This window comes from Mytilus edulis, chromosome 6 (genome assembly GCF_963676685.1).
Source record: "Mytilus edulis chromosome 6, xbMytEdul2.2, whole genome shotgun sequence".
In the NCBI taxonomy this organism is placed as follows: domain Eukaryota; kingdom Metazoa; phylum Mollusca; class Bivalvia; order Mytilida; family Mytilidae; genus Mytilus; species Mytilus edulis.
The window spans coordinates 37,139,744-37,211,832 of NC_092349.1; the positions used below are offsets into that span (position 1 = coordinate 37,139,744).

Below are 72,089 nucleotides of genomic sequence, written 5' to 3' on the forward strand. Positions count from 1 at the left end.
TTTTTAGATACGGTGAAAACCCAGAAATTTAGGGGTTTTTGGAATCGGGTCAGCATGCATATGAATATAACTGTAGTTATACTGTTTTTAGTTGGGTATGTCACATGTATGACGATATTGTAAATTAAAAAGAGAAAGTATTTTTGAACAATTAAAAATAGTTGCAGATACATGTTTACATTGATTGACCTACTTAAATAGTTGTTTATTGATGTGAGTGTTTGATATAAGCTATTTTGTAAAAGAACAAACACATAACTTTTATTTACATATGTTTCAATTCTTTTCAGGTATTTTAGAGTGGTAGTTACCATGGATGTGGACGTAGCTTGTACAAAAAATATGTGAACTATATAGGAGGAACTAATTTTCAGTTTTTGGATACCTAAAGCAATAGTGGTGTTTTTAATATGCCAATCGTTGAAATTGATACTATCTGTATCCTGGTGAACTAAGTGAGATAATGTATATGGCAGATCTTGAGCAGTTTTAAAGTTATTCCTAGTACATGTATGTGAGGAATTGACACATTTATTAACATGGATTTTATATTTCAAAGAAGTGATTTCATCAACTAAGTGATATGGAACGCAGCTAAAGTTAGTCAATTTACCAATCAAACTGACACCATTCAAATTGGGATTTACAGGTGTTTTGAATTGATTCATGGTTAATAAAAAGATGATAATAACTTTCAATGAATCAACTATTTGATCATATTCATTTGTTTTCATGATATTCATAGAAATAAAATATTTCATATCAACATTTAATATATTTTTCTTTACAGAGTGTATACAATCTAATATTGTATCACACAATGAATTATTTTTTTCACATTTTTCAGATAAGATAAAAATATTACTAACATATATACACAAGCACAAAAACTGTGCATTGAAAATCACACTACTGTACATTAAAGTTAACTAGGACACTGGTTAGGGATTTGTCTTCTGTTTTGTCGGCTCGACTACTCTTTTGTGTAATTCATCAGTCGGCGTTGTTGCTTGCCTTTTCCCCTTTGATTGGCTTGGAGTTTTCGGATCTTTAAAGTTCATATAGTGATCCAAGGGTCCAGAAGCTGACTTGGGAAGATTTTGTTTGTTTGATTTATTTTTGTTTGATTTTTTTCCATTTGTCTTTTTGTCTTTTTTGTTTGTCTGCTCACTGATCGCAGTAATTTGTTCAGGTTCTTTGTGGACTACCAATTGTTGGTCATCATCTTCGCTGTCATCATTTGAATCATCACTACTTTCACTTGTGGGTTGCTTATCTTTAGTTTCATCTTTAGCGTTATCAATGTTAGCAGCTTCAGGTACACTATCAGTAACAATCGAATCACCATTCTGATCTTGATCTGCTGTTGGATCATCCATCGGTTGTTGACATTCTTTGGCTTTATGACCTGATTTGCCACAGGAATTACATACCCAGTCATTGTCACAGGTCTCCTGTTTGTGTCCCGTCTGTAAACACTTGTTACATTTAGCATAAGGATTTACTACAATTTGGTCTTTGTGGATGAGTAGCGCTTTGTATTTTCATATACTAATGAATCTAGGTAGCTGTATACCAGGTACTGGGCTTACCATAAATAATCGGTCTCCAGTTTGACAGTTGGTAAGAAATCCGTTGATACGTAGTCTTTCACGATTGAAGTTGTGAATTATGAGATTATCTTCTTTTTTATAGACAGACATGTTCAACTTAGATTCCTGCCATGTACCAAATATAGGTTACATACAACTTATAGTATCTATATGAAACAGATCTAACCAGGGACATTGAAAATTAACCACTGAACCATGAAATTGAGATAAAGGTCAGATGAACATTGCCAGACAGATATATTCATCTTACCATCATTCCATAACACCGTCCACATATCTTTGATATAAGGAACGGACTAAATCTTAAAATCAAAAAGTTTTTTTTTCTTAACCACAAGTTGCATATTACTTTTTATATATCTATGTCCAGACATGCCCAAAAATTGTTCCTACTACTTACTTTAAATTTTGTTTCGAAAACAAGGTCACAACTGCCAAAAGGTTAAGGTGAACCTTTCAAGTTATTGGATCTGCACCAATCGACCTTCTATAATTTCTACATGATTTTCATAATTATTTATTGAATAAAAAAAGAGACAAACATACTTTAACTATGAACAATTGTCTGTAATTACTAAGTTATATTTTATGGACGCTTATCTTTTGATATTAAAGTCCATATGATATCATTTTGGATGAAATTATTATCTGGTAAACCGACTATTAACTACTTTATAAGCTGTTAAATGAAAATTATGTAAATTTTAGTTGGTTAAATCATATTGATTCTATAAAGATATATTTAGACTCAGTTAACCGGACTACTTTCGTAACCAATGCAAACAATATGGCGACTTGAAAACGTAATAAGATTAAAATCGATAACTGTTGAAAACAGAATTAAAAGAATACCAGAATGCTTCAAAATTGTTCAGAGCGTATTTATTTCAGATATTTTTAAAAATGCTTTTGCCTATAAATTAATAAATAAGCTGTTTCGCAGATTTTTATGTGCATAATGTTCTAAGTTGAACAAATATTCAAATTTGGTCATAACAAAAATGCATTGTTCCTTTATGTGCTTATTTGGTAAATCGATCATTCCTGGCAGTCGAATCAAGCAAATTTTCACAATTCATGAGCCAGTTATTTCTAAAAGTAACGTATAAAAATTATGATACATTTATATACAAATGTATATAAACAATTTTACTGTTTTAGGTAAAACAAATATTAGCAACTAAAATATACAAAAATAATCAATAAACGGAGAATTATACATACAACTGACATACGTTCTAAAAGAATAAATAGTCCTTTTCTTTTGCGTTACCAGGAAGTAAAGGATCACATGATATAACACATACTATATATAGATATGATTTCAACAGACGATATTGTACATTCTTGATAAAAAAAGTCTGTGTACTTCTACGTGTCCGTAAACCAATACAAAAATTTGTTTATGAATGTCATTGTAAGTGATCAACATGACAAAAAAAGAAATATGATTGCATGATATGGTTGCAAATGAGACAACTCTTTATAAGAGACCATTTGACCTACAACAACAAACTAAGACAGTACTGCATATAAAGTATAAAAGGCCCCGAAAAGACAAATGTAAAAAAATCAAACGAGAAAACTTAAGATCGAATTTATGTACAAAATAATGAACGATAAACAAACATGTCACACAGCAACATGCTTTTTTTTTTATTAACTATAAGCTTAAGGATGTATTTCAATAACATACAACGCATATAACATATACTTTTTGTAAAGAAAAACTTTATTTCAGAAAAAAGTAATACGACGGCTATTATCTATAATATTATGATGCTAGAATTCCGTGTTGAACTGTCTACTTGCCTTTGGTAGCTGACAATACATAACGCTAATCTTTCGAAGTTATATTTAACTATGTGAGAACCTTGAAAAACATCTCCAAAAACCTGTAATTACTAGAATTGGCAGATGGACCCCAAATGACCATGCATCCTTATTGCACTCTTCATATATATCACATATACACGTTGCAGTATTTTGTCTTGTCACATCAATCTTAATGTGTTCTATATTTAATATAAGAACACAAATGCAGATCGATGTAAATAAATCTTAATTGCATCTTCGTTACATTCCCTTCACCCTATTGTTAAGGTCTTTTGATTTTTTAGCAAGCGTTTCGATCTTTCATTTGATGAAGGAGACTACCATTTGATTTTTTTTTGGGGGGGGGGGGGGTCATCTGTTGTAACATATATATTCCCCCTCACTCAATTAATATCCATTTTTGCACCCCGAAAATCAAATTTCTTGAAAACAATTTGTTAAAAAAACGCCTTAATTCCACCCAAATATGCAAATGTATAAACTCACACAAACCTTGTTATAATGGAATATTGTAAATAATTGATTTTTTTTTATAATTATAGAAAACAAATGGATAAAGAACAATAAAAGCGAAGCGGGACGTTTGCACTTTTTGTTAGGACATTGCTTTTTTTTCTAATGGACATTTGCGCTTTTTCTACAGGACATTTGTACTTTTTTACATGACATTATTTATAAACATTTCAGTCGAGTAATCATGGCTAGAAACATAATATCATAAACACAGCACATTTTTATACAGCTTTTAAGTTGTCATTTGTTTGCTTGTCTGGTCACTTTCTACTGACCAATACTCTACAAAATTCTTCTATTTTTTAACGCACACATTGATTTGAATTTTGAATGGCTGCGTTTGATAGTAAGTAGGAATCTGAAAGGTCGATTTGAACAACATTGTCAAACATTGTTCAAAGCAATATCAAATGCTGCAAATTAAAGAATATTTAAAGATAATTTTAGTTCTGAAGATTATTTAGATATTTTAATTCAGAAAACCAAAAGATAGCAGAATTTTGTAGATTTAGAACAACCAATCATAAGTGACCTCACACATTTATCGTAGAATGTCATTTTTAACAAGAGAGAAAAATTCACATGCAAAAAAAATGTTTTCGGATAAAATATTTCAATGTTTAAATTATTGATGTCATAAAAAAAAGCTTATTAAACTTTGCAAAATCATAAATTAAGCTGTGTGTATTCCAGACTTAATCTTAAACGAATATTCGGCTTGGCGTTGTAGTAAACATGCGATTTTGGTTAAATCTCATGATACAGGGACAGTAACTCCTCTAAGGTCGTATCAGACAATATGGGTCTGCGTAAATGGTAAGAATGTACATCTTGACCAAATAATTTTGCAGCACTAGATTTTTTTGTATAAATATACATAAAGGATTTCGAGATATTAGAAATTATTTTCTACATAGGAAATGCCTGTACCAAGTCAGGAATATGACAGTTGTTATCCCTTCGTTTGATGTGCTTGAGCTCTTGTTTTGCCACTTGATAAGGATTTATATCTAAAGATTGACTATGAGGGTCGGTTGAAAACAAAACTTCACGACAACATAGATGATTTCAAATTCCCAATAGTGAAGCATTGGGAAGCTGAAATCATCACTTCGTAAATTTTACGGATGCCATTACGAGTTGGTTGACCGTTATGGAATATCTGTTATATAGATGATATCGGATATGTTCCTCATGTCGTAACTGCAATCCCGTTCCCTTTTCACGAATGTGACATACCGAATTAGACTTTTACCTTTATTTGTGACATTTTTACCTATTGTGTCCGTTTGTTTTGTTAACGCATCATTATCAATATTATTAAATTTGATGCGACTGTCGTACAAGTGAGAGGTTTAGCGCTATAAAACCAGGTTCAATCCACCATTTTCTACATTTAGAAATGCATGTACCAAGTCAGGAATATGACAGTTGTTGTCCATTCGTTTTTGATGTGTTTTGTCGTTTGATTTTGCCATGATTGGGGACTTTCCGAATTGATTTTCCTCTGAGTTCAGTATTTTTGTCATTTTACCTTTTAGACGATTACCTATATTTATTTACCCCTTTGTTCCATATTTAGTCATAGCAGCAAGTTGTTATTAGAGTTACCGGTCAAGAATGAGTTTTATGTAAACACATTGTGGATAATTGTTACCAAGTATGGTTCAGATAGGCCTTTTAATTTAATGGTGAAGATTTGAAATAAAATTTAAAAAAACCGTTTACGATGAACACACAAGTGATTGCAATAAAGTTTCGACCAATCCTTAACAGTGATATGTCTTTATTTAACTTATTTTCGTATCTTTTGGTTGTTTTCTGCTTAACGTATAGTCACAGTCACTGCTGGTAATCTACACACGCAGAACAATTGGTTCTGCAATGAAAACCGTGAGAGGATTTTCCGGTTGTGCTTGAGTGGGGTAGTTGTCACCGCTTCAAAGGGTATGTACATTTCTAAACAGCAATTTTCTAATTCAACTAATGAAAATATTGAAAATCGGAAAATGCTATGCTGTGGTGAATACTTTAACGAAGAGATGCATCATTTACGGTTTTGTTGTGCATTGAGTAAAATTCCTACAAAATCAATCGTTCCACGATAAAGGTTCATCATAACAAACGGACAAATATGGCTGTATTTACATGCCAAAAATTACTCTGAGTACAGACTTACCTGTGAAGATGGAAAAGTTTTAATGTCTGGCATCCACTAGATATAATAAAGTTAAATGCATTTTGTATTTCAGATAGATAAAATCTCTTTTGGATTTTGATGGGCATTTTTTTTTCCTTCATGCAAAAGGTTGTGAAAATTAACTAAGTTGTGGTACAACTATGAGATGCTCCCTCAGGTAAAAAACCGGTTTGTATTGTTTTGATTGTCCTTAATTGACATGGACAAGAGGTATCTTTACAAATATAGGTGAGTTAAAGAGTTTATCCGAGTCAGTGAGTGGACAGTATCAAAGTAATTCAGGTGTTTGTTTATTTTTACACCTTCTGCAGACAGGAAAAAAAATGCCCATCAAAAACCAAGAAAGATTTTATCTTTCTTAAACACAAAATGTATTGAATTTTTATATATCTAGTGCATGCTAGGCATTAAAACTTTCCAAACAGCACAGGTAAGTCTGTACACAGAGTAGTTTTTGAGGTGAAAATACGGCCATATTTGTCCATTTGTTATGATGAACCTTAATTGCCGAAAAAAAGTGACATTTAAATTTTGAGATGTTTCTATTAACAAAACAACAAGTTCAAATTTAGTTCTTTTTCGGTCAACTGAATTGAATGTCGTTTTGGGCGGCGTGTACGCTGTCCGAAGTTGATAGACGTCTTAATAAAGCTGAAAACTGCAAAATTTCATTATTAAATGCGTGAGGGGAGCGGTTCTGATTGAGGACAACGTGAATGCGTCAGGGAAATGCAATCCTATCTTTATATCGCAAAATGCAACAATCATAATATTTCTTTACGGTCCTATGTTGGATATAATATCATATATAACGGTCTCATCCATATTGTACGTAATCTTATCGTTCCTTATCGAGTATAAGGAGTTAAGTTTTTTCAACTGATGTTTATAGTACACCACTGTCTCATGTTAGTGGAGGGTTTGGGATCCCGCTAACATGTTTAAACCCGTGGTTGTTTGTTTATGTGTTATATATTTGTTTTTCGTTCATTTTTTCACATAAATTACGTCGTTAGTTTTTAATTGTTTTACGTTTGTCATTTCGGGGCCTTTTACAACTGACTATGCGGTGTGGGCTTTGTTCATTGTTAAAGGCCGTATAATGACTTATAGTTGGTAATATCTGTGTCATTTGGTCTCTTATGGATGGGTTGTCTCATTGGCAATCATAACATCTTTTTTTTATTTTGTGTATCATTATGGTGACAATTGATGCATTTATGTATGCTTGATTGTATATATTTATATTGATCATGTTAAATTAAAGGCGATCTTGTAGTGAACGCACAGCCCTGTACTGCGTTTGATTTTTTCTACGATATTTTGTTCAGAAAAACTTTATTTATATATTTATTGCCGAAATCGTCCGTGTAGAAATGAATTCATTAGGTATTACCCTATCTCATTAAAATAGAAATACCGTTATATATCCACATAGGACCGTAAAGAAATATAATGATTGTTGCATTTGGAAAAAAAGATATGATTACACTTCCCCTCACGCATCCACGATGTCCTCACGCATGAAATAATGAAAATATGCAGTTTTTAGCTTGATTTAGACGTCTATCAGCTTCGGACAGCGTACACGCCGCCTAAAACGACATTCAGTTCAGTTGACCGAAAAAAAATTTGAACTTGTAGTTCTGTTAATAGAATAGAACTGTCAAAATTTAAATGTCACCTTTTTCGGCAATTACTCTTGGGACGATTTAGTCCAGCAGCTAAGTCCAATATTTTGGGACAATTAATCACTTTATGGTAAAAGCATGAAACTAAACTTTGCACAGTGTTAGTTATGATGCTTATGAACATTTTTGGATATGGAGCCATAAAAAAAAATCCACAATGGCCGCCAATTTCAAAATGGCTGCCAACGGTCAGGAGGCAGAGTCTAAAAATATGGTATATTTTTTTCTTTGAAAATAAAAGCACAAAACTTTGCATATTGCTAGTTATGATGCTAATTAATCTTTTCTGAATATGTAACAATCTAAAATAATTCCATAATTGCCGCCAATTTCAAAATGGCCACCAACAGTCATGAGGCAGAGTAAAAAAAATTGGTATAATTGATCATTTGAAAATGAAAGCACAACACATTGCATATTGCTAGTTATAATTCTTATTAGTTTTTTCTGAATATGGAACAATCAAACATAATTCCATAATGGCCGACAACTTAAAAATGGCCGCCAACAGACATGAGGCAAAGTAAGAAAAAAAAAGTATAATTGATCATTTGAAAATGAAAGCACAAAACTTTGCATATTGCTAGTATTGATGCTAATTAATCTTTTCTGAAAATGGAACAATCAAAAATAATTCGATAATGGCAGACAAATTCAAAATGGCCACCAAAAGTCTTATTATCAGAAACCATATCGTGTATAATTAGAAAGTATTAACAATCAACAAATAATTTGTGCTTTGCAAAACTTTCAAGATTTCAGGTCATCAAATCTTGAATAACATACTTTTTGTTTGTCTTTTTAACTTTTTCGATTCAAGCGTCACTGAAATGAGGTCATTTGAAGACGAAACACGCGTCTGGCATACATAAGTTATGCACAATGAATATATAAACCAATTTACGATCATAGTTCTTACAACATGGCTACTGAAAAGACGTTCAGGGTATCAAGTGTAGAATATGACAAACCGACTAATTCAAATAATATTGATTGGGCAAATTGCATCCTATGCCAAGAAATTACAGACGAAAAATGTATATGTCCTTTTGATTCTAAACGTCTCAATGTTGGGGTTGGTTATCAATCTTTCGCTGACAATATTAAGAAGTTTCATGAACTACGATTGGTGCCGAAGGCATTGATGTGTGCATTGAAAATTAGATGAGGAATCTGGAATAGCACAGTTTTCTTATTGACCACAAGACATGTTGGCACAAATCCTGCAACTTAAAACTGAACAGGACAAAGTTGAATAGAGCAGAAAAAACGAACCTTACATGAGAGAATAGATGACAAAGCAACCACATCTTAATAGAAAACTAGACATAGCTTTTCCGTTCAGTCCACCAATAACCCGCCTGTGTGCTTTTTCTGTAACGAAAATGGCCAATACGCTCTTCATGAGTCCTCAACATTTGGACAATATACACGTGTAAGAGAATGTGCAGTAAAATTAAATGACACGTTGTTACTCGCAAAGTTAAGCGCTTGTGATCTAATTGCACAGGAAGCAAAATACCACTCTAAAAGTTTTATTTATATAATAGTGCATCTCGAATTGAAATAATGAAAAATGATAATGTCGAATCTAAGAAGAAAAGGCAAATCCATGGTATTGCATTTTCAGAACTAGTCTCTTATATCAATGAAACAAGGTCATGCGATGAGACCATAAATGTTTACAAGTTGTCAGATATATGTAAACGTTTTACGGAAAGAATAACATGTCTAAGTTCAGATGTTTCATCTTAAGTTAATAGTTCTCGCCTAAAAGACAGAATGGTATCTAATTTCCATGACTTAGATGCTTACAAACAAGGACCGTGTAAACAAGACAAGAAAACGTGATCTAGTGGATACTTTCCTCTAACTTGGACTATCGGTCTCCTATGACCGAGTGTTAGAAATTTTTACTTCAATGGCCAATGATGCTTGTCGTCTTTATGTCCAAGAAGATATTGTTTGCCCTACTAATCTACTAAAATGTATTGACTTCATCTGCTGTAGACAATATTGATCACAATCTAAGCAGTATATCGTCAAAAGATTCATTGAAGTCTGGAGCTGGCATGTCAGTTAACTGCTAGTAGTCTGTTGTTATTTATGTATTATTGTCATTTTGTTTATTTTCTTTGGTTACATCTTCTGACATCAGACTCGGATTTCTCTTGAACTGAATTTTAATGTGCGTATTGTTATTCGTTTACTTTACTACATTGGTTAGAGGTATAGGGGGAGGGTTGAGATCTCACAAACATGTTTAACCCCGCCGCATTTTTGCGCCTGTCCCAAGTCAGGAGCCTCTGGCCTGTGTTAGTCTTGTATTATTTTAATTTTAGTTTCTTGTGTACAATTTGGAAATTAGTATGGCGTTCATTATCACTGGACTAGTATATATTTGTTTAGGGGCCAGCTGAGGACGCCTCCGGGTGCGGGAATTTCTCGCTACATTGAAGACCTGTTGTTGACCCTCTGCTGTTGTTTTTTATTTGGGCGGGTTGTTGTCTCTTTGACACATTCCCCATTTCCATTCTCAATTTTATTCCATGGTACAGGTATTTCTTTATTCCAACACATATCAAAGAATGTTCAAGGCGTTGTTCAAACATTTTACCATTCGGAACCTATGTTGAAATGCCAGTAAAAGAGAGTTGCTCTTTTACCAGAGAGATATTTAAATCTTCAACCAGCTGTACTAAGAGACCCCTTTAGTTGAAGGAGTACTTTCAATTGATATTTCCTCATTCCCAGCTGCATTAAAAGGGGAATTCAAATGGCTGAAACATGTTTCTAAAAATTCAAGTGCTAAAGTGGGTTCAAATATTTCATGGTCCACCTATCACGCTGCTATGAACTGTTGAGCCCATGTTCACATGAGGAAGCTGATTCTAGCTTGACAAAGATGTTGTTGTCTTGTCTGTCTCTTGTTTCAACAGACTGCAAATTGAACAAATTATGGATAGGTTGTTGGCACTGGAAAGAACCCCCGATATATTTCAGTACATGGATTGTGCCTTGCCTTAGGACCATTGAAATCAAAAGGCTTTCCACTGTTTAATGCCTTTACAAGTTGTGACACAGTCTCAGCTTGGGACACATGGTTCGTATATGACGAGTTGTCAGAAGCATTTCTGCCGGTTATTGAAAATCCAAATTAAGGGGAAATTTTAAAAGTGTTAAAAGTAATAGAACGGTACGTTGTGCTTTTGTATGATTGGTATAGAACAGCTTATACGGTGAATGAGTTAAGAAAACAGTTATTCACACAGAAGACAAGAACAATTGACAACATTCCTCCAACATCTTCAACAAACGAAACGTGCAGCTTACCAAGGTAGTGTTATTTGAGGCAACTGTTTAGTTGCAAATGCAAGTATGCCATCACCAGATTTATTTGTTTGGCAAAAACGTGATAGTACTTGGGTACCATTCTGGTCTGTGCTTGCAGAAGATTCAATGTCATGCCAAGACCTCATCCACTGTAGCTGTAAGAAATAATGTCGAGGAGAATGCTAGAAAGCAGCATTAAAATGCACAGCATTGTGCAACTGCTTACCGGATTGTGAAAGAGATACTGATTGAGACTGTGCTTTATTTTGATTGTCCTGCATTTGGATGATATTTTAATTATATTCTTAATCTGTTGTTATGTTAAATAGTTACTTATTTCTGACCTCATTTCTTAAAAAAATACTTTAAGTAGGATTTAATATTGTTTTTTTTTCGTTTCAGGAAAATTTTCTAAGGTCATTAACTGTTACAGTGAAAAATAAGAACTCGTCAAAGACGCCATTTTGAGTTGTATCAGCCATTTTTATTTCATTGTCAATGTCAGCTGATACATTAGATAATAATATGTTTGGATATACATGCTTGCATTGAAATAAATGATCCATTTTTTTTTAACCATTTTTATACCATATTTAAAAACAAACTTCAATTTTAACATGTTAAACGGCGCCATTAAGAATATTGCCGCCATTTTGAAAATATTATTTATGCACCAAGGTATTAATGATACATTGTAGGTATCAAATGATCAGTTTCACAGATTTGGTAACTTTCTTTCGCATGATGATGGTGTATACATACAAATACTGTCAAACTCAGACATTTTGACGTACCATTTTGAATGTGGACGCCATTTTGATGATTTCTGTATTATAAGGTTTTAAAAAATAACAATTGACATATCTTAATTGTATTTCCTTAAGTTTTTGACATCTTTGAACTCACGAAATTTTGGAAGACTGCATCAAGTGAATGATGTCATACTTATGTCGGCCATCTTGAATTTGGCGGCCATATTGGATTTTTTTTTCATGGCTCCATATCTGAATTTTGTCTTTACCCCTAAATCTTTCGCTATGCCAAGTTTCATGCTTTTACCATAAAGTGATCAATTATTCTGATATCCGATGTACTAATTGATTGTGTAGGAGTTTTACTCCATGCTCAACAGTAAATAATGCATGTCTCTCGAGATCTTCGTTAAAGTATTCACCACATTATAACATTCTCCGAATTTTCAATATTTTGATCAGTTGAATTAGAAAATTGCGATTTAGAAACTACATACCATTTGAAGCGGTGACAATTACTCCACTCAAGCACAACCGGAAAGTCCTCTCACAGTTTTCATTGCAGAACCATTTGTTCTGCGTGTGTAGATAACCAGCCGTGATAGTAGCATATTCAAGAAAAGAACAGACAAAGCAATTTGTCAAATACCTAAGTACACGAAATTTGGTGATATTGGATAGAAATCCCGATAAAAAAAACAAAATTTTTCGACAGACTTCAAACTGAACATTGATAGAATGTCTTACTGTTGAATAAAAAGTGCCAAGTATTCAAGTATTCATATCCAATGTCACACTTTTTGACTATTACTGTTAAAACTCCAACAAATTTTTATATAATTAATAACTTTGAAGAACAGCGTTCGATAGGGAAAAGAGGAATAACTTATATACGAACAGAATTGTGATTTATTTTGATATGCTGTTAGTTATGTTACTTAAGGATGTACCTAGGTGATCTGAGGTAAAATATTGATATAGGTCATGAAGCTACTTTTTGAGATATTTGATTTTTTTTAAATATGGCGGGAAAAGGCTGACTCGGACTTTTACCTTATATTTGCATAGGTATTATTTGGGTCTCAAATCAAAAGAAAGAAAATCAAGTATCTTAAAAAAAAATTCAAATGACCTTTTATGAGCTAAAAGTCTTATGTTAAAAGATAACTAAGTGTTATGTGGCAAAATATTTCACCATGTATAGTATGGAAAAACAACAAGAAGTCCAAACATTTGAGACTCATTCCAAAACCTTACCTAAGTACATCCTTAATACAACTGGCACATCAACGGAATTTTTTAGATTTATTATCTTATATGTGGAATTGTACATCTGGAGAATTCAAATTGATACTTATCTGATATATTGAGAATTTTCCCCACTGATTTTTATAGAATTCTTGAAAATCATCAAAACTTTAAATAAATGAATATTGAAATAGTGTTCTGTGGACGTTTTTTGAGTGTCACGTTACTAATCTGACACATGGTGTCTGTTTAGGTTAGCTGGGTTCATATTCATATCGCATTTATATGTTACCTCCCGATATGCATGTGACATCTCCAACCTGATGTCAAACACCTATCCATTGTTGTCATCGTTCTTAGTATTTAATAGACCTTAAGACAGTAAAAGTGACAAAATCATTGATGAACATTGTATTGTCATTTCGACTTTTTTGGTGGTTCTAGTGCTCAATTATTGTAACAAAATCACATTCAAACCAATAGTCAAAGAAGGTAAACAAGACAATGTGAAACACGACGAAACGATCAATTCGCTCAAAACAATATGAGCTAGGAAACAGATTTTAAGCAATACGTAATACAAATACTATCGAGTACACCGCACAAACAGACAAACAACAACGAACAACAAATTTCTGATTAGGTAAAGGCACAACATGTGTTGGACAAGAATTCGTCACCACACTTAAAATTGGATTAAAACAGTTTAAATATGAAGGAAGTAAAAGTCGTTATGCATCGTGCAATTTGAAAAGGCAAATTAACCTTGAAAGAATTAAACGGACAAAACTTGTATGAAATTGTAACATTGTTTTCCAATTATGAACGTCTGTAACCAATCATATAACTTCTATGAAAAAATAAATAAATTCCAATATATTTATAGCTCCTCGTAGTGTTAATTTGTACATGCTGCATTAAAATAAAGAACCCCAGTTTCCCCCAAAACACAAACATTGACAAAATCAAAAGACCAATGACAAATAATATTGGCGATCAATAGAACTTTTCGGCTATTTCATTTTTTAATTTTCAATTTCGAATACGTAGGCGTCACCGTGTGAACTATTTGTAACCAGCAGCTTAGATGATGATTTATCTATATTTATAGCAATAGGAGAAACTATTCCATTTTCTTTCGACAAAATTGTTTTACAGGTTCTTCCGTCTTCGGATAAGACTACAATCTTGTAATTTTTCCTGCTTGCCACAAATATAAATCCGTGTTTGTCAACTGTTATCCCAAATGGTTCGCAAATGTCTTTATATATATTTTTCCATAATAAGATCCCGTTAGTACCGAAGCAATATATGTAACTATTATGCCAATCTGTACAGACGATATTATTATTAGATAGTGCTGCACGAATGGTGTATTTTCCTGGTACTTTTATCTCTGATAAAATGTTGCCGTCGAGGTTCATTGTTAAAAGTGCTGGTTGAGAACCATGCAGGTTCAGTATTAATACTTCGCCGTTGCTGTCGATGCCAAAACAATTTTGTGATACTTCAATATTATTTGTAATTCGTTTCTTTGAAAAGTCAAACAACAAGATTTTATTATCGTCTTGAATAGTCACAGCTATCAAATTGTTTTTGATGTAACAAATATCAGAAGGGTGACTTTCGAAAACGATTAGTGTTTCTTTATATTCTCCGTGTTTTGAAAACAAAAGCAAACTTTGAGTGACTCTCTCTAAAATAAGAATACTACCATCAGGCAAAATCTGACAACCAACTATTTCTTTTTCTTCGCATGTTTTCGGTATTTTCAGTGTTGTTATCAGTTTGGGTTTAATATTATCAATCGTTAATATAGCTGGAACGGACAGATTTACTTGACATTCGGTAGAAGTTTTGAGTTGCAAATTACAAGGCGACGATTGTGCCACTAAAGTGCCGAATGTCCTGATATGTTGAGTCAGACATTTAAGATCAGAGGACAATTTTGTCTCCAAGCGAATCTCGTCCAAGTGACCTTTTTGTTGCAAATTTAGGAGAAATTGAGCGTCCTGTGATGTAGTTTTCTCTAAATACTGCAGTCCTACATAAATTTGCAGGTCTGTTGCATACATTGTTAGTTTTGAAAAGTCATTTTGCAAGTTTTGAATACATTTCTTTTTATTTTTAATGTCACTGGTCAGATGGTCGGATTTTAGTTTTATCTTTTTGAACTCCTCTGACAAATCATCTGTTATCTTCTTTTCAATTTCATTGAAGTGGTTATTAAGAGAGGCACGTAGATTTCTGATTTCCTTTAGAGAATCAGTTTTGTTTTGTAAGAGTTTTTTTTTTCTAGAGTTCAAATATTTAGCTACTGTTTGAAAATTTTCAAGTAAAATATTTAACTCCTTGTCCAAATTTGAAACTCTCGCGGACGTTTTTATATCCCTTAATACTTCAACCAATGTGTCTAAATCCCTACAATCTTTATGATTGTCCTTAATACATTTAACACAGCACGGGTCGTCGTGGAATTTACAATAAAAGTCAAACTTTTCATCGTGCTTTTTACATCGACTTCTTATATCAACAACAAACGAAGGCAAATTATTGTACTCATCTAGGGTTATAGTTTGGTGTCCTTTTGAAGCTTTAATTCTGCCGTGATGTCTTTTGCAGTGTTTGCAAAGAAAAGTCTCACAATCTGCGCACCAAACAACTGCAATCTTGGACATATCTCCTCTCCACAAAGATTACAAATATGGTTTTCAGACGCCATGTTCATAAGGTAAGACCTGCAAAAGATAAATTTAAGTATGTCAATACTATCGGAAATTATGTGAGCTTTCATTGCCTTTCCTATTTTCGATATATTTGTACTGTGTCCTGTAAAACGATTTTCAACTTTTGTCTCTCTTGCAAACTTTTTTTTTTGTGTGTGATCAAAATGTCTTTTAAGTACGTTCTTTGCTCATTATAGTCAAGTGTTGTGAAATATAAAAGCTATGACATATTAATGACATATTCTCGCTATTATTTGTATTTTACTTTGATCTTTTTTCTTTTGGTCATTTTAATTCTCACTCGAGTCGTTTCAGAACGAACATTATTCGCTAGTTTCTAAAAGGTCCGTAGCAATGTCAGCCTTTTAATACATATCATCGCCCTAAAGTGTCGACCAGTAAAAAAAGTTTAGCCGAAATTAAAAAAAAAACGTTATCGGATAACTACGCTGAATGTTAACAAAATATGTAATTTTTTCGTTTCAATTTTACCGTGAATTTCACTCATAAATTAACTTAAGTGATTCATGTTTCCAAGAAATAAAAAATGTTAATTTTAACACAAATCTGCCACAAAGAGGGACGAAAGATACCAGAGGGACAGCCAACTCATGAAGGAAAATTAACTGACAACGCCATGGCTAAAAATGAAAAAAAAGACAAACAGACAAATAAAAGTACACATGAAACAACATAGAAAACTAAAGAATAAACAACACGAACTCCACCAAAAACAGGGGGTGATCTCATATGCTCCGGAAGGGTAAGCAGATCCTGCTCCACATGTGGCACCCGTCGTGTTTATCATGTTGTATCAGATCCGGTAGTTATTCCAACTCGTTATATTTGGAACTCTTGGTTTAAAAGCTTCCTTGATATAAGTAACACTCTATCAAGAAAAACATGAAAGAAATACAAGCACGGGAATATTGAAAAATATATCCCCCGTATGCAGGTGCTGCTGGAATGTTACCCTACTTAGAAATGAATAGTTAAATTGGTAAGCTGAAAGCATCTCTTTTGTCGTAAAGTTTTGTTTTCAACCGACCCTCATTGTAAATTTCTAGATGAAAGTCAAGATATTAGGCCGACTAGACTGTATCTGTTATATCCTTTATATGTAGTTCGATCTGATAGATGCGTTCAACATAATCACAAAATTTTGAATTATTTAGTGTAAGAATATCATCTATATAGCGGAAAGAAGAGTTAAAGGATATTGCTATCTTCTTATCTTTCTCTCCCCAAGGGTGACTGGGGTATAGAAATATGGTCACTTGGTCTTCTCCCGACCGGCAGTAAAACGCTTGCCGAAGTGGGGCGTCCGTTTGGCTGTGCGGGATGTATCAAGTTCGCAGTCACGTCCGGTCAGAAGGGGGACGTTAAATCCGATGCCTCGTGTAAAGAGAGTGCCATGCTCTTTGTACGTTAAGAACCCTTGCAAAAACTCTCTGAGGGGTCCGTAGGTGGCCTGTTGCAAGGCAAAATTTCTGTCCCTATCCAATATACCCTTTTTTCCGGTGGCAGTCCAAATTTCTCCGACCATCATCCCAGGTGGCCTCTATTGTATCAACCTACCTATTGTATTTATTGTGAAATTGTTCCCGTCCTGAATATGCATGAAATATTTACCACTGGACGTTAAGCAACCAACAATCAATCAATCAATCTTATCTTTCTTCCTAAGAAGTAATGTAGTTTCAGCTGATTTAACTAAATTAATTGTAATTGCAAGGTATTTTAGTGAGTTTGTTTAAATGATTAGTGCACTTGGGAGTATGCTTTTTTAAATGACTTGATTACATTTTTCAATTGAACTAACTTCTGAATAATTAACAACAGATTAAAAACATACTGTTAATTGCAAACGATTATAGCGGGTTTCTTTGCAAATTAATAATACTATTGTTTTGAACGTGTAGATAATAAAGGTGAGTAACGGCTATTAACTCATGCTTTACTTGAAGTCAATGATATGCATGGAGACGTCGGCAAGTGACGACGTTGCGGGCCTATTGTTACGTAAAATGGCACTATATACCATATAAAATAGAATAAAATACTGAACAGAAACTTAACTACATTGATAACAACTATAACAACTATATTGTAACAAGAGTGCACAAGCTAAATTGTCTCGCCTTCATTACTGGTCATGATTAATTTAATGTTGGAAGTCTAAAATATGAATGTTAAGTACAAATATCATGAACATTTGTTCAAGACTTGATAAACACTATTGTTAACACATGTGAATTATTCCAAACATCAAATAAAGTGGTCATATTGCTTACAACACTTCAGAAATATATTCAACCCCGAAAACTTAATATTAAACAAGGAACAATGGTCAGATGAAACGTGATAGACAGACATGTTCAACTTAGATTCCTGCAATATACCAATCAAAGGTTACATGCAATTTATAAAATCTATATGACACAGATTTAACCAGGGAAATTGAAAATTGACCACTGAACCATGAAATTTAGATAAAGGTCAGAGGAACATTGCCAGACCGATATGTTCAGCTTATCATCATTCCATACACCGTGCACATATCTTTGTTAAGACAAAATCTTACAATCAAAAAGGTTTTTATTTTTTTTAACCACAAGTTGCATATTACCTGTTATATATATATGTCCAGACATGCCCTAAAATTGTTCCTACCACTTATTAACTTTTGTTACGAAAACAAGGTCACATCTGCCAAAAGGTTAGGTGAACCTTTAAAGTAATTTGATCTACACTAATCGACCTCCTATTATTTCTACATGATTTTCATAACTATATTTTGAATAAAAAAAAGAGACAAATATACTTCAACTATGAACAGTTGTCTGTAATTATTAGGTTATATTCTATGGACGCTTATCTTTTGATATCAATGTCCATATGATATCATTTCGGGTGAAATCAGTACCTGTTAAACCCACTAGATTATCAGCTACCATGTATAAACTACTTTATAAGCTGTTAAATGAAACATGTGAAAATAATGTAAATTTAAGTTTGTTAAATTATATTGATTCTGTAAAGATATATTTAGACTCAGTTAACCGGACTACTTTCGTAACCAATGTAAACAATATGGCGACTTGAAAACGTAATTGATTAAAATTGATAACTGTTGAAAACAGAGTTAAAAGAAGACTAGAATGCTCTAGAGCGTATTTGTTTCAGATATTTTTAAAAATGCTTTTGCCTATAAATTAATAAATAAGCTGTTTTGCAGATTTGTATGTGCATAATGTTCTAAGTTGAACAAATTTTCAAATTAGGTCACTACAAAAATGCATTGTTCCTTTGTGCTTGAAGACAGTTGTTTGAGTCGATTACTTATCAATGTTTAAATTGGTTAATATATTTATTGCATTGATTAATGGAAGTGCATATTAGGAAATAATATACATCATGTGTATTATATTGCTTATTTGGTAAATCGATCATTCATGGCAGTCGAATCAAGCAAATTTTTAAAATTCATGGGCCAGTTATTTCTAAAAGTAACGTATAAAAATTATGATACATTTATATACAAATGTATATAAACAATTTTACTGTGTTAGGTAAAACAAATATTAGCAACTAAAATATAACAAAAATGACTAGGCTAATAAAAAAACGGAGAATTTATACATACGTTCTTAAAGAACAAATATATTCCTGTTCAATTGTGTTACCAGGAAGTAAAGAATCACATGATATGGCACATGATTATATATAGATATGATTTCAACCGAAGATATTGTACATTCTTGATAAAAAGGTCTGTGTACTTCTACGTGTCCTTAAAGCAATACAAACATTTGTTTATGAATGTCATTGTAAGGCAGCAACCATTTGATTTTTTTTTGGGAGCGGGGGCTTTGGATATTTTTCCGTACAAACTTGTTTTTTCGCCTTCGGCGAATAACAATTTTTTCTTTCAATTTTAGGATTACATATAGTGGCAGCATAATGAAACAAACATTTTTTTTTATCAGAGTCAAAAACAATACATTTTCCCCCCAAAAAAATGGGAACAAACTTTTTTCCTACAAAAAATCCATAGACTCCCCCCCAACCCTATGCCGAAGTGATCGACATGTCAAAAATAGAAACATGATTTCATAATATGTTTGCAAATGAGACAACTCTTTATAAGAGACCATTTGACCTACAACAACAAACTAAGACAGTACTGCATATAAAGTATAAAAGGTCCCGAAAAGACAAATATAAAAATATCAAACGAGAAAACTTAAGATCGAATTATGTGCAAACAATAATGAACGGTAAACAAACATGTAACACAGCAACATGCTTTTTTATCAACTATAAGCTGAAGGATGTATTTCAATAACATACAACGCATATAACATATATTTTTTGTAAAGAAAAACTTTATTTCGGAAAAAAGTAATACGACGGCTATTATCCATAACATTATGATGCTTGAATTCCGTGTTGAACTGTCTACTTGCCTTTGGTGGCTGACAGTACATAACGCTAATCTTTTCGAAGTTATATTTAACTATGTGACATTTCTAACTTGTGATATCGAGAACCTTGAAAAACATCTCCGAAAGGCTGTAGTTACTAGAATTGGCAGATGACCCCAAATGACCATTCATCCTTATTGCACTCTTCATATATCACATATACACGTTGTAGTATTTTGTCTTGTCACATCAATCTAAATGTGTTCTATATTTAATATAAGAACAAAAATGCAGATCGATGTAAATAAGTCTAAATTGCAACTTCGTTACATTCCCTTCACCCTATTGTTAAGGACCTTTGCATTTTTATCAAGCGTTCTGATCTCTCATTTGATGAAGGAGACTACAATTTGATTATTTATTTATTTTTATTTTTTTTTTGGGGGGGGGGGGGAGTCACCTGTTGTTACTTATATATTTCTCCCTCACTCAATTAATATCCATTTTTGCACACCGAAAATCATTTTTTTTTGTAAAAAATTTGTTCAAGTTGTTAGGACATTGCGCTTTTTAAAATGGAAATTAGTGCTGTTTTTGAAATAAATGGGACAGCGCTTTTCTTAAAAGGGGCATTTGCGCTTTTTCTAAAAGACATTTGTACTTTTTTTACATGACATTTAAGTTGAGTGATCATGGTTAGAAACATTATATCATAAACACAAGTTTAAGTTTGTTTCCTTGCCTGGTTACTTTCTACTGACCAATACTCTACAGAATTCTTCTATTTTTTAACGCACGTATTGATTTGAATTTTGTTAATGGCTGTGTTTGAAAGTACGTAGGAATCTGAAAGATCGATTTGAACAACATTGTCAAACATTGTTATAAGCAATACCAAACGCTGCAAATTACTGCATATTCAAAGATAATTTCAGTTCTGAAGATTATTTATATATTTTAATTCAGGAAACAAAATTCAATCAGTTACCTCACCACAATTATCTTAGAATCTCATTTTTAACAGGAGAGAAAAATTTACATGCAAAAAAAAAGTTTTTTAATAAAAGATTTCAATGATTAAATTGTTGATGTCATGAAAAAAATAAAAGCTTATTAAACTATGCAAATTTATCAAAATCATAAATAAAGCTGTGTGTATTTCAGACTTTATCTGAAATGTAAATTCGGCTAGACGTTGTCGTAAACATGAATTTTGGTTAAATCTCGTGATATAGGGACAGTAACTCCTCAAAGGTCGTATCAGACAATATGGGTCTGCATAAATGGTGAGTACGTACATCTTGACCAAAACATTTTGCTGCACTAGATTTTCTTGTACATAAAGGATTTCTAGATATTTAAGAAATAATTCATGGAAGCCATAGATTTGTTGGAAATTTACACATGGCCTGGGCCGTGATATTCGAATTTATCCTGAGCGTTAGCGAGGGTTGGTATGCCGTGTGTGGAGCTGTTCTTTTTAGTCCTTGTTAGATAAAGCTCAAATATTCTCATACATCTTTAACTTGCATTAATTATTTCGTTAATAACCGCTAGAAAAATTATGTTTAATTCTCAAACCCAATATTTCCGATTTTTAATTTACATGTTTTCTCGTAAGCTACCGTCATATCCAAAATTGACATTTCGTAAAGAAGGAGCTGCCATGTTGACTCGCTGAATCAAAGGCAATAGAATAGAAAACCTCAGAATTTCATTTTCATACAATATTAAACGAACTTCGTTGGTTACAAAAAAGTTTTTATTTTTGTGATATTGACTAAATTTTGTTTTTATACTGCAGCTTAAATTAGTATATTGATTTTTTTTTTTAAATCGTAACATAAATATCAAGCTTGTTTGCATCCCTTAATGAACCCCTCATTGTAGAGAAAGTGTTCCATGATGAAATTGACATTGCACAAAATATACAGTGTTACTATATTTAGGAAATAAACAAAACTAGTTGCAATACATTAATTCTTTTTATTATGCATCTGAATAAGAATAAAAGTTCTGTAATGTTTTTGTTTAATTAAAATTAGTAATACAATAAATTTGGCAAAGCGTTTGCAATGTAGGTTCAAATACATGTGGATTTACGTGGAAGGTATATTGTAACATCCATTATTATGTATATATCTGAGTCTGCGCTAAGTATAGATATATCGAGAATTTTCACACAATGTTGTTTACAAAGCGAAAGAAGCACGTCATATTAGAATAGATGATTACTTATATAAATTTATTTACCCCTTTGTTTTTTTTTTTACCCATAGCAGCAAGTTGTGTTTACAGTTGCCGATCCACAATGAATTTTATGTAAACACATTTTGGATAATTGTTGCCAAGAATATTCAAAAAGGATATAATTCTAATGAGGTAACTTTTGAGCCCATTATTAATGCGCACCTCGAGCTTGTTCATTTACAGGACCAGTGGTTTAGAAAAAGCGTGTTCGCCTGGAGCGCAGGACCTCTTTGGATGGTCCACGGTCGGATATAAAAGACGACTTTGAAATTAATGGCATTATCTACTTTACGGCTAATATTTGGAATGGATGAGTAAAAGTGAAAACGAGGGATTTTAGTCAGAATAATGTGTCGATTATATATTGACATAGTTGAGTGTTTACTCAAATACGTTAATTATAATTATCCTACACATGATGTCTGTTTATTGTAGCTGGATTCATACTAACAATGACCACTGCCTTTTCCTCGATCTTGATATCTATATCATTAAAGGGAATCATAATACAAAAATATATGATAAAAGAGATGGTTTTTCATTTCCTATCGTTAATTATCCATTTTTTAGATGGTGACGTTCCCTTATCGCTTACGCTGTTTATTTATCTCAACTTGTACTATTCGCTCGTGTATGAAACAACATATTAGATTTTGGCGAGAGAAATTTATGTATTACTGAAAAATTATTACGCAAGGGTTCTTGATATCACAAATTAGTCAAAACTTTTACTAAATCTTATCATCAACGAAATAATTCGTAAATATTACTCAACATGCCCAAAAATGTCAGTATTCACCTCAAAGCTTACAAAACTTTTAAACAGACTTATTAAGAAAGGAAATAGTTACAATACTGTTGTCAGGTCATTTAAGATTGCATAGTTTGCCTTTAACATTGTATGGTCTTTGCATCGGAACTAAACACATTTATTTAAAAATTGAATGCTTCTTTTTGTAACTTCAATGGGGTGTAAAAGCGTTGACCGAAGTGCATTTTGTATTTTTCTTGTTTTAATTTTACAGTGAACTCCACTTATTAATTAACTTAGTTAATAGAAATGATTCATGTTTCTCATAAATAAAAAATGTTAATTTCTATACAAATCTACTACAATTGACTGTCTGTCTGATTGCATGTATTGTGTGCTGTTCGCTCTTTTTGTCGGTTTATCAATTCGAAAACCATGTGTGAAATGTATGAAAGTCGTTGTGTGACTTTATATATTTATCTAATAAGCCTGCGCTTAAATAAAATGTACAACCAAATCTAAAAATATCAAATAAAAATGCAGCATTCTTATCGTATTAGATTTATTTTTTTCTTGCTTTGTTTTAAATAATACTAGAACACACCCGCAAGATTTACGTCTTGGCGTTACTAAACTAATGAAGGGTGATTTTTGTAAAAGATTTTATGACTGGAGAATTTCAAGAAAAGTATCAAAAGTCAAACTTAAGGTACTTGATAGCAGATCAATTTATTTTCGCCATATCCCCTTTGTTCCATATCCGTTATTTTCGCTCTCATTCCATATGGAATTAACTGATCCCGTTTATTTCGTATTAGGTCCCCAACACACTGTGTAACTAATAGTATCTTCACAAAGCAGATTATTTAAGCTGGACATATATGTTCGAATATACTTACCATCATTCATTACATCATGCACATGTATTTGTTAAACGAACTCAATCTTAAAATCAAAAAAGTTTTTTTATTTTTTTAACCATAAGTAGCATATAACGTTTTATATACCTCTGTCCAGACATGCTCTAAAATTGTTCCTACCTCAAAGGTTTTTGTACTCACTTTAAATTTGTTATAAAAACAAGGTCACAGCTGCCAAAAGATTAAGGTTAAACTTTCAAAGTTATTGAATCTGCACCAATATGAACAATTGGCTGTTATAACAAGATAATTTTTTTTATGGACGCTTATCTTTTGATAGACTTAGTTATATATTAACCGTACTACTTTCGTAACTAATGTAAGTAACAATATTGCGGCTTGAAAACGTAATTAGTTTACAATCGATAACTGTTTAAAGAGTCAAAAGAAAACGCAAACGCTTCAGCATATTATTCAATGTATTATGAAAATGCTTATGCCTATAAATCAATGATTCAGCTGTTTTGCAGTTTTGCATACATGCATAATCCTCTTTAGCATTTAAACTAATAGTCAAATTAGGTTATACCGAAAAAAAGCTTGTTCCTTTGTGCCCGAATACAGTTGTTTGAGTCGATTATATGTCAATGTCCAAATTGGTAAGATATTTATTGCATTGATTAATGAAAGTGCATATAAGAAAAAAATACGATAACTGGTAATATGTTAATTACTACTTTGGTAAATCATGATTAATCAAGGCAGTCGAATCCAGCAACTTTTAACGACTTCATTACAACACATTTTTGCAACTAAAATAGAACAAAAATGACAAGGCTTATTAATTATCGAAGACTAATTCGTAGTTTTAAGAGGAACACATAGTCCTTGTCCATTGCGTAACCAGGAAATGCATTGATTAATGGAAGTGCATATAAGGAAATAATATGCATCACGGGTAATATGTTAATTGCTACTTGGCAGTTGAATCCAGTATATTTTTACAACTTGATTCATGACGCAGTTATTTCTAAAAGTAGCGTTTACGATAAACATTTATTAAAAATGTATACAAACAATTTCACATTTTTATGTAAAACAAATATATTCAACTAAAATATAAAAGAATAAAATGATCGTCCTAATCAATAAAAGTAGACTTATATATGTACTTTTCCATTGCGTTACCATGAAGTGAAGGATCGCATGATTGATATGACGTATTTATACTATATATGTATATGATTTCAAGGGAAGAAATTGAAAATTTTGATAATAAGTGTGTGTCCGTAAATAAACCAAACATTAGCTATGGTGCATGTTGTTGGAAGTGATGATCAACATGTCAAAAAAAAAAGAAGAAGAAATACCACCCTTTTCATATTTATTTACGAGGAACATATAAGAGCATGCATAGGCAAATGCATTACATTGTGAAGGCTTTTTAATTATAACGATGCATATCAATAACCCGTAAGACTGAATGTCTGTTGTACAGTCTGTTGGTCTGTTTGGACGATCGGATAATAATAGTTATCAAAGGTACCGGGATTATAATTAGATATGCCAGACGCGCGATCCGTCTACATTAGACTCATCAGTAGCGTTCAAATCAAAATAGATATAAAGACAAACAAGTACAAAGTTGAAGAGCATTGATGATCATAAATTTTGTAACAGGAAATTTATAAAAAATACCATATAATTGAGATTCATTTCAACACCTGTGTTTCATAAAACTTCTTTTTTTCGATGTTATATTTAACCAAATCCGAAAAACGGATAATTCTGATATTTTTAGAATTCCGTCAATTGAATTTCAAATGACCATACTTCATTCTTCAAAAGTCCAATTTACACGTTGCAGTATTTTGTCAAATCAATCTATGCTTAATATAAGAACATGAGATGTAAATGAATCCAAATTTAATCATCGATTTATTCCACTTCATTTTTGACAGGTACTCCAATGTGTTATTCAATTGAGGATACGAACATTTGTTGGATTTAATGTAAGGTGGCAGGAGGCTTCAGACCACATTTAATTCCCTTTGCAAATTTTAGCTTTATTTAAGTTCTGCAATGTTGTATTTGAAAGTTAACGGCGTTGTTCGTCTTCATGCTTGTGATATTCTTCCTGATATGAATATTTTCGATCGGTACAGTCAAGGAAGGCATTTAGCCGCTAAACAATGTCATCACTGGGTCGATGCCACTGCTGGTGGACGTTTCGTCCCCGAGGGTATCACCAGCCCAGTAGTCAGCACTTCGGTGTTGACATGAATATCAATTATATGGTCATTTTTATAAATTTTCTGTTTACAAAACTTTGAACTTTTCGACAAACTAAGGATTTTCTTACCCCAGGAGTAGATTACCTTAGCCGTATTTGGCACAACTTTTTGGAATTTTTGGTCCTCAATGCTCTCCAACTTTGTATATGTTTTTGCTTTTTCACTATTTTGATCTGAGCGTCACTGATGAGTCTTATGTAGACGAAACGCGCGTATGGCGTATGAAATTATAATCCTGGTACTTTTGATAACTAATCACATACTGTGAATTCATTTATTTTCGTGGGTATCAATTTTCGTGGATTGAGGAAAACTTACATGTTCGTGGATATTTGATTTCGTAGTTTTGCCGAAGTCTGCATACAAGCCAAAAGAAAATTTGTCATTCGTTGAACATTTAATTTCGTGGTTCAACTGTGCCCACGAAATCCATGAAAATTAGTATCCAACGAATAATAATGAATCCACAGTACTAGTCGCTGTCTTTCCATTTTTGTTGATGTTCAAACGGATTTGTTACTACGGTGCACAGTAGCCGCAATTCGACATTCCATATTTCCTTCAAAGTACATATTTTTAGGTAAATTTGCACTTATCGCCCTTGGCGTAACTTCATTTTTGTTCGTATTGTCATACCGTTTCACACTGTTTAGGGTGTTGGTACTTAGTTCCATTTTTTAACAATTTCAAATAACAAATGTTTATAAGTTCATAGATAGATATAGGAAGATGTGGTGTGAGTGCCAATGAGACAACTCTCCATCCAAATAACAATTTAAAAAGTAAACCATTATAGGTTAAAGTACGGCCTTCAACAATTCATTTATGTTTTGAGAGCAGAAATATCAACCGATTCCAACATTTCTGGGACTCGACACCAGCACATACTTTGGAATTAGTCCTGTACATAGAACAGATGGCTTTTTTTCACTTCATGGTAGATTGAAAAGCTTTTGGTAAGTCGTCTGACATCTGAATGTCACGGCCATACACTTCCATCAGGTGACTGGTAATCAATACAGACCAAGCTTTTATGTTCAGGATAAAAATATTTTAAATCATTTTGTTTTGCATTTTTATCCTACAACCGAAAATATTGTCATTGAAATTGGTGCGCATAGTTGCACTAGTACGTTTCTTGAATGAATAGTATCTGATCGCTGCTCTACCTTTCATATCTGATGCAGAGCATATGGCATCATTTTTTCCATTTTCGATCTGACACTGTCAATGTAGACTGCACATGCACGACTTTAATTTTGACTAGGGTTTTTTGCATGTTATAGTATTACTTAACTACATCTACAGTTAGGTTCATTTCATTTTCTGGGACTCCTCTCTTTCTATTGACAGCTTCCAACTTGTTAATCATGTAGTCTTAGTTTAGTTCAATTAATTTATCGGAAATTTTGTTTGATTTTCTTTAAAATCATTACCGGGTACCTGACAGAGGTTGCTGTGCACTGCTCTAGTACTCGCAATTACTATCTCTTGGATGACTTTCATGTATAACAGTTCTGTATTTCTACTTGTATTTGGCTTCGAGTTTTTAAATCTAAGCATTATTCTGCAAAAAGTAGGATTTATTTCAAATGAGATTTAAATACAGGAAATGTTCTATTTGTGGTTTATAAATTATAGCTCAAAGATATACGACAAAGGTGTAACAGTAAACTGAGATAAGAGTAGGGTCATTGAGGTTCCATAGGTCACATTTCGTACTTCGACGTGTTGCGGAATATCCAAACATGTGACATCTTTCCCAATATGTTATTATAGGTATCGTTGTCCCACAATTCGTTCGCATATAGACCAGTAACGAATTGTGAACACACATCAAACATGTTGGCCTTTCTGTGTCTCGGATTTTTGACTGTTTCACAGGGTAAGCAAAATTCCTTTTCCTTTTTCGAAATCGAGAATAGTAAAAACCTGTCTTGGATTGAGTCTTTGTCTCTTAATTCCGGAACGAGTTGTGATTAATTTTTAAATGTGATGACGTCTTGTTCTCTATTCTCTGTTATTTTTGCATTCCACTGTTATAAAAAGGCGGAATATACCAAGTTGATATTCTGATGAGACACTCACCGCGCAACAGCAAAAATTTAAAGACCACAAAAAGGTCAACAAAACACTTTAACAATGGGTATAAATCCATTTTGTTTTTTGATATAGGATTTCGCTATATTTTTCTATAAATGAACGTTATCATATACTTAATAGAAAAATGAAATAAAACTAGAGGCTCTCAAGAGCCTGTGTCGCTCACCTTGGTTTATTTGCATATTAAACAATGGACACAGATAAATTCATAACAAAATGGTCTTTTGGTGATGGTGATGTGTTTGTAGATCTTACTTTACTGGACATTCTTGTTGCTACAATTATCTCTATCTATAATGAAGTGACCCAGTAAGTACAGTGGAAAATATTTTCTAAAAATCTACCAAAAATTTATGAAAAATGTAAAAAATTGACTATAAAGGGCAATAACTCCAAAAGAGGTCAACTGACCATATCAGTCGTGTTGACTAGTTGTGAATCTTACTTTGCTGAACATTATTGCTGTTTACTGTTTATCTCTATCTATAATATTATTCAAGATAATAACCAAAAACAGCAAAATTTCCTTAAAATTACCAATTCAGAGGCAGCAACCCAACAACGAGTTGTTCTATTCATCTGAAACTTTCAAGGCAGATAGATCTTGATCTGATAAACAATTTAACTCCATGCCAGATTTGCTCTTTTTGCTTTGGTTTTTGAGTTATAAGCCAAAAACTGCATTTTACCCCTATGTTCTATTTTGAGCCATGGCGGCCATCTTGGTTGGTTGCCCAGGTCAACGGACACAATTTTTAAACTAGATACCCCAATGATGATTATGGGCAAGTTTGGTTTAATTTGGCCCAGTAGTTTCAGAGGAGAAGATTTTTGTAAAAGATTACTAAGATTTACGAAAAATGGTTAAAAATTGACTAAAAAGGGCAATAACTCCTAAAGGGGTCAACTGACCATTTTGGTCATGTTGACTTATTTGTAAATCTTATTTTGCTGAACATTATTGCAGTTTACAATTTATCTCTATCTATAATATTATTCAAGATAATAACCAAAAACAGCGTAATAACCTTAGAATTACTAGTTCAGAGGCAGCAACCCAACAACCAGTTGTTAGATTCATCTGAAACTTTCAGGGCAGATAGATCTTAACCTGATAAACAATTTAAATTCATGCCAGATTTGCTCTATATGCTTTGGTTTTTGAGTTATAAGCCAAAAACTGCATTTTACCCCTATGTTCTATTTTTAGCCATGGTGGCCATCTTGGTTAGTTGACCGGGTCAACGGACACAATTTTTAAACTAGATACCCCAATGATGATTGTGGGCAAGTTTGGTTTAATTTGGCCCAGTAGTTTCAGAGGAGAAGATTTTTGTAAAAGATTACTAAGATTTACGAAAAATGGTTAAAAATGGACTATAAAGGGTAATAACTCCTAAAGGGGTCAACTGACCATTTTGGTCATGTTGACTTATTTGTGAATCTTATTTTGCTGAACATTTTTGCTTTTACAGTTTATCTCTATCTATAATACTATTCAAGATAATAACAAAAAAACAGCAAAATTTCCTAAAAATTACCAATTCAGGGGCAGCAACCCAACATAGCGTTGTTCGATTCATCTGAAATTTTTACAGCAGTTAGAAATTGACCTGATAAATAATTGTACCCCTTGTCAGATTTTCTCTAATTGCTTTGGTTTTTGAGTTATTAGCCAAAAACTGCATTTTACCCCTATGTTCTATTTTTAGACATGGCGGCCATCTTGGATGGTTGACCGGGTCACCGGACACAATTTTTAAACAAGATACCCTAATGATGATTGTGGCCAAGTTTGGTTTGATTTGGCCCAGTAGTTTCAGAGGAGAAGATTTTTGTAAAAGTTAACGACGACGACGGACGACGCCGGACGACGCCGGACGCCGGACGCAAAGTAATGGGAAAAGCTCACTTGGCCCTTCGGGCCAGGTGAGCTTAAAATGGGGTCACCGTTAATTTAAGCTCACAATTTACCTCCTGAAGAAGCAAACATTTTTGTAAATGTCCTTTTTTTCTGTTGAACTAATAGGTGAAATAGAGATGATATCGAAATAAAATATAGCACTAAATTACAGAAATCGCTTAAACTTTTAATGCCCCAAAATGTCATTTTGTCACCTAAGGGAGATAATCTGGAGCTTTTTCAATGACATAAACATTTTAAAGTCATCTCTGGCCAAACCGAAACGATTTGTTTGGTTGATTTTTGTACCGATTTATTATATGGTAATAACTAATAGTGTAATAAATAAATTTTGTAATGAAAAAGCAAAAGTTTATTTTTTTCTAAAATGTTTGTACCCGCGAGCCTCCTTAATTAATAATATGTCTGTGCTAATTGAACATCTTCCATTCTTGTTTCTTTCATAGCTCTTTTCATTGGTGATCTAAAGTTACCATCAGATAGGCCACCACTATGCCTGATGTGTTGTGGGCCATCACCCTGTTGTAATACTTGTGGACTGGACAACGATCTGTTATCTCTGCTGAAACCTGCAGGTACGTGAAATATGTTTTCTCTAATTCTATGGAAATTTATCCCTTTACGAACCCATTGTATACAAAAAATTAATCAACGTGTGGTTGCTGGTGATCTCAAAAGATCATTGGAAAATTTTAAGGGTCATGACCTTTTTAGCTAACTGGATGAATCAAAATTTGATAACAGGTGTTAATGAAATTGACAACTTCGTGCAATGTGAAAGGCACTCGAAGGGATTTTTCGGTAGCAAAAAAAGAAAATGTCTTTTTAATCATTAGAGAAACAGATTCTTACATAGTTACTCGTGGATTATCGGATTTATCCAATCTCGATAGTTAACTTATAAATTTTAAAGTCCTCGCCGAGGCGGCTCGGACTTTAAAATTGATAATTTAACTATCTCGATTGGATAAATCCGATAATCCACTGGTATCAATGTAAGAATCTACATATATCTATCATATCTGTATAGTTAAGATTATATCACGCATATCTAAGATCCCGGCATCCATCACATAAGGGTATAGAGAAAATTGGCAGAATAAAACATATTAATTATAATACTCTGTGGTAGATAAGGTTATCTTTTAATTCCACAATAACAAAAACATGACGTGTGTGTATGTGTCTTTGTCTCTTAATTCCGGAACGAGTTATTGCTTATGGAGAGTTGTCTCATCGGCACCCATACCTCACCTTCTTATATCAATATATGAACTAGAATATGGACATTAAGTGATAATAGATAAAAGTGCCTTTCATTTAACTGATAAACAATTCGCGTCTTCTTATTTTTCTATTAGTGCAATAACGTGATGTAATTAGTTCAGCGGTAAAATCATATATTTGTAAACAAACGAATCAGTTTTTTTCGATGAATTTACCTGCGGATTACATTCTTATATTTTTCCTATGATAGTTGGTACACAAGTAGACGGTAAACAAGTTGTTCCAGCCAAGAGATTCCTTGTAGATGATCTATTCAATGAACAGAACCCTGGAACATGTCTTGACTGTTGTGGAGCACATCCATGTTGTCACGATTGTGGATTAGGAGGTACTCTTACATTATATAACGCTAAAATTAAGAACGGAAACGAGGAATGTGTCAAAGAAACAATAACCCGATCAAAGAGCAGAAAACAGTCGAAGGAGACCAAATGGTCTTCAATGCAGCGAAAAACTTCCGTACCCGGAACCGTTCTTCAGCTGTCCTCTAAACAAATGTATACTAGTTCAGTGATAATGAACGTCGTGTACTAAACTCAGAAATATACACAAGAAACTAAAACTAAAATTAAAAATCATAGAAGACTAACAAAGATAAGGGGGAGTCTTTTTAACATTATAATGCTACGAGACCATGTGGAAGCTTTCAACGAACCGGTAAACATCAAATCTAATCTCCAACTTTAAAAAAATTTAATATTAAAGGATATCTTCTTACTCATTTTTCATGGGATAAAGATTTTTAGTCATCTTTATGCTTATATAATTTGAAGAAATGGCAAGAATCATATCTAACTACATAATGCATCCTCAATATATACATAAACGAAAACATTTTAAGGAAGATTGAACAACTTTTTGAAAATGCCAAAATATCAGGGGTAAACATTGGTAAATGGTTCTTCCCGTTTAGCTTACAATATTCAACATATATAACCGGATAGCATTATTTTCAAAAATCAACTTCTCTCCTCCGGGACTCAAATCCGGAACCTCTGTGTTACAAGGCAGCGCTCTAACCGATCGAGTTGAGAAGTATTTTCCTATCAACGCTTACGGCTGGATAAGTATCTACTACGTACTACGGGAAACAATCTCGTCACAATAATATATAGTAGTATTGTTCAAGGATTTAATAAGTCATTTCTGTGACAAATGTTCAGCGGAAATACAATACAATGAACCTGTTTTGTAATTACAGATCTATTTGGCAACCATCATTATACACATGCGCCATATACGACAGTTGAACCTCACTCACCAGAGAAAGATGAAAGCTATGGAGACAAAGATCCATTATCAGGCCTTTCAGGAATTCATTTCGGCCCTCATATTGACCCAGTAATAGACCCAATCCTTGGCCACCCAGATACTGACGTGGCTAAGTCATACTGGGAAACCCTTGGAAAGAAGTAATAAACTATTGTTTTTTGTGTTTTATGTATTTTTATTTTCCGCCCATGTACATGTAGCTTGTAATTTTATTGTGTAGAATCACGTTGCTTGAAGGAAGTCGTTATATAAGAACTCGGATGAGACATAGGACGATTTATACAAATTTTATCAAGGAACAACTATATTGAAGGGTATATAAATTGTGGACATCATTCCAAATTATTTGAGACCCATCCCTTCATTGTTCCAAAATTCCTTGTTATAAATTATACTTACACTTTATGATCAGTAAAAAAACCTTAAATGTGAGATTCACACTTGTCCCTGATGGGAAGACATGTAAATATATTCCGCAATAAACCTATCGTTCAATCTTGAGTGATATATAAAATTATTCGAGAATTTTAATATGGAAAAGGTCTATAGTTTGTTTGAATTTTGTGAAGCATATGATAAAAAAAACCCGCATTATTTATTATTTTTAAACCTGTTCAGCTTTCTAAACAGTTGTGGTCTCGATTGTACCTGATGATGGTTATTTCAGAAACTCGAGTTGTGTGCTCAGAAATAATTTGTTTATCACCACTATCGACCCGGTACTCAAACTGGTGAATTAAAACAGTGTATTTTCCGAGGATAATATTGTATCATTTTTAAGATTCTGACTCTTCCTAAAACAAACCCTTTTCCAGACGTTCCGAAAATGCAACGATGAAATATTTGCCACTGGACGTTTATCGAACAACGACCAGTAACTGCTAAGCCCTTGTCTTCTGATTAAGTGACCTCAAACTCATTAAGGGATTCTTTCCAACAATCCAAACATCAAATTAATGAAAACACGAGCTAAGTGCTCAGAAATCATTTGTTTATCACTTTCACCAACCCAGTACTCAAACTGGTGAATTAAAGCTGTGTTCAAGTTTCCGAGAATATTATCTACAGTACTCTTGTATTGTAAAACTTTAAATGATCATACATTTTCCGGTTACATATAAAAATCATTTGTTGAAGATACGTACAAGTAAGAACCTAATGTAGCAATTATGTGAAGGGTAGCATTTCCAAGATTATGACTCTTCCTAAAACAAACCATCTTCAATTAGTCCTGGAAATGCAACGATGAAATACCACTGGACTTTTATCGATCAACGACCAATCCACAATTCCCAATTTCCTGCTCCTTCCAAGATAATCTCCCTAAGGCTTGCGTGTTCTACATATTTGCCATGTTGTATTTGATTTTCGCCCATATATGCTGGAAATATTTTACACTGAATATTTTAAGCACACACAAGCAATAACTAAAATGTAACTACTTGAGGGAGAATCCTCAGCAGTTCACTATTTCAATTGCATATCAGTTGCTGGAAGAATATGTCATATAAACGTCAAGGCAAAACTAACTAATTTTAATGTCTAGTCTGCTTATTTTAACATTGGACAATGAGAATGATGAACCCTACAAAACTTACACTTTCACATTATAACCAATCCATACACCAAATACAGTAGACCTATCGGTTTATGTACCTGATAAACCGACAAACCATTAAAAAATAACATTGACGGACGAACCATGGAAATAAGGTCAAGGTTCTATGGACCCTGCCAGACAGATATGTACACCTTAAAATCATTATATAAACACAAAATAGATGAGGTATTGCTAATTATATCTAAGGAATGACTGTAATATTTTAACTGTCTATGAAGAAATAACATAAAAAAAGAGGTGCAAAACTATTAAAGTGTGCAGCACATTTATAATGTTATTTCGAATAGACAGAAAAAATATTAGTCATTTCTTATCATTTAATTCTAAATTCCATTTGAAACCAGAGTAAACCATGAAAAAAAGTTGATGACCTCAAGGTCACTTGACAAATTTATGTCTATGAGCTGATAAACAAAAAGATGTCAGCCAATTAGAAGACGTGTTACATCCAAAATTAAATTATCATCTGATAAACTAACAAAACTATGGAAACTTATCATTTACAACTAAGCTTTTTTGAAAGACATGTAAATGTTGCAAGGAACACCATTTGCGAGTATTGTCTTGAGAAAACGCTGAGTCTGTCGGAAGGGGACGATAAATGTTTTTTTTTTTTGCATAACTCAAGAACTGTAAAGTGAAGCTGCCAAAAATTGAACTTAAACTGAGTTTAGAGGTTATAAGCATTATATACACATTTAATTAAATTCAGTTGAGACAAACTTTAGTTAAGAGAACAGAAACTAAAAAATCCTCAATTTTTCCACTTGTAAAGGGGCATAACCCTAGAATGGTTTTCAAAGTGCTTGTAATCACTGAATGGTAAAGATTGCTTTAATTTATCAGTTGGTAGTAAAGTGAATATTGCATTGTATAATATTGTATATAGCATTGATTTAAGTTGATTCAACTTCTATTCTGGACAAAGAAAGATAACTCCAATTTTCAGAGAAGATTATATAAAGCATTGGTTTTAGGTAATTCAACAACCATTCTGGACAAAGAAAGATAACTCCAATTTATTGACTTGAAACTACATGAAATGCTTGTTTTTGACCCTTTATTCCTAGACTGTTTGTCCCATAACCCTTAAAACATCTCAACCTTCTACTTATGGTATTAAACATTGTGGTACAATTTCAGACCAATTGAAATACTTATACCCAACTTATTTTTCTGACACTAGATACATGCTATTTTTGGGCCCTGTGGGCCCTAATTCTTAAACCTTAGGGACCATAACTCCAAAAATCCATTCCAAGCTTCCTTTTGTGATTATAAACATTGTGTTAAAATTTTATTGAATTCTGTTTACTTATACTAAAGAAATTATCCAGAAACCACCCATCTTCGCGATACCAATATACGTCAGCAATTTTTTTTGTGGTGGTATAAAAACTGATTATCTGTTTATCTTTCTATTACTGGTCTTTTTCTCCAACTTAAGAGAGTCTCCCCACACATTGTGACATTGCTGATAACTTCTCCTCAGACATTGTAATGTCAGTGATAATGCAGGCTCTTGTCTCAAAGTTGTAATGTGATAATATATTTGACTCTGTTTCTAGTTACCCATCATTTATTTAAATGAAATTCTTCCTGACCAATATTTGTGGGATACAGTCAATTGCAACAGTTATATTATTTATACACTTAATGTTTTATGAGTATATGTACATAGGACATTATATCCCAAACCAAAACTTTAAAATGATTCAGGATAGACAAACAGACAAACTAATTAATGAACAATATTGGGTGGGTCTTAAAAAAAATCAAATTACTGTTTATCAATTTATTTAGAAAAATTGTAAAAAAATAAGCAATAAAACATGGACTCAAATATAAATCCTAATAACCATCATAACATGAATAATAAACAACACAATAGTCATATAATTCGACATATACAAATGGTATATAATTTTTCTTTTGACATAAATCTTTATTGCATAGATCTTAAATTTATTGCATAGATCTTAAATTTATTGCATAGATCTTAATTGCATAGATCTTCATACTTATAGCTATTTCAGATTCTGCAATATTTGACTCAGTATTTTGCAACATTTGACCTATTGACTTTGTAAAACAATAATCTTTGGTTTGTGGTGTAAGCTATTTTGTCTTGTGATGTTAAATTTCAAGGGAATGTCAGTGATATCCTGCAATGAGAATCTGGATGGGGTTTTCAGAATACAGAAGAATAGGCCAATAATACAACCATGGACCTTTATTATTGCATTTTGATTATTGGAATCAAAATAATGCACTTGTCAAAAGTTGACAAAATTTGCCAACCATGACACAAATGGCAGAAAATGTAAACTTACAATGAAGAAAGAAGGCATGTATTTTATGTATGACTGGAGATTTAATAACAAGATTTAGGAAATGGCACAACTAAATTGAGACTGCAATTACAAGAGAGAGAGAGAAGATTCCTGAAGGACAATACACTAGTTTTACAATAATGACTAAGAACAAACAAGTTGGTGGAGAGTTGTCTCATTGGCAATTATACCAAATCTTCTAATTTTTATATTATAAGCAAAACAATGGGACAGATATATCGTACTGATTCATAAAACTTAACGTCTAGGTAGGTTGGACAATAAATAGGCCCTTAACCTTTAACAAAACCGATGAGGACAGAGGGAGATGAATCTCTGCCAGTAAGATGAAAAAGTCTATTATAAGCGTTTCACTCTGATATATTATAAGTATTGCTCCAATTTCTTATTCATGCAAAAAAAAGCATTTTAACATATTCACATTTTTTCAAACTGAATCACAAATCATAAGGAATGTAAAAACACATGCTGAAATATCTCGCCTTCTTTACTAACTATTGATAGTCCTAAATATAAAGCTGCATTGCAACTGTCAGTCTGTCAAATATACCTAACATTAACCAAGAAAACTGAACATTGATCAATGAACCATGAAAATGAGGTGGACAGATGAACCAATGCCAGACAGGAATGAACAGCTAAGAATTCTTCAATACAACAAGTATAGATGACCATTGCTTATAAGAAAACCAAACCAACACACAAAAACTTAACACTGAGCAATGAATCATGAAAATGAGGTCAACTTCAAATAAAACCTACTCAACTGACATATACCTCATAAAATATTTCCATACACCAAATATAGTTGACCTATTGCATACAGTATTAGAAAAAAGACCAAAACTTAAAAACTTAACTTTGACCACTGAACCATGAACCAGTCCTTCTATACACCGAATATACTTGACCTATTGCTTATTGTATCTGCCATATGGACTTGACCACCGAAACTTAACCTTGTTCACTGATTCATGAAATGACGTCAAGGTCAAGTGAAAACTGTCTGACAGGCATGAGGACCTTGCAAGGTATGCACATACCAAATATAGTTACCCTTTTACTTATAATAAGAGAGAATTTAACATTACAAAAAATCTAAACTTTTTTGTTCAAGTAGTCACTGACCGATGAAAATGAGGTCAAGGACATTAGACATGTGAATGACGAAAACTTCATAACCTGAGGCATCCATTTACAAAGTAGGAAGCATCCAGGTCTTCCACGTTCTAAAATATAAAGCTTTAAAGAAGTTAGCTAAAGCTGTAGCCGCCGCCGGATTACTTTCTCTATGTTGAGCTTTCTGCAACAAAAGTGGCAGGGTCGACAAAAAACAAAACAAAACAACAGAAAAAACATATAATTTAAGCAAAATTAAGACACCCATATAATCTGAGATCATAAATAAGGAATAAAGCAAATTAATCTTCCTAAAATCTTAAAATCACAATAAGCAAAATGTAGATCTTATTCTAATATTAAATAACAGTTCATATACATGTTATTTTCTTTTCTAACAATGATAATCTTGAAATAAGAATTGGCGACATGCAGATCTGAAAGCATGAGTCAAATAAATGTAAACAATTTAGACAAAACAAAACAAAAATATTATAACAAATAAAGAATAAAAAAATGCAGTATGCCATTAAAATAGAAAAATAAAAGAAAAACACTGTTTTCTTATATTTAAATATAGGGATATTTATTAAATTACAACCAGCAGTGTATATTCTAATTCATAATGACTTTTTTATGAAACAGAGATGAACAAACAAAAATATTATATAAATTGTATAATTCTCAAAAAACAATATTTATAAGGTACATCTAAAACCCTGGTTCATGAAAGCAATACGTGTTGTCTTGATTTCATTCATGTCATTGTCTAATAAATAAATTTGGTATATTAACCATGTTTCTGATTGGATAAAAGTATTACTTTTATTTTCAATGTTGTCATTTTTTATGGTGACACACCCACTTTTACTGAAACTAATTTTTTCATTGATTCGATATTTTTTTTACTTGATATTGTCATAAACCCTTTATAATCTGCAAATTGTGTATTTGCCTTATTTTCAGTACTTTGAGCAAAGGACAATAAAATAAAACAATGTATATTTCAGATGAAAATATCATAACAAAAAAACTGCTAACACTATCAGCGTTTAGAAACCCATAAACTAGTGTGAAAGAAACAATGGATTCAACCTTCATATGCATATTGAAATTTTTTAAAATATGAAATGGAGCACATGCAGCTGTAACATGAAGTAACTTTATAATTGTCATTGATCACTCCATACTGGAGTTTCTGCACAACATGTGAAATATTGCCTTATATTTTCAATTCAAGTACTACCATGACAGAAATTCCCATTTCTCTAAATAATACTGAATTCTGCATGTAAGAATATACATGATTTACATTCGTTTAAATTTTTTTTGATAAACATGATAAACACCTTTTTTGGTTTAGTTATTTTGATATATTTGAAAATGCATGCAAACACATTGTTTTCTTTAATTTTCATATAAATTTGCCAGTTTTAGAAGAAGAAAAAAGTTACCAACATTGAAAATCCAATACAGCAGCTCCAATTTAAGATCCAAGACAGTGTTTAGAAAAATTGGGAATTTCCACTATTGGAAAGATAGTACAAAATGTAGTAAAACAACCTTTCAAAATATTTATAATCTTCCTAATAAACAATTATATTATTGCTCCATCCTCCATATATTCAGTCTCTTTCTGTTCTGAAAACACATGGTTTAGACCTTACTTTGTCAAACCAGACTCGCACAAATATCAATCACTCTATACAGAGCTTATGGCTTACTTGCTGTTTCCGGTCATTAAAACACTTACAGGACTCAAGACATCCTCTTAATTTTTTCACAAAGAGGATGAGAACCATTCGCTCCATGTCCAATCATCTGAGTAGTACAATCTCCAAATATAAAATATATTTACCACAATAATTTGTATAACCCTGCTAAATACTATGTCTTTTGGATAAAAGTCACTGATGTATGTAAATGGCCACGCTGACACGGTAGAAATTCCTCGTGTTTCGTAGAAAAGATTGACTGTCATTTGAGTAAACATAAATATTACTGAGAGTTTTATAGTCAATGGAGATCTGTAAAGCTGAGATAATATTTCTTCATCAAATTCTTCCATGATGTCTTCATCCTACAAATAAAAATGTCAATTAATAGAAGTAAAATCTACTGCATTTTGGGTAATATTTTTAAAAGTGTACATCAAACTTTCGCTTACAATGTTCTGTAGATTAAAATAGATGTATGACGAAAGATGCTGTTTATTTCATTTAGGATACACACAATAAAATTACTCAGGCCTTTGACTTTCAAAAATATTTGTTTCTCTTCAAAATTAATATTTGGAGAAACAGTTTATATGTGGTTCTTCCAAGTCAGGCGCATGTTATACAGTGGTTGTCATGTGTTGCTGTAATGCAGTTTAGGAGCAGTTCCTGCTACAAACGTGGGACATAAGGGAAAACAGAAGGACAGACAGACAAACAGACAATATTTACCACCTTTTTTGAAAGAGGGGTTATAATGATAATTATAAGGAAAATCTTCACCCTCAAACTGAATTTCATTTACAAGGAAATAAGACTTTTGTTTCAAATTTGAATTGTCTCCCCTAGACTAGCCATGACATAATTTTTTTGATTTTAATATTTGACTCATAAAACTACTTTCACTCCAATAATGCATTAAATTGATTAAATGATGTAAAAAATAATAGCTCACTTGACAGTATTCAACAAGGAGCAAAAGAAGGAGAAATGCCTGTACCAAGTCAGGAGTATGACATTTGTCTTCCATTCATTTGATGTGTTTGAGCTTTTGCATATGCCATTTGATAAACGATTTTTTGTTATGAAATTTCCTCAGAGTTTGTTATTTTTGTTATTTTACTTTTCACTTGTTTTGTTCAAACAACAGCCTATAATTTACAGAATATTATTTTTAATTGCGATAATTTGTACATGTCAGGGCAATAACTATACATGTGACTGTGTGATTATGGTAAAGAACTGTCTTTATGAATAGAAAACAGATGTTTTGAGTTATGATGAATTTTTTTAAAGTGCTGTTACCAATAATATCAAGCATAATAAAATCAACATTTTTTATATTAATGCAGTAAACATGGTAATTTTTGTAAATAAAATATACTTACATCATGGACAAATTTATCATATACTTTTTCTATTATATATAAAATACTATATAATCTTATTCCTAGAGTTACCAAGAAAAACGGTCGTAAAAACTTCATAAGAAATTCCAAAGCAAGGCCTGCATTATCTGAAATAGAGGAATATTATCAAAAGTTATTTTTCTTAAGTTTTAAAAAATTCAAAATAAACATTTGGCTTTCAGCACCGTGTTTTTAATTAAAAAAGTGAAGCCCAAAGGTGACCCAAGATTGGAGTACTTGAAAAACAGGTTCAACCTTACTGTGTTAACATGCTTGTCTCAAATCTGGAAATGTATGCTTGTCATATGGTTGATGCAGTTTTCCCCTTATTAAACAACAGTAACTTTATACATCACAAGCTTTTAAATTATTGGGTTTGAGTGTTCCTGATGTAGGTAAATCCAAAAAAATGCTTCAAATTAAATTAAGTTTGTAAATGTATTACATTGATTTAACAACTTATATCTATTTCTTATATATTGGTATGCATATCTAATTATTGTAATAATTTCATCAATTTACTAGCATGAATAAAAGGATAAAAAGAAATGTCTCAGTCAGACGACAACTCTATTCATCAAAAGTTAAAAATATCACAAAAGACATCTTTAACAATAGATAGATATAGCTACACATCAGAGCCAGTTTAGAAAAATAGTTCATACATTTACTCTAATTAACAAAAAAAACCATAAATATATGACATAAGTCTTATTAAAGACAACAACAAACAAGGTTCCTAACTTGGAACAAGATCTTAAGATTTCCATCTTTGTTCTTCTAATCTCAATCAGTGGAAACACAGACTAATTATTCATATTGATATAAAGACTTACCCATTGTACTGTTGAGTATGTAGAATCCAATACTATATAATGATTTTCTACTGTCATATCTAAAGAAAAAAGAAAATATTTTCTTCAATTTTGGTTGTGTCACAAAACAAGCAAATATTTATAGGTCTAGATTTTTCAATGAGCAAACATTAAAGATAATGAAGTAGAAAAAAACATGACATCTGCAATAAATCAGGCTCCCTATCTTTTAAAGAAATTTAAAAAATAAGTAAAGATTTCCAAAAATTTGAAAAAATCATGCAGTTGTCTCCCATGGACCATTACCAAATTAACAACAAGCAAGTGTGGATTTCTTTTAATCAATACAATAGAAGAAAATGATGGATATTTTGGTAATTTTAAGACTTATTCGAATAAATAAAGTCTTTGGCATTATTTTTCACTGTATCTGCAGTTGTGTAAATGTTGTGTGCTATAGCTATAATTAATTTTTGTTTTTTTGCAAAGTGGCTAGGCACAATGTCACTTTTAATTTTGTATTCATAAATACATTTTATATTCTGTAAGTAACAATATATTTTATGACAATAAATTAATATCAGTGATAAATTAAAAAAATATTCTTCATTAGAATTGCTGTTGATGAAAAACTTAAAAAAAACAATTTTAAAATACATTATAAGGGGAGATAACTGTTGTTGACTCACTGCAGCCAGGTATCTGGTGTACGTAGTGGATGATTAATCAATGAAGTCTCTTCCTTCATTGCATACAATACAGATATAGAACATAGTGTTGAAAAGGCAACATCACACAGAAATCCTAAAACACATAAAATATATGATAAATAAAAAAAAATATGGTATTATATGTCAGATAATGTTATATTTAATAAAGAGAAAACCTGGTCTGAAAGAAAATCTACCAATTACCACTCATATATCGATTTACTTCAGGATGTCTTACGATAACTACAGTTTGATTCAACATCTTGTAAATAGACTGTGGGAAATGTTATTTAAGGATATGTAACTGTCTAATTTAAAATGTTCTTTTTATAACCATGATAGCCATGTTTATTTGCTGAAAATGTGGACAACACACATGGTAATATTTTCTCATGTTGAAATGAATAAATGCATATAAACATTAATCTTTAAAATGATGTTCTGTCTAATCTAGTGAAACTTCTGTTTTCCCAAGATAACTCTTGATGTATCTTTTTTTTCTAACTAAGCTAGTGTTCATAGCATTATTTATATTGCCCATTTGGTAGCCTGTACCAGTTTTTGATTGTTGTTGTTTAGCTTTGCACATTGTATATATCTTCTTTCTCAGGAGGAATCAGTTGATTGAAGTTTTTGGTACTGTCCAGCTTTTTTTGTGACTGGACTAATTCAGTAACAGCCAGTTAAATTTAAGGGAATTCAAGATTTTGAAATTCAATAATATCTTTACATGAAAAAGGTCACATTTTTTCTTGGTAATTCCAGATTTTGTGTTTACTTCAGTGTGAATTCACAATAACCTCCCCCCTGGTTGTTGTGCTTACTTTAAATTCCAATATTAACTAGAATTATTTACCTTCTTGTGACATCCACATCATGTTGTGCATTGTAAGACAGAGAATCAAAACAACAAATAACAACCTGAAAATATACAAAAACTAACTTGTTAATCAACAGAAACTTACTTAACATTAAGGTATACATACATTTTGTTATAACTATTCTAAATATCACTATAACAATGTTAATCTTCAAATTTGCAGAAGCAAATTTTTTTTCTTCCCTTGTCAGGATTCAATTGTATGCTATTGAGATATTGAGATAACACCACCTGCACTGTGTTCATTGCTGTAGATCAATTGCCAACCTAGAGGGAACTGGTCAATTGGTCTAGAGCAATGGACACAGTGCAGACTGATTTGTCTTGATTTCTCAACAACATGAGCTATAATCCTGGTGAGGGAAGAACAAAAATTTGCCTCCAAAAATTTGTGGGGAAGCAAATTTGCAGATTTATCATATATGTGCTAAAATTCAGAATATAATATGTGCTTCCAGCTGTGTATCAACTTCACTGGCTATTCAATGAATGAATCTGTCGTAGAGTTGTCCCCTGTTTAGAACAACACATGAAATAAGTTCTATATATTAGACTAGAGGCTCTAAAGAGCCTGTGTCGCTCACCTTGGTATATGTGAATTAAACAAAGGAAGCAGACAGTTCATGACAAAATTGTGTTTAGGTGATTGTGATGTGTTTGTACATCTTACTTTACTGAACATTCTGGCTGCTTACAATTATCTCTATCTATAATGAACTTGTCTAATAGGACAAATAAGTTCATTCAAATACTGAAGCGAGGGTGGGTATGCCGTATGTGTGGCTGTTCTTTTTTACTACTTGTTAGATAAAGCTCAAATATTCTCATAAATCTTCAGCTTGCATTGATGTTTTTGTTAAAAACCACTAGTAAAAATATTTTTAATTCACAAACCCAATATTTCCGATTTTTAATTTACATGTTTTCTCGTAAACTACCATCAAAATCAAAATTGACATTTCGTAACGAAGGAGCTGCCATGTTGGCAAATGGTTGACTCGCTGAAAATAGAAAACAAAACAAAACCTATCTCAGAATTCCATTTTAATACAATATTATACAAACTTCGATGGTTCCAAAAAAGTTTATATTATTGTGACATTGACTAAATATTGTTTTTATACTGCAAATTAAATTAGTATATTGATAGCTTTTAAAATCGTAACATAAAAATATCAAGCTTATTTTCACCCCTGATTGTAGAGAAAGTGTTCCATGATGAAATTGATATTGCACAAAATATAGCTGTGATACTATATTTAGGAAATAAACAAAACTAGTTGCAATATATTAATTCTTTTTATTATGCACCCGAATAAGAATAAAAGTTCTTTTGTCTTTGTTTTATCAAAATTTCTAATACAATAAAATTGGCAAAGCGTTTGCAAAGTAGGTTTCAAATACATGTGGATTTACGTGGGAGGTATATTGTAACATCTATTATTATGTATATCTCTGAGTCTGCGCTAAGTATAGATATATCGAGATTTTTCACACAGTGTTGTTTACAAGGCGAAAGAAGCATATCATATTAGAATTGACTATAAAGGTCAATAAATCCTAAAGGGGTAACTGACCATTTTGGTCATGTTGACTTATTTGTAAATCTGACTTTGATGAACATTATTGCTGTTTACACTTTAACTCCATCTATAATAATATTCAAGATAATAACCAAAAACAGTAAAATTTCCTTAAAATTACCAATTTTGAGGCAGCAACCCAACAATGGGTTGTCTGATTCATCTAAAAATTTCAGGGCAGATATATCTTGACCTGATAAACAATTTTACCCCCATGTCAGATTTGCTCTTAATGCTTTGGTTTTTGAGTAATAAGCCAAAAACTGCATTTTACCCCTATGATTTATTTTTAGCCATGGTAGCCATCTTGGTTGGTTGGCCAGGTCAAAAAACACAATTTTAAAACTAGATACATCAATGATGATTGTGGCCAAGTTTGGATTAATTTAGCCCAGTAGTTTAAGAGGAGAAGATTTTTTGTAAGAGTTACAAAAACGGACGACGACGACGCCAAGTGATGAGAAAAGCTCACTTGGCCTTTTAGGCCAGGTGAGCTTATAAACAGCAAACATGTATGAATTAGATAAAATAATTCTTCTCATCATCTGAATGCAGTACACATAAACAGATTGAGTAAAACAATCATTATTTTTCTAGTGTAGTCATTCACTGTAAATCAGGGCAATTGTGTTAATCTATTTGTAGAATAATTATGTAAAGTTATTTCATCATGTTTATTGTGAATCACTTTATCCTTCAACATTGACTGTGAAAAATGGCTGCCACTGTGTGCAATGTAGAGGCATGATTCAAGCAGTGCTCATGCCAGCAAAGTTTTTAAAACACTTTTTATTTTTTTTTTATATCAATTCACTTCCTTCAAGTTTAATGGTTATTTAGAGAACTATCAGTACCACACTTATGTACAACAAATTTTGTTTTTAAGTTTAATAAAGCTCAGATCAGGTGTCAATAATCTTTTGTCAGGTGACATTTAAATCATGTAGGTGCGTTCCCTACACATATGTTATACCCACTGTCTCAAGACAAAGGACATATTTATCATATGTAGAAAAATGTGGATCATACTTGAAAGATTTAAAAGATGAATACAACATATAGATATTGCAATTTTCTAATATTTTAAATTACTTAATAAACTGTCATCACAGAGATATGTCTCGATTTTTTGTAATCCCGATAATGCAAATGTTAAAACTAAAATAGCAACACCTTAACATGTATGTTTTGCAAATATTCAAAGTCAATGAACCATAACTGAAGGTTCATGGTTAAATTATCTCCATGTGCATGATGTGTATACTAAATACCAATTATGCACATGGTGATTTTTTAGCCATGAACCTTCAGTTATGGTTCATTGACTTTGAATAGTTACTTATCATAAGTGGTTTCCTTTAAACAAACTAGTACATGTAAACTAAGTAAAATTGCAAAGTTATAAACCCTTACTGAGGGAGCAGAGTCAAATACTGTGAACCAACTTATTTTCGCGAATATGTAAACCTTAGATCTTTCCTTATTAAACTTCATCAAGTAGATCCGAAAGTCGCGAAGTTAAATAGCCCTGAAGTGGCCAAGAAAGGGTAAAACGTGAAATAAAGTATCCGCGAAAATAAGTTGGTTTACAGAAATCTTCATGGAAATGAGATATGCCAATGCTAATACAACTGCATACCAAATATCAATGACCTACCACCAGTGATTCCCCATAAACCAACATAATCACAAACTGATATATGAAAACTAAGCAAAAGTTCTGAAGTCAATAGACCATGACTGAGAGGTAGGTGTCAAATAATCTTCACAGAAATGAGATATGCCAATACTAATACAAATGCATACCAATTATCATTTACTTACCACTAGTGGTTCCCCATAAAGTTAAAACTGACTTAATCATAAACTAATACATGAAAAATAAGCAAAATTTCAAAGTCAAAAGACCATAACTGAGGGGGCAAGGCCTAATAATCTGCATGGTAATGAGATGTGCCTATATTAATACAACGGCATACCAAATATCTTTTACCTACCACTATTGGTTCACCATAAACTAGACCTAATCACGAACTAATTCATTGTTCATGCCGCCGTCGCCGCTGCCAGAAACTGCATACCTATGTCTGGCTTTTTGACTCCACCAAGCGAGACAAAAACAGTAAAAAGTTTCACCTGTGTTACAATTACCTTACAAACTTTAAGCATTTTGACACAGTTGACAACAAAATTGCTTTAGTTTTGCTTCACTTATTTTCCTTACAGACCTAACTCCATTACAATAAATGTACAAAAATATCTCCCTTAATATGCTATTATCCTACTTATTCAAAACACACTTACAGCATTTGACCTTTGGTACCTTCTAGATAAATGTCCCATGAAGCTGAAGCTGTCAGTGCATAACACAAGGAAGAAAAACCTATCGTCAGGATCTACAATAAAAGAAATAGAGATTAACTCATGTTAACAAAGACAAAATGAAAATTATCATGTTTATATGTATACATCTATATATTTGTAGATGAAAGCCAAATTTCCAAAATAAATAAAAAAGTGAATATCACCATTTCAGGCTCAATAACTCCATGAACATGATGAAGAAGGGTTGTCAAATAAAATATTTGCCACTCAATGTTAAACAACCATTACTCAATCAGTCTGGTATAACATTTATTTATTTACAATCTCATTCCCTTTTCACTAATGTGACCTACAGAGTTACTATTTACCAGGTTTGTAATAACATGAACAACACTACAGGTGGCACATGAGGAACAGGAGCACCTGAGATCCCTCAAAAGACCCAGTTTTTAGTGGGGTTTGTGTTGCTTAGTCTAAATTAGTTATCTATCTTGTGTTTTTAGTACTATTGTTTATAGATACATTTATAAGAAGATGTGGTATGAGTGCTAATAAGACAACTCACCATCTAAGTCACAATTTTTTGTCTGTTTGTTTTTTTGTTTTTTATGTTTTTTAGCCAATGGCTTTGTCAGTTTATGGTACTTTTCGCCACTCTTTTTATACAATGTATTCCAACAGGTATAACTTGAATTTATGTGAATGAGAATGTAAATAGAACTTTACAAGTAATGAACAGCCTTTTTTTTACCTGTACTTAGTTACAAGTAATCAACAGGCTTATTTACCTTCCATACATTAGAATCATCTTCTTCCATCTTTTCAATCACTCTCTGACTACAATGCATCACAAAGTTCAAGGCCAAAACAATCTCTGCTATCATAAGTGCTGGCTCTGTTACCCATAGTACTTTATCATAGAGCCATACTAAAGGGTAGGGTACCAGATTTATTGGAAGATATATCAATGTCAATACCAACAGACTTAGATTCAAGTATGGCAATATGTAACGCTGAAAAATAACATGAATAATAAAGCAAGGATGTGGCATAATATGGAATGTTTGAAAAATTTTGGGCCAACATCTGTAGTTTTGGTAAAACAAACTATGAACAATTTGAGTAAGTTTATAAGTATATTTTATTATATAGATTAGACCCACCGTTGGTTTTCCCGTTTGAATGGTTTTACACTAGTAATTTTGGGGCTCTTTATAGCTTGTTGTTCAGTGTGAGCCAAGGCTCTGTGTTGAAGGCCATACATTGACCTATAATGGTTTACTTTTTTTAAATTGTTATTTGGATGGAGAGTTGTCTCATTGGCACTCACACCACATCTTCCTTTATCTAATTAATAAATGTACAAAATTGAAATCATTGAATGATTTTTCTTGAACTTGTGTTTTATCTTAGGGTCAGGACGAATTAATTTTTATTTTGTAAACATGGTACATTTGTTAATAGCCTTTTCCAGTAATATCTCACTGTCATGACTATAGTGAACTAATAATATAATATGTTTCATTCAAATATATATTTTTTGTATTTACTTTTTGACATAAAACAAAACAAAATGCAAAACATATGTTGTCCTATGAAATATTGCCCCCTCAACCCAACACAATATTTTATGACTATAATAACTTAAATAATGATTTTTTTTTTATATACAGACAATATTTCATAGATTAAAAGTATGAACTGGGTGGTTATCCACATATATATATTGTACCATGTTTATATTGATATGATGGATTATTATGAAATTTTGTCGAGTTGTTTTTTATTTTGTTTACATCTGTCTTTAACTATTGAATGCTGTTTTTGCATTTATCAAGTTTGTTTCGGAAAGTTCCCGATTTTTTTTCAATTGCTAATTTATTTAATTTGCATGTCATTTCCACTTCATGTGTAACGACACTCATGTTGTTTACTGTGTTAGCTTATTTTTTGGAGTTTTCTCGCAAAGAATAAATTTGATTCTGAAAGTTCCATAACCTCTCATTGTTTTTTCTGGTTAGAGCTAAGCAGTTGTTTATTTTCTCGTACTAATACAGAGCCGGTCATATAAAGACATTTGATTTCTTGTGTAGAGTGTAGTCACCTTTCAATGTATTAGACCCAAAAAATATAGGTCTGTTTCCTGTTGCCTGACAAACCTGGACTCAAACCCCAGACCCTGGTTTTTTTTTTAAATTCAGGGAAAAAAAAGGACTGCTCCCAGCACAAATGTGCTACAACTAAGGTTTAAAAAATGTTGGCACTGGGAGAAGTCAATCATTAATAAAAGCTTCTTTATAGAGATTAACACACTTTTGGGTACAGGAACCAAACCAAACATGACATTGAACCAACTGCAAATCTGACAGGGAGTGCAAAAACAAAAAACAAAAAATAATAATGAAAAAAAATAATCCCTACCTACCGACCTGGATTTATTTGTCTTGGCAACAGGAAACAGGCATATATTTTTTTCTCTTTCTACATGTTCTATGCACAAGAGAGTATCTTTGAAACACAAGTTTTGAGAGAATTAGTGTGCTGTAGACATTTTTTGGGGCATAAGTATTAAGAGTTAATTTTAAATCTTCTGTATATATCAGGCCGTGTTCACACCAAACGCTGTGTACAGTAAACATGTTTACAATTAGTTTAATGTAATGGACACTGGTTTCACATTAAATTTGTTCACATCTATACACCTTGTTTAATTACATGTACCTGTACATGTACATAAGATTTGTTCACACTTGTAAACTATATGTCATTTAAATGTTCATTACGTAGAACCGAACGCAAAGTTTTCGGACAACTTTTCTAGCAGTAAGGGAACAACCATTTGACTTCAAAAAGGGGGGATGGAAATATTTTGATCCCCAATTGGATAAAAATAATCTGATCATACAGATGATAAAAATAAATATTCTGAATCAAGAGTTTCCCCATACATTATAGTGTTAAATATTTTCAGATTTTTTTTTAAACGTTCGCAGATATCGCCACCCCCCCCCCCCCACCCCCCCCCCCACACCCATTTTGAAGTTAAGTGGTTGCTCCTTTATAAAATAAAATTGAGAATGGAAATGGGGAATGTCCTTTTGATGATTTGCATTAGTTTAAATAAACTAAAGATGTCTCGATTGCGCATTAGAAAATGTAGGTAGGCTGCAGCAGCGTGCTTACAGACGAATACAGAGATATTAGGGATCACTACATTTTTATCTTTTCTGTTTGTTTCAAATGGTATTTCTTCTCTAAGGAGTATTTGGCAAAGGGAGATAGTAATGATTTTTTTTTATTTTAAGTGTTATTTAACGAATCTGAGATACTAGACAAACAATCATTTACCTCACACAATTTTTAGTCATGCATTTGTGAGTGAATCGTTGTTTGAGTAAAAACCAGTGGCGAATATTTCTATGTACGTCAAATTGATTCCTGAAGACCTTTTCAAATGAATAAGGCAGAAACTATTAAATTTTCGTAAAGGGGGGTAATAGATTTTTTCATGACAAATTTTGGTGATGCTGCTTTGAGTCTTGATCAGGGGTTAATAAAGTATGTTATTTAAAAAATATAAAATAAACATAATATACATTTTAGACAACAATTTTTGTAAAGAACTTTATTAATAATTGTTGAAATTATCAATTTTAATCAAAAAAAGTTTCCTCCTTAAATATAAACACGGTTAAAATAATGTCCTACATGTAAATGCCTAGTTTTGTGTACACTTAACCTACACATGTACACAAGGCCTACATTGAGTATCGACTGTGTGTAGACAAATCATGATTTAAACTACATGTAAACATCGAGTTTTATCAATGGGAACACAATTCTGTTTAGTTTACGTGAGAGTTACACTAACACAACACCGAATTTAGGTCAATGTGAACACAGCCTCAGATGCTAAATATTTAATGCATTACAATCACTACCAAGTTTGTTTTCAACTGATCCACTGTAAGCAGTCAGGGGTGCTACTTAAACAAGTGATTTCATTATCACCTATTACAGTGATTTGATAAATTCAGTTATCACCTATTTAAGTGATTTTTGGTGTTTCCTTTGATCTTCAAATGCTAATTTCATTGATTTTCCATATTTTTACAAACTTTTCTATAATTTTCCTACATAGATCAATTATCCCTTTTTCTTTGGATATTAACTTCACCAGTGCGCTTGGGCAGTAAGTTAGTGCGCAAAAGCTTTTAAAAGAACCTTTGGGAATTGTTCTGTAATCAAGGATTTGTATAGTCCTTGCTGTAATCAAATATATAAATGCATACATTTTGCCAACGTTAACAAATTCGTTAACAGGAAGTTAACGAATTTGTTAACTATTGACAATTCAATTAACTAAGCAAATTTTATGAGTTGTTTCTAAAGAAATTCGATTCTAATCTTATTTTAAGAATTTATCTTATGTTATATTCACAAAAACAATAGTTTTATATGCATATAGCATTGGTTCTATTGGTGCTAACAAATTTGTTAACGTTAACAATTCGTATACGTTAACAAATTTGTACCTTTCCCGAACTGAGTTTGTCTTTGTGACGACAGAAAATCATCAAAAGGATCAAATTGGCTATCTCTAAAACTCGAGTGAACAAGTTAATTTCTGGGTCTAAGATCTGTTAGATCATTCATGATACATTTGTATATAAGACATGTAGTTAGATGCTGAAAACTGTGACAGTGATCCGATTTTGAAAATCAATACATGTTTATGAAGAAATATCTGTATATGCATGATATGTATTGAAATTCTTTTTTATCTGACAATATTGTGTTGTTGAATTTATTGAATGATCTCATCAAGTTCTTGATCTTTGAAGATATATGAAAACTATGCAAGTATTCATTCAGTGATAATATTTTGTGTACACATGTTATGATGCAGGTAACCGGTTCTTACCAAAAAGTTCGGACCATACTGAGTTATCAATGCATACGCATAAAACAGGATTGACACGCGTAAAATAAGGTCAATTCCACAAAATGATCCGTAAACGGGTACCGTGACAACACATATATATGGGAGAACATCCACTAAACATCCTAACAAAGGAAAACACATATTGTTGTCACTCAAATATTCAGCGCTCTTTACAACAATACACTTCCGGGAAAATTAAACATGTAATTTTAGAAACGAATTCGGAATTGCAAATACGGATCGTAGTATATGACTATTCCCGAAGTTCCTATTTTGTTATCCAGTTGCCATTGAGGATACCTCTCTGAACATTCTTTTATATGCAGATGATATAGTTTGACTATCTGAAAGCAAGGAGGGTCTACAAAAATCTCTTGATATTTTACATGAATATAGTTCAACATGGAAACTACAAATTAATACTGATAAATCAAAAATTATGATATATAATTCTAATGGCAAGACATTGTTAAACCATTTTACTTATGATAATGCATATCTTGAAACGGTAACAAATTATTGCTACTCGGGTATTGTTTTTAAGTATAATGGCAATTTTTGCCTTGCTGTGAATACTGTAATGGAAAAAGCCAGGAAGGCAGATTATAAGATAAAGAAAACTATATAGGGCTCAACAACCCATGTAGACTTCTTGAAAAGTTGTTTGATTGTTTAGTTACTCCCAATTGATTATTCTTACATATTGTAGTGAATTTGGGGGGTGGATTCACATTTTAAAGACTCTGATCCCGTTGAAAAACTTAATGTTAAATTTATCAAAGACATATTAGGGGTTCACTGTAAGGCATCTAAATTAAATGATGGATGTCGAGCCGAATTTAATAGAATTCCCTTAAAAAATAAAATATTATAATAAATATTCAACTACCTGAACCATATACATGTAGTTTCTTCGGAAAATTCTTTGGCATATGATATACTCACTAAATCTGCCACGGTAGATTCAAACTATTGGGTCATAAAGGTCAAGAGTCTTTTGAATGGACTTGGAATGTCTTATATCATCAATAACTTTAATTATGTTAAAGGTAATTGAAATTCTATTAAACAAAGAATTAATGACCAATGTTTGCAAGTTCAAAATGTAAATATATTTGAATAAAAAAAGTTAGACTTTTTCAAGAGTGTCTACATAACGGGCCAAAGACCACCCTATGTTGATATATTAAAAAAAACCCAGAAATGACAGAGCTGCAATATGCAAGATCCGTATTTATAAGCACTCATATGCTGATGATTGAAAGAGGGAGACATCTAAATATTCCCAGAAATGAGAGATCCTGCTTATGTTATTCTGGTCAAATTGAAAAAGAAAAATATCTTCTTTTACATTGTGAAAAATACTCAACTAAAAGGGCCATATTTTACCAAAAAAGTTTCCAATAAAATCGTTGATCCTACAAAATTTCAAAAACATGAAAATAATATAATCTTTACACAATCCTAAAATTGACTTCCTCTTTAATTTCAGACCGTTTGAACCTGCGTAAAGCAGAACAAACTCTATAAAATTGTCAATATGTCTAATTCATAAGCATTGTTTATAATATTACATATCAATATAGTCATTATTTGCAATATTTATTATGTTTGACCAACTATTTGTATTTATTAACCAATTTAGTACATTATTGCCAAAAATGACTGTTTATTAAAAATTACATATTTTCTGTAATGGCCCTGTTTTTCTGTAATGGCCCTGTTTTTTTCTGTAATGGCCCTGTTTTTCTGTAATGGCCCTGTTTTTTCTGTAATGGCCCTGTTTTTTCTGTAATGGCCCTGTATTGATGCCTAGTTTGTCTGTATTAAGCCCAGTTAGGGTTTTTAATAAAATTAAGTTGTACAGAGTATTATACCTTTTTGTATTTTATTTAATCTAGTAACCAGCAAACAACATTAAAGAACCATATAAAGGGATCACTGTTAATCCTGTTTTTCAACACATAACTTCATTCAACTTAATATCTTGGATGTTTGGTATATTTTAAGCTTTATCATGGTGAAGTACAAATATTTTTTTTCGAACAAAACTATCATTAAAAGAGTAAGAGAGTACATCAAGTTTGCAGCAACACATACACTTTTGTTCAGTTGGTTAATAAATGTATTAAAAAATGGGTGTTTTTATAATGGCCCTGTTATATGTCCTCGGTCAGTAATAATGGCCTCTGATGTTTGTAATGGCCCTCGGCGTTGCATCGGGCCATTACAGACTTCCTCGACCATTATTACAGACCTTGGACATATAACAGGGCCATTATAAAAACACCCATTCATTAATACTATAGTAATTGATATACCACGAGCCTTAAACATTTATTGTTGATGAGTAAAATAAAGTAAAGTAAAGGAAAGTAAAGTAGTAAAGTAAAGTAAAGTAAAGTAAAGTAAAGTAAAGTAAAGTAAAGTAAAGTAAAGTAATTCTACTTCTATGTGGTTCATCTGCAGTCAGAAATTCCATATCGCAAATTACTGTGCGCGTGTGTCAACCAGTACATGCCAAGTTAAAAATAACAAACTTTGTGTATTTACAGGAACAAAAACAAATAAAATTATGTGATGTTTGCAACAACTGTACAGGGTTAACATCAGGTATCAATAGTTACGCCAGGAACTGCCACACACAGACATGGAAGGCGACTGTTGTGGAAGCTTGGATGGCAACTTCAGGTAGTTGGTTTCAGACCATTATTGTTCTTGGGATGAAACTGTATTTATAGGCATCCGTTGAAGTGCTGACTCTGGAAAACCTGCATGTCTCTGTGGTATTGTCGGGTTGTTACAGTTGGTCTCCTGATGTAATCTGGAATAATGACTGATGCTTCTCCATGTAGGATCTTATAAAGGAGTATGAGCCTGGCTCCTTGTCTGCGTGTTGCTAGTGTTGGCCAGCCAAGTGTATGTAGGATGTTGGTTACAGTTCCTGGTTCACGAGAATAAGTTGATGTCACAAATCGGGCCGCTCTTTGTTGTACCATCTCGAGGTCCGAGGACCGTCCCCTGGGGTACACCAGAACGTACTGCTTTCATATCACTCCTTTCACCATCTACACAAACTCGTTGATTTCGTTTGGTAAGCCATGCGCTTATCCAACCAAGAACATCTCCACGGATACCGTAGTTGCTCATTTTCTGCAATAGCCGTTGGTGTGGGACTGTGTCAAATGCCTTGGAAAAATCTAAGACAAGCATATCTATTTGTTTTCTCATGTCCAGAGATCGTGCCACTGATTGTATGGTGTTAGTGAATAGTCAAGTCAAGTCAAGTCAAGTCAAGTCAAGTCAAGTCAAGTCAAGTCAAGTCAAGTCAAGTCAAGTCAAGTCAAGTTTCTGCAATAGACGCTGGTCTGGGACTGTGTCAAATGCCTTGAAAAAATCGAAGACAAGCATATCTATTTGTTTTCTCATGTCCAGAGATCGTGCCACTGATTCTATGGTATTAGTCAAGTCAAGTCAAGTCAAGTCAAGTCAAGTCAAGTCAAGTCAAGTCAAGTCAAGTCAAGTCAAGTCAAGTCGAGTCAAGTCAAGTCAAGTCAAGTCAAGTCGAGTCGAGTCGAGTCGAGTCGAGTCGAGTCGAGTCGAGTCGAGTCAAGTCAAGTCAAGTCAAGTCAAGTCAAGTCAAGTCAAGTCAAGTCAAGTCAAGTCAAGTCAAGTCAAGTCAAGTCAAGTCAAGTCAAGTCGAGTCGAGTCGAGTCGAGTCAAGTCAAGTCAAGTCAAGTCGAGTCAAGTCGAGTCGAGTCGAGTCGAGTCGAGTCGAGTCGAGTCAAGTTAAGTTAAGTTAAGTTAAGTTAAGTTAAGTTAAGTCAAGTCAGGAATAAGGAAGTTCTTATCCATTTGTTTGATGTGTTTGAGCTTTGGATTTTGCTTTTTGTATAGGGACCTTTCGTTTTGAATTTTCCTCAGAGTTAAGTTTTAACGTGAATTTACTCCATACTTTTTTCATTATTTTTTAAAAGATAACTTTATAAACAACATATATCTGCTATTTGATATGCAGGAACTTTCATAATCTAATTGATGTATAAAGATGACACTAGCTATATGATATGAGCTATCATATCTAATGACATCAGAGACAAATACTACACAACACTGTATTATATATCCTTGATGGAATGTTTGACAATTTTTAACTAAAAAAAGAATTCATCATGATTGAATAATGTTAAATGTATGATACATATTAATAATGTTAAATGTATATTACATGTATGGATAATACTAAATGTACGATACATGTTTGGATAATGTTAAATGTACGATACATGTTTAGATAATGTTAAATGCATGATACATGTATGAATAATGTTAAATGTATGATACATGTAAGAATAATGTTGAATATACGATACATGTTAAATAATGTTAAATGTATGATATATGTATGAATAATGCTGAATGTATGATACATGTATGAATAATGTTGAATGTACGATACATGTAAGAATAATGTTGAATGTACGATACATGTATGGATAATGTTAAATGTATGACACATGTATGAATAATGTTGAATGTATGATACTTTTCTAAGAATTGTGACATGTTTGCTTTATCCAGAATTTTGTATACGAAGAAGTATTATTCAAAGAAGGCCATATGCATCACAACAGGTATGACAATTTATAGTTTCTAGTGAAAAATTATCAAATATTATTTTAATCAAACAGGGTAATGTCGCCCAACCAACGAATAAGATAACGGAGAGACACATTTGTCGAATTAAAAATATGCATAGCTAAATACAAAACAAATATGTTATTCTTTGTGAATTTTTTGCTGTATTGTACATGTTGTATGACAAGAAAAAATACAAACACTTGCATCTGTAATTATGATTGGATTAGCTTTGATGGAATAATATATACAGCTAAATGTTCTTATGTTTTTGAACTTTTCTTGAGACTAAATTTATGTGGGGAGTGGTGAATACCTAACTACAGAATATGTTTTGCTATAATTGAAAGTAGTGCATGAGTGATGATCTTCAGTTACTTCTATTGACGGCATTTGGCCTCTGATGAATAAATTCCAGTTTGGCAATCATACCAAGCCTTCTTTTTATATATAAGTCTAATGCACGTCACTGATGAGTCTTTTGTAGACTAAACGGGCGTCTGGCGTATTAAATTATAATCCTGGTACCTTAGAAAACTATATACACAGTAGTGATGTATGTTTCCACAATTTTGGTTTGAATAAATAATCTTTTAATCGAATTTACGTAATGGATTCGTCATAAATGTAAAACACCTGCAATGATGATTGAGTTCGGTATATATCCCTCTTGTAACCGTAGGGAAACAAGTATCTACTCCGACTGTGCTTGTTCATGTCCACATATTTAGTCATGAAATCCTCTATTTATTCCTATATTTCTTTAAAATATAATATGAAGAGAAATGTTATATTTTTCTTCATTTGGTCCTAAATGTACCGTCAGTAGGGCTTGACACCCTATATCGATTGAAATCATTGCTGGGCATTTCACTTCACAAACTTCTAAGTGTCGTTTTATCAGACACACGTAATGCAATAATATAAGATAAGTGACAACAAGAGGGATACATATGTATAGGTGCAACAATGAACTAAACATTGAAATCAATAGAAAATCATCAAAATGACTTAAAGCAAACACGAATTTTTTGTACCGCGTGTTTATACTTATGTGTATGCATATATATAAGATGCAAAAGTAGTGACCAACGTTCAAATATCGTTTTGTTTATTCATTTTAAATGACGAACCGTGACCAATAAAAGAATCTCCAAATGAAATTAAAACTTGTGACTTCAGCGTCTTTTGCTTTAATTCGAACCGAGAAGCATGTGTATGTTTTGCTATCTTGATTAAAACCGGAATAGGCCTCACTAGAGGAGTGAAGAACGAATGCTAGACAAACCACCTTATATTAAATCTCAAATGAGGAAGAAAAGGTGGAAGCTGGCGACAAATTGATACCACTAGACAGATTATCAAAACATGCATGCTCACTCTTTCCAAATACCATCATGCAAGACCAGCATCAGGAAAGGGTCCTTCTATCCATGTACAAGAAGAGATTTGAACACCTTACCTGCCTCGATGACCGTTGCAGAACCTATTGACTCGTTCAAGAGCCTACTACATGAACATTCAATATCAAGTCCTATGCTTTTACTTGTACCATGTATAAATGTTATGTACAACACAATTTTTTTCATTCTTGTTTAAATATTTTTTGTACTTGTGAGGTTTGCAAGCGCGTACCAAACAGTAACAGGATAGTCAATCTAATGACGGTGGCAACTTAGTTGTAGAAGAAAAAGGCCCAACCTTCTTTCTTCTCCTATATTAAGAATGAGCGGGAAACATTATAAACGAAATATTATCGCTGATATGTGCCGTGCAGAAAATTTTACTTTGCTATAACATTTGTTATCTTGTAGTATTGAATCACAAATTAGTGATATGCTTTGTATAGGTGTTCGATTGTCGTTTGATATAAGATTGAACGCATTAAATTGAGCAATTTAAAAAGTATGAAAAGAAAAATACCATACTAACTTAAAACTTAAAACTAAAAACTTAAAATGGGAGTTCATAAACCCTGACAAAATCAAACATCATAACGAATGTAAAACAGCTGTCATACATAATACCAGATAAAGGCATTTAGAAATTGATGGACAAATCCAGTTTATAGTTAGCTAAACCTCCCATACTTTGAATACATCTGAAAGCTGCTCAATCATTAACAACATTAATGATTACATATTTGACTTATCTAGCTCGAAAAGACAAATTTTGCCGTCATTATGGATTCTGGATGATACCGATTCAAAAACCCAAATGAGGAATTTAGAACGGTGTGAGGGAGATAATTGAAAATTACCCTATCTTCTAGATAAATGGAATTCTCACTTCACAATACAGTAATAATTCAGTTTACTATATAGACCTTGTTCTCCATTCATATATTTCTAATTGTAAAAGTCTAGAATTTTTTTTTTTCGCAAATTTAAGGTTGAATCAAGTCGTAACATGCGTATTGTTTTCTTTATATTAATAGAAATATATAAATTGACACATCTTATTTAAATTTGGTGAAAATGTTGGCAAACGATATCTTTTCAAATTGTGACAAAGACGTCAATAAGGAAGTTTAAAGCTAGTTATGTATAAGGATTGTCATTGTGTTTGGGGTGAGGCAGTTGGAATTCAACAATTATCTTAATAGGTAAGAACAAGTATTTCTCCACACCTCATATGAACAGCAAATTATATAGTACGTAAATATTGTTATCTTGTTTTAATTCAAATTATTGCTGTTATTAAGTGTATCAATTATTTGTTTCAATAATTTCTGGAGATATATTTTATCAAATATACTGTGGATTCATTATTATTCGTTGGATACCAATTTTCGTGGGTTTCGTGTGTTCAGGTGAACCACGAATTGAAATGTTAAACGAATAACATATTGTCAATAGGCTTTGTATACAGAAATTGACAAAATCACGAAATCAAATATCAACGAAAGTGCAAGTATTCAGCATTACACGAAAATAATGAATCCACAGTAAACACGTGTCTACTGGCATACTATAGATTCTGATATTATGATATTATGACATTTTACAAGTTAATCTTTCCCAAAACTGCTAATTATGTCTTTGAAATGGTTTTACTGTAGACATGCAGTCGACATGTCTGAGTAAATTTGGGTTTTGAATAGAAAACGAAAGTACTCCATGTGGTTAGTTATTATTCATGCGCAGTACATATTTGGTATTATTTCAACTGTTTCGGCAAATGTTGTGCTGTTATAAAGTTTTCGTATGTTTGGAAAAGATTTAAAACTTATACACATGGCTACCCCACTAGATTATTCATGTGCCTCATCCAATCAAGAACACTGTAGTCAGGTTGTTATGGTTGATTTCTGTTTGCCAACATTAAAAAAAAAAATACCTTAACCTTCATTATCAACTTGTTTTCTTTCTTTTCTTTCTTTTTTTTTTTTTTTTTTTATAATTCTAACATTTTGTTACACAAAGTAAGCACAGACCTTTCAAACTTAGTATGTGGTAGTTCGAAGACACGGTTTCGAAGACTGCCATTTGGTTGTTGATTATTGGTGATTTTTTGATAAGTCGAATATGAGTGTTTTTGATTTTTTTTGAATTTTTCCACTTTTGCTCATTGTTTTATTTTGTAAAAAAAAATCATAAAAGAAGTTGCAACGTCACCTTATATAAACTATTGTATTCCTTTCTGACGAAGCAGTAGTATTTCCCAAGTGTAAATACTGCTGCTAATTAACATGATTAATTATCCTCTAAAAATAGCCTATGCTATCACAAATGTTCATCTTACAGATTTTGTTATTTATTTACTGTAATAAATTGTATTGAATAATGTTTGTAAATCATACCATGTTAACGGTAGCCGGTAAAAAAGGGACGAAAGATACCAAAGGGACAGTGAAATTCATAAATCGTTAAAGCTACATTCTTTGACCTGGCTTCCTAGGTTTTTGTCTCCAGCGTACATTAGAGTAATGTAGAAACGAGAAAAAGTATATTATGCATGCTAAATAAGTTCTTAGTATTACCATTATAAATTTATATGGGGATTCAAAAAAAAGAATAAAATAATATCCGTATCAAACCATATATTGATTAAGATGTTTACATTAAGTGATGTTGATATACAGCGTAATTGCAATAATGATATTTCATAGTTGCTATAATTAAAAACATTGATATCGAATGCCTTTTGAAAGGATGTAACAAAATCGTTTTGTACTTTTAACTATACTCTTTATTTTATTTAAATAGTTTTTAAAAAATATATTGTATTGTTAATAAAACTTTAAGTGTTTTATGTGTTTTTAAAAAGAATTCGGTCTACTACATTCATCATTCCACATGACTGTGACTAGATTATAAATTTAAATGTAACATCACAAAAAAAACCCAACAATATCAATTGTTGAGAATTACACATTTTGTAAAAATAAAATTAAAAAAAATGCACAATTAATTCTTTTCACACAATTTACCAAGACAAGGATCATGTCAAGGATAACACATATAAATATAACTATACAGTCATGTTATTTTTATTTAACATGTAATATTCAAGATTCGCCGAGAGTTTTTCATTTCGTTTATTGTGCAGTTGATATATTCGTTAATTGTAAGCGATGAATTCGACAAAAGAAAATAAAACAAATATTTAAGACTTTGATTCAAACTGAATATGTATATGATTTTTGTCAAATGTGTGCTGCAAATCGATTGGGAGTTAATCTGTACCTCTTTATAAAAGTTATTGTAATTGGCTTATAATAGCATAAACATTACAATGTGTTTTAACACCTAATGCGCATTTCAACAATCAATGTCTCTCTAGTTATTTTCCAAAGGGTTATCAAAAAGAAGGAGAGATATAAACTAAAACAGACAAAAAAGTATAACCACAGTTCAAAAGGAGTCTGAGGTTTGCACGAGGGAGATATTTTCCTTAATTTACAATATTTTTCCAACATTTTGTCGCAGCAAAATTACTATGAGGTCTATGTAATGGACGAACTTTTGTATTCCTGTTATTTAAAAACAAATATAAATTATCGTTCGACTTTTGATATAAATGGCAATCCTTTCTTACGGAGCTCATTAAATCTAAGCTATGGAATTAACATTCATGTCTATTAGGTATACATTACATGTTGTCGGAATTTTAAGTTCTCAATGCCTCTCAACTTCATACTTTGTTTAGCCTTTATACATAATTTTCTTCGTGCGTCATTGATAAGTCTTTTGTGTTTCTTTGCTACTTATTTGTGTTTTTTTTAAAGTGATTAAGATTATGATCAATAAGTTGAGTCTTGTACTCTTATTTTGACATTTTTACCTATTATGTTTGGTTGTCATTTTCCCTTTATTCTTAATCAATATATCTTTAACTTTATTTTGTTAGACCTCATATAACATGTATAATGATATACATAGTTTTTGAAAAATATAAAGAAGAAGAATGATGATTTTAATGTTTAAAAAAAAATACAAGATAAATGTCGTATTGTTCATATGCCTGTTGTCCCATAGCCGAAAGGTTTCAAACATAATTACCCAATATAAAACAATCCATTCTTAATACCTCAGCAGCAGTTATGTATCTGTAAAGCTTTTTATATACCATGAATACATATGTTGTAAAAGTCACATTCGCGTTGTATTCCACCGGTGTCGTCATTTAATGACAATTATGAATAGCACGATATCTATTTTTTAAAACAAATATCAAAGCGTTTGTTATAAATGCTAGTTTAGTCATCAAGTCAAGTCAATATTGAGAAATATATCAATATATGCAGCAGATCTCCTAGTCTTTATAGCCCTAATCACAAGCACTCATAAAATGTTGGTTATTGGTTGACAAGACCCCATCAATATATATACGAGTAATGAACAAAATCTTTTAGAAACTGATTTTCAAATGTTGTGGTCCTCGATATATTACACTTAAGGTTGTTTATAAATCGTTCAACCAACGTTTTTAAACGTAAATATGTTGTAAAAACTTGTAATAAGAAAATGGAGATCAAATTTGATATTGACGATTTGCGTTTATACCGCTCAAGAATTATGGTGTTTGAAAGACTTAAAAGTGATACTGTGTGTAGCTTTATTGCAATAACTTTCAATCTTTGATATTCAAATTGTATTATGTGATGACTTTTGACATGTTTTTATCTACGGATTTTGGGAAGATTTGTGGTCAATTATTGACCAATTAATTCAAGAGTAATACACATATTTTTGTTTGTTTAGGATACACAAGCTTCGTAAAATTCCAAACAAATCACCGTACATTTGCCGGCTCATCTGCATGTTCTACAATAAAACTGTCTATTAGATTGACAAAGTTATGTCCACAGTGAGAGAGATTCATCAGAAATAATTTGAAACTGTTTGACCATTTGTGGATTCTGATAAACCTCTATCAATGTCTAAAGAACTGTTGGATGATTTTAAATCTCACTCTTTCTTTGAATTTAATTTTATCAAAAAAGTTTGATTTTGAAACCTTCTGTGACTTTCGGCTGTTGTCTGGTCGAGTTGTCGCCTCTTTGACGTATTACCTATTTCCATTTTTAATTTATCTGTATACCACAATTCTCAATGTTAACTTAAAAATTATTTACAGTATAATCCACAATGCTTTTCGACATAAAATGGTAGCATACGCTTTGCATTTATTACTTTGGAATACTTTACGACACATTGAGTTAATAGTGAACAAAAAGGTAAAACAGGAAACATAGAGGAACAAGTGAGTATTATACTGGAGTTTATTATTGACAACATTCTTGTGAAATTGAGTCATAGATATAGGAACGATCTGTGTGTGCACTTATTCTTGTCGAACTCTTTTTTTTTAAATTTTCATATGAATCGGATTTTTTTCAGACACTTCAAAACAAGAAGATCAAATAAGGAAGCTCATTTGATTTCACATCCAGATAACTTAATGATTTCTTTCCATTAACACCGCAGAATTTCTTATTGTGTTTCATTGTTATATCCTCCAGAAGTAGAAATTAATGAAACAACAAGAACAACTGCCTGCCCCATTGTTAGACCTTTACCTCGAATTGACGAAATCCAAGGTAATTTCGTTACCACAGTCTATGCCAAACAATACGATTTTAGTTTTGATATTATTAATTTCCCCTACCAAGGCAGCATTATAACAATGTACCTGTATATGGAATATACATTTCCCAACTCATGTCTCAAAATTTCAGAAAAAGTTCCCGGTTCAAATCACACTCTCCAAATTTTCGACATTTCACTGTTTATATGTTTGTATTTCATCATAAGGGTACGTCTGATTCTTTAAAAAATATTGCTGTTTAAGGAAAAACTGCACAACTTCTTTCAAAGCCTCCTCTCTCGAATGGCTGCAAGTCCCCAGTAAAAGCATATCTTAAAAAAGAAAATCCTTAAATCTAAATTAAGTTGATATTTATTAGGATGATTGTAAAAAATGCAGTTTGTAGAGAGTTTGTGTACTAGAATATTAATTTTGAAATTGTAAATTCTTGCACAGTTCTTATTTCTATTTCAGGCCTTGAGGATATAATGACAACCTATTTTTAAGCACACATATACACGACAGACTTTTGGAGCCAACTCAACCTGATGCTTTTGAATGACTCAAGGTAACATATTTTATACTACAATGTACACTAACGGTAGATCACGATTGAACATGGATGTCTTTTTTTGTCATTTCTGGTTTTGCTCATCTCGTCCTATTCATATGCAATTGATTATTATTATTTTTACTCTGGAAATTCAAATCATGAAGTGTTTTTGTGAATGATAATTTGAGAGCACTATTTACTAATTTAAAGATGCCCATCTTGACATGTAATATATAATTGTACTGAATATGTGCTCATTTTTGTTTAATGCACTTTTTGATCACGTAATATCATTTTCAGTTTTCGTGGGGTTTGAGTTGCTCCCTGGTAAGTTTTCTAGGTTGTGTTTGGTGTACTATTGTTTATAAAAAAGAAGATGTGCTGCCTTTTGCTGTTTTTCTCTTTCTTCAATACCCTCTCCCCAAAATATAGAATAAAGAGAAGTTATTGTAACTATTATTCAGAGTAAAAAATTTAAAAGAGGCGTCATAGAACTAAATGTATTGGGATATTTTGTCTTCTTAACCTTTTATACTGTTAAAAATGTATATATATCTACTTTAGTTAGGCTTTCAACGAATAATAGTTACCATTAAAGATTTCAACGAATAATAGTTACCTTTAAAGAACAATACTTCATAAAAAGTGTCGGTTTTTAGAAAAAAAATAATTGAAAATGTTATTTTCGTTTACATCGATCAACACGATATCTTGCAAAAGTATTTAATTTTGCCAAAACAGTTTGGAGATTTTATTACGATTTTCAAATTACTCTTTACAGCGTTTATAAATACTATACTGTAAATTACATTGGCATGTTCAATTTTGTTTAATTCGGATTAAAATAATGCAAACGTGCCTTAAATCTACAATAATATTAACTTTTATAAAGTATATCACTGTATTATTATACTGAACTGAACGTGAAAGTTTTATTTGAAGCGTCGTGCAAATAGTCGCCATAACAGCTACTTTACCTACGCGATCATTCCCACATACATGTAGGTATGTTACCTACGCGCATTTGCTTGCGGGATTTATGGGGTTATTTTTAGACGTACATATTCCCTAACAGTTATTTTTCGCAGTACAGTATGTTAATTATATTTTTGTTAGAAAATGTTTCAGTCGTATTTCAAAATTGATGCTTTCTATACAGAGGTTTACCTTTTAACGTACATGGGCCCTTGTTAGACTTCCTTATACAATATTTTGTTGTTTATTTAAATAATTTTTCAATTTTTTCTGTAAGTATTACCAATGTTATTTCAACTGATCGGGCGGAGATGATGTTTAATTTGCATAAGGACAGCATATTTGAAGACGTGTGTGATAAGGATGATTCTAACATGACGTCCTTCAAACGCTTTGAGTACACACCCGTGGTAAAATATAAATATATTGTCAGGGCTGTTCCAATCGTACTCCTACGTCATATGCTTTTTTATGAATGAGATACCCGACGTCATAGAACGATGACGTAAGAATATAAGCATTTTACGGGAAAATACACGCTTGCCTAAACAAAAAAAATAACAACAAGGAAACGTAAACAAATGATGCTAAATGTGATATAAGACGATTTTTGTTAAACATATAAGACATTATAAGTAAATTTTGATTTAAATTCACCAAAAAATAAAAAAAATCGTTATTGTAAAATCTTTAAGCATGTCACTTATTCAGTTTGATCCGTTCTTTTACGTCGTTTTAAAAGTGCGTTTATTGATGGGAACGGCAAATAATGCCTTCACCTAGAGCGCTTCGATCCAAAACAATGGCCGTAGTTGTCCTATTAGAATCGAAATAATTCATGGGGGCTTGAATATATCTAGATTTTACCACGGGTTGTCCCTTTATGCCGATATTTTACCCCTCGCTATCGCTCAGGGGTAAAATATTTTGCATAAAGGGCCAACCCGTGGTAAAATAACGATATATTCAAGCCCCCATGAATTATTTCATAATTACCGTTATAATTATTATTGAATTCTAATCATCTATTAGTGTCTCCAAACGCATATACGAAAGAACTGAGTGTATGATATGGGACGAATAACTGAACAATGAGTTAACGAGTTTATCCCAAAACTCCTGTATATAGGTGGACTGGTCTAAAATAAACGAACTTCTGAGACCCCGCCAATTCAAGTCGAGTGAAATAAATCTAGTAATATATTGCAGCAAGATTTATTTTTTAATATAATCATTGGTACATACTGATTTCAATAATAATAAAATGGAGAATGGAAATGGGGAATGTGTCAAAGAGACAACAACCCGACCATAGCAAAAACAACAGCAGAATGTCACCAACAGGTCTTCAGTGTAACGAGACATTTCTGCACCCGGAGACGTCCTTCAGCTGGCCCCTAAACAAATATATACTAGTTCAGTGATAAAGAACGCCATACTAATTTCCAAATTGTACACAAGAAACTAAAATTAATATAATAAAAGACTAACAAAGGCCAGAGGCTCCTGACTTGGGACAGGCGCAAAAATGCGGCGGGGTTAAACATGTTTATGCGATCTCAACCCTCTCCCTATACCTCTAGCCAATGTAGAAAAGTAAACGCATAACAATACGCACATTTAAAATTCAATTCAAGAGAAGTCCGAGCCTGATTTCAGAAGATGTAACCAACGAAAATAAACAAAATGACAATAATACATAAATAACAACAGACTACTAGCAGTTAACTGACATGCCAGCTCCAGAATTCAATTAAACTGATTGAAAGATTATGATTTCGTCATATGAATATCAGGCACAATCCTTCCCGTTAGGGGTTTAGTATTATACCATCATAACATGTATGAATGAAAATAAATACCCTCAATAATTATCCAATGCAGTTTTGTCGTTGGTCGCTGTCGTTGATGTGTTGTTTTGTACATTAATCTGACCTTTGGCTTTTTTTTGATAATTTTACGTTGTTTGCTGTGAATCCTTTCGTAGCTTTTTAATCAAATCTATAATACTTTGTTTTGCATCTGTGATTTTAACTTTGCATGAAACTGTGCATTTATTAAAAATTTGTGATAACTTTAAGTGGAACAAACAGCAGATTAAAACCCTGTTGTTTAAGAATTTGTAATGTTATAAAGTTTAACATTGAAAACACAGTTTGAATTTTAAAAGGTATATGCACTTATTCAAAAGTGTTAATTGTATACATTCCTTAACACTCATGACTGGTTTTATGCTGATAAAAAGATAAACTCCGGATTACAAATAAAGACAATAAAATATTTTAAATTCCCAGTGATTTGTGACAAAATTTTCGTTTGTGGGTATACGTAATTATGTGTAAATTGATAATGTGCTGAGGACAAGTTAATAGTAAAATATCCCTTTAAGTCATGTCGAGTGTATTTTATAAGATTTTTTGTAGTTCATGTAACTCCATTAATACCTACCTGAATCTTGATCCGTTATCTAACACGTTTTTTTTTAAATCTTCATTTCAAATTTGTCTGTTCTATGACTGATTAAAGTAAATTGGTTCAGCCCTAGCAATAAAAAAACAGAAGACTCTTAATGAGCTAATATTCATAGTATTTGAAAAAAAGGATGTAATAAGTATAAAATAGAAATAAGATGATACATTTTCCTAACAAACAGGATTACAAATATGTTTAATTAAATTAATCAAAAAGTGTACGCCTTTGTTGTGCTTCTTTTTAATTTTGATTCTGAGTTAAGTGTGGCGTCAATGCATTATTGTTTAGGAGCTGAAGCGTTGAAGGTCCATTGGTGGCTTCAGGCTGATTTCTGCTCTCTGGTTGGGCTGTCGGGTCGACACCTTCCCCGTTTTAGGTCCCCATGAATGTAATATAACTTAAACCCCGTTACAATACTTTTTCATAGATACAGCGATTTGGTAAGTAGATTTGTCTGTACCTGTTGAATACAGTTATTTTCAAAAATTACAATTTGAACAGTAGTAGAATCTTATTTTGTTTAACTGGTACTAGGTTTAATTTTGTTTTTGACAATTAAAGCATAACTAAGCAAATATTGCTTCATGAAAATTCACTTCTCAACATCATGTCGAATCTTGATGTTCCTATTTCGAATTGCACAAGGTCATGCGTTTCTCAGACTTTTTATCGTGTTGTGTTAAGAATTAATGGTTCTTTCCTTAGACAGTAGTCCCATCTATTCAAATTCAATAAAAATTAGTATACAATCGGAAGGTATATTAATACAATATAAATTTGCTGAAGGGATTTCAAACAACATTTATCTTATGATATTATTATTATTTCAAACAAATGTTTATCTGTTTGTCTTTTTTCATTTTTTGGCCATGGCGTTGTCAGTTTGTTTTAGATTTATAAGTTTGACTGTCCCTTTGGTATCTTTCGTCCCTCTTTTATCGTTTATTTAAACTGATCTATAATGAAAATTTAAACAGGTTAAGCTTCTTTTATCATTGACGACAGTGTTCTCCAAGTTTAAAAGATCTCATAAGAACAGATTATATAACAAAAACATAGAAAATTAACATACAATAACTACCTGTGTGCATTATGCACTATGAGGAAGCACATTACAAGTCGTCGTATGATATATATATATTACGTGTCAATATTATTAAGCTGTGCTATAATAATAACTGACTAAACCATTCAACAAAATGCAAAAGCTGATAAGTTAACAAGCTTCAATTTTGATTTTTTTTTAATTTGTGTCATTGTCTTTGAATATACATATTCATACGACCAATTTACGCATAGCTATTATAAATTGTGTCAAGTTATCATAACATCCAGACACAGAAGTGCACTAAAATGTGAGAAATATTGTTCTTTTCGTTTAGTTAAGGTTACACTTACAATTATAGATAAGATAGATTAGATAAGATATTTTTATTCCAATTAAAGAGCGAAGTAATTTATTACAATGATTTTGATAATTGATTGCTTAGTCTTACAGGCATGAGTTTTTTTTATTAGTTGTTAATGGCTTTGAACTAGCTGTCAGATAACTTCGAGTACTCTCAGATCTGTTCACGGCCTTCAAAAATGAGCAAAGCCCATACCGCATAGTCAGCTATAAAAGGCCCCGATAAGACAATGTAAAACAATTTAAACGAGAAAACTAACAGCCTTATTTATGTAAAAAAAATGAACGAAAAACAAATATGTAACACATAAACAAACGACAACCACCGATAGTCTTTATTTTTCATATAAGTAACATTATACTTGTGACATAAACAAAAATAACAACAACAATAAACTAACTGAGTTGAACACACACATATCTATATATATGAATAAAAGTAAACTACTCAGTAACGAAGAGTCTCCTGTCCTTAGCTCTAAAGACTGTTTTATAAAGGAACCTGTTTTTTTTTTACTTGGTTTATATTAGAAGGATTTAGTAGGACTACTAGTTTTTCAGTATCAGATAGATTTGGAAACAAAGGATTATCTATTGCCATGTCATTAACAAGATTTATACGTAAAACATTTTTAATTTGACAGTAGAGGAGAAAGTTGATTTTTATCTTCCAAGGTTTAACGTCAAGTTAAACATGTTCTTTTGTCTCGAGGTATTTTTAGATATCTGCCCCTTTCAATGAGCAAATTATGGTCACTAATTCTAATTTTTATAAATAAACGTCTAGTTTAAAATTTGGATATCTTAGATAAAATTTTTGGTCTTGTTTGACTTTAATATTTTTGTAAAGAAAAAGTTTGTTATTTTCGTTCAAACTGTTTATTTTATTTTCCAGTAATTCTGCATAAGAGTTGCAAGCAATATTCTAAATCCAAGTCTTTAGTTTGTTTACTTGTCCAGATTTTGTCAGAACATTATCTTTTGTATATCAATATTCATTTCTTGTGTTGAATCATTGATAAAAGTGAACCAAGTATAAATTCCTTGTGAATCTTTAAGATGTTATATTGTACTAGTACTAAGATGTTAATGTCAGTATAGAACTGTTCATCTGAAATTGGTGCAATTTCGAGTACATTGATCATCGATACGATTTTGTGTCAATGTACCTTTTCAGAAAACATAAGCAGAAGACTCCAAAGATATGCGTACATCACTTCTGTAAATGTGCACATTAATTAGTCCGGCAATATTTGCCTTCCTTGAATGGAGTGTCATGGTTTACCATATTTTTCTATATTATAATTGCAGGAATTGTTTTTGTATTTGATTGTTAATTTTTTTGCTCCATTTTTTTTTTACAGCACCAAATCACAGATTTCAGTCATGCTATATATACGTTCATTGCTCTATTGTTTGTTTATCTCTTTTTAGATTAGTGTTTTTGTAACACTCCGTTTTCTCTACTTAAACTACATGAATTATCCATTTAATTTAAACTTACAAGAACAATTACAATCAGAAGCGGTATCACCAATGAAAATGAAGGTGTCTTAGCTAGCAATTTATCATTTATTGTTATTTATTGTTATTCTCTGCAATCGTTGTGCATCCGGAAATGTTTAAATGTACTTGTATTTGACATGTTTAATAGGTCAAGCCGGAAACTTACTGCAAGTTCACTATGGCTCATTATTATTCTACCAGTATTATGCTTTATCCGTAAAACAGAGGAGTTATCAGGTACTTATTATATGATATCAAAATTCCAGTGAATAGTTTACATTTGTTAGATAGACGTTTCAACATAAGTTGTCATCACAGCGGTTTATTAATATCTTGGGCTGGCGTTAATAGAATATATTCGTTGTTATCATGCAGTTTACATGTTGTTATGTACTATCATATCATTTATTTATGCGTTTTTCACTGCAGAGTGTTCTTGCATTTGTTTGAACTGTATTCCTGCCACGTAGTATTGGCATTTTAGCGATATATGTTTACCATTGACATATGAGCGCGTGCATTTTGGTTAGTCATACAACCAGATTCAACCCACCTTTCCTTTCTTTAATTGTTTTGTACCAAGTCAGGAATTTGGCAGTTATTATCAAATAGTCTGTTTCTATGTATGTTGGCATTTGTTTTTGTTGCAGTTCAATGTTTCTCTTGTTCAATTATTATCTTCTTATAAAGGATATGTTGTCCTCGGTTTTAGTTTGTAAGCCGAAATAGTTTTCTCTAAATCGACCTTTGAATAGTAGTATGCAACTTTTGCCTTTATTTAAATGGTGGCTACATAAAAATATGATGTTCTCTTTTATGTTTTTAACACAAATTGTAATTTGTGACTGATGACACAGTATGGAATTCAATATAGGACGTATTTAACGACTTTGGAACATATTAATCAATTGCTTTCACTGAAAAGTCATACACAATCGACTTAGATCAT

At 32.1% G+C, this 72,089-nt stretch overlaps 5 protein-coding genes and 1 long non-coding RNA gene across 6 annotated transcripts in view; 4 read left to right on the forward strand and 2 right to left on the reverse strand.

The window, feature by feature from the left end:
- Positions 1-676, forward strand: part of LOC139529054 (uncharacterized) — a 7,692-nt gene extending 7,016 nt beyond the window's left edge. The window contains exon 3 of the long non-coding RNA XR_011665738.1: positions 291-676. This is a non-coding gene — a long non-coding RNA (uncharacterized lncRNA). The remainder of the gene's footprint in view (positions 1-290) is intronic.
- The window catches only part of LOC139526376 (protein lin-41-like), a 16,141-nt gene extending 13,232 nt beyond the window's left edge, over positions 1-2,909 (reverse strand). The window contains exon 1 of the mRNA XM_071321515.1: positions 2,849-2,909. The gene's annotated coding sequence lies outside the window, so the exon portion shown is untranslated. The remainder of the gene's footprint in view (positions 1-2,848) is intronic.
- A 25,328-nt stretch (positions 2,910-28,237) lies between these two features.
- Positions 28,238-33,243, forward strand: LOC139526078 (uncharacterized). Its single transcript, XM_071321234.1, has 4 exons — positions 28,238-28,379; positions 30,968-31,096; positions 31,999-32,136; positions 33,010-33,243. The coding sequence occupies exons 1-4, from the start codon at positions 28,337-28,339 to the stop codon at positions 33,222-33,224; spliced, it is 525 nt and encodes a 174-aa protein (XP_071177335.1). The 5' UTR covers positions 28,238-28,336; the 3' UTR covers positions 33,225-33,243.
- A 5,161-nt stretch (positions 33,244-38,404) lies between these two features.
- Positions 38,405-52,746, reverse strand: LOC139527605 (uncharacterized). Its single transcript, XM_071323135.1, has 8 exons — positions 52,536-52,746; positions 48,400-48,624; positions 47,591-47,682; positions 43,680-43,744; positions 42,803-42,917; positions 42,135-42,193; positions 41,278-41,405; positions 38,405-40,254 (listed from the first exon to the last, which is right to left on the reverse strand). The coding sequence occupies exons 1-8, from the start codon at positions 52,695-52,697 to the stop codon at positions 39,955-39,957; spliced, it is 1,146 nt and encodes a 381-aa protein (XP_071179236.1). The 5' UTR covers positions 52,698-52,746; the 3' UTR covers positions 38,405-39,954.
- Positions 52,747-55,785: 3,039 nt separating this feature from the next.
- Positions 55,786-56,349, forward strand: LOC139526377 (probable serine/threonine-protein kinase fhkB). Its single transcript, XM_071321516.1, has one exon. It carries the CDS (start codon positions 55,786-55,788, stop codon positions 56,347-56,349), a length of 564 nt encoding a protein of 187 aa, XP_071177617.1.
- A 3,341-nt stretch (positions 56,350-59,690) lies between these two features.
- Positions 59,691-72,089, forward strand: part of LOC139527606 (uncharacterized) — a 22,025-nt gene continuing 9,626 nt past the window's right edge. Inside the window, exons 1-3 of the mRNA XM_071323136.1 lie at positions 59,691-59,799; positions 64,701-64,794; positions 71,289-71,377. Of these exons, the coding sequence (XP_071179237.1) occupies positions 64,775-64,794; positions 71,289-71,377 (109 nt within the window). The 5' untranslated portion in view covers positions 59,691-59,799; positions 64,701-64,774. The remainder of the gene's footprint in view (positions 59,800-64,700; positions 64,795-71,288; positions 71,378-72,089) is intronic.

Bases quoted from the DNA above. Each gene is read 5' to 3' on its own strand.
- LOC139526078 (XM_071321234.1), top strand. From the start codon at position 28,337: ATGTTGGCCTTTCTGTGTCTCGGATTTTTGACTGTTTCACAGG. The intron at 28,380-30,967 runs GTAAGCAAAATT...TTTCTTTCATAG, and splicing joins ATTTTTGACTGTTTCACAGG to CTCTTTTCATTGGTGATCTA. The intron at 32,137-33,009 runs GTACTCTTACAT...TTGTAATTACAG, and splicing joins TCACGATTGTGGATTAGGAG to ATCTATTTGGCAACCATCAT.
- LOC139527605 (XM_071323135.1), bottom strand. From the start codon at position 52,697: ATGTGTTTTCCTTTGTTAGGATGTTTAGTGGATGTTCTCCCATATATA. The intron at 48,625-52,535 runs GTAAGAACCGGT...GTTATTTTTCAG, and splicing joins AGTATGGTCCGAACTTTTTG to CGTTACATATTGCCATACTT. The intron at 40,255-41,277 runs GTAAGTATATTT...TTTTATTTGTAG, and splicing joins ATGATAAATTTGTCCATGAT to GATGAAGACATCATGGAAGA.
- LOC139526377 (XM_071321516.1), top strand. From the start codon at position 55,786: ATGTCCAGAGATCGTGCCACTGATTGTATGGTGTTAGTGAATAGTCAA.